The sequence below is a fragment of the Neoarius graeffei genome, chromosome 23 (genome assembly GCF_027579695.1).
Source record: "Neoarius graeffei isolate fNeoGra1 chromosome 23, fNeoGra1.pri, whole genome shotgun sequence".
Taxonomy (NCBI): domain Eukaryota; kingdom Metazoa; phylum Chordata; class Actinopteri; order Siluriformes; family Ariidae; genus Neoarius; species Neoarius graeffei.
In genome coordinates, this window is record NC_083591.1 from 39,837,176 (window position 1) to 39,904,325 (window position 67,150).

Genomic DNA, 67,150 nt, shown 5'->3' on the forward strand with positions numbered 1-67,150 from the left:
AGAGGTTTCCCGCCCAGTTGAGCGGTTTCAAGTGCATTTTGGTGGGTTTTGAACATCTGGCAACACTGCCTACAGTATTCCGGCGACTCCTCCAAAGACAGTCCTCCTGTCAGAACATGTGTTGTGAAACGACATAAGATAAAGGTACGTACAGCTATAGATTCTACATGATAATCATAAATGTAATCATAAAGTCGGCGTGATATCAGTCATGTATTTGCTTGTGAAAGCTTGCGGCTTTCATGTAACTGCCGCCTAGCAACGAGAGGCAAAGGGTAAAGAGGGTAGGCTATCATAGATTCTATTCGGAAGAGATCAACACAATTCTAGACTCCCAGAAGAGGAAGAGCTAGCACTAGAGAGTTCACCAGCGTTTTCATGCGCCATTTCCATTGAGTAGAACCAGAGTAGAACAGCCAGTGAACCGCAGCGTGTTCTTCCGCTGACGTCACAACATGGCCGCGAGCCACGGACCCAGTTTTCTTGCACTGTGCAATTAAAAGTTGGATATTCACGTAACAACAGCTTCTTTTCACGTAATTATAACAGAAATCTAACATGTTTGCCATGTTGTATAGTTTATTTAAGAAATTGCATAGAGTCATGTTCGTGTCATCAGCACTTTAAATCAGGGCTTTGAACCAGAATTTTTTTCCTATTGGTTCGTTCCGAACAGAAACGGAATTTTAACGTTTCTGGTTTTGGGTTCCACCATTAAATAGACGTTCCTGAACCGGTTAGAACAAAAAAAATTTCGTTCCCGGAACGGTTAATTACGTTCCCTGTCAGCTGTTTAACAAATGGCTATAAAATTATGTCTCTGTCTCATCCAGCTTAAGCCAAATGTAGGCTAATTCTATTACAACCTTCATTAAATAAGACAAGAAATAATTCAAAACAATTATTATTTCAAATGTTGGCGATTTGGATTCTCAGTATGTCTTCCCATCTACACAAACAGAAAAAGTGCCAAAAATGAAAGATAATTCGTTTAGTGTGTTACCAAAGGCTAGTCAGGCCCTATGCATTGATAGGCTAACAGAGGTTAACGTCATTTAATGTTCGCGAGCCTCTCATTAACGTGGACAAATGTATTGATATCGTGTTTGAAATTGACGTTTTTGAATAACGATAGACTGCAATATTTACCTCTTATTTAAGATGTGGAGACATGATAGTAGTCCACCCTCCCGCTCTCTCCATTCAGTCAGCGAACGTCACACAGGAAGTGAACCCCAGCGGGTCATAGAAACTTGCGCAGGAGAAGAATGACTTTTTTTATTTGTAGGCTACGGAAACTTTGAGGAACAAAATAAAAACTGGTATTAACTGGTTACCATTATTTTTAATAAGCGTTTCTGTTCCAGAACATAAAAAATAATAAAGTTTCTGGTTTCGTTTCTGTTCCATGTGAAATAGAAAAAGTTCCCGGTTTTCGTTTTCGTTCCTTGAACCGGTTCAAAGCCCTGCATTAAATCAGTCTCATTAATAATACCTTTAATTTTGGTGTTTAATAATAAATTACCAAACAGCTAAATTATGGTATATTCCAAATTATTATGATCACTACTAATGCAGCAATAATGTATTACTTACCGTATTACATAGACACTACAGCTAATAGTATTCATATACTCTTGGGTGAAGGCAATTTGGAGTTCTTTGAGATTGTGTGACTTCAAGGATATATCAGCAAAAACAGACAATCACAGTTTCAGAATAATTGAATTTATTATAACAAAGATACTAAATCAGTAATAGCAGTTGAGTACATTATATACAAGGCATAAACAGTGAGGTGTATATGTGTGTGTGTGCGCGTGTGTGTGTGTCAGGGATTGGAATGTTATCTCAAGTAGTGTTGGGGGAGGGGAGAATCACCTCGTGGTCGAGACAAAGGGATTCCACCTCGTGGTTGCTAACCCACTACTTATTACTAAATCCACTGAAATCTTGATGAGGTCAAAATATGTGTAATAATGAAATTAAAGGTGTTATAAAAGATAGCAGAGAGCATGCAGCAACCTATCTATTAAAACAACTGAGAGAGAGCAATTGCAGAACACAATGATCAACTTGACACACTAAGCCCATGTTTACATTAGACCGTATCAGCGGATCATCAGATTAACGTTTTTAAAACGATTAGTGTGCACACAGCAACACCAATACACGATTTGCGTGCACATAGCAACACCAATACACGGATACGCTCGGCTCCGCAGGCATCCTGCGCTCCAAATCACTCCGCCCTGAACAGCGAGTGCCCTCTGGAGGGTGCGCACTCCGGCCCTGCGCAGCTCACACAGCGCGCGAGTGAAGTGCACGAGCCACGATTCGGGACTGAGCCGCTGTGTGTGTGATCCCAGCGCATATCACTTACTACTTGCAAGTGGAAGGATGGCAAGCCTGAAGACAATCATAACTACACAATGGGCAGTATTTGCATCAGTATTTGCAGTATTTTCATACTTTTATACTCTTTAATGAAAGGTGATACAAGGCGAAAGTCCGCACCGTTTTTCAGCAGTCGCGTCACATGACCAACGCCAGCGAATCAGGAAGGTGGATGTCACAGTGACGTTGTCCAATGAGACGCCAGCTAGAGCTCAGCACAGCGTATCCGCGTATTCTGAATGTTTACACAGCACCGGAGCTGACACGATCTGGATTGAATACGTGGACGCTGGCGGATTCCCGTTTCCCGGCGTTTCCAGGCAGTTTAATGTAAACGGACAGTGCATCCGCGAAGAAAACGAGACAGATACGGTCTAATGTAAACGTAGCCTAAGTGTCTACAGTGTGCACAATTAAACAGTTCCTGAGTTTAAATTCACACTACTTCATAAGGCTAATTCCTAAGACTAGTTTTGCCCAAAATACCAGTCTTACTTCCAGTAATCGATATCTCTATGCAGGATATGCAGAGATGTCCCGAAGAGACTGGAGTTCACAGGAGCTCGTGGGTCACTTCCGTGAAAGCGCAGAGAATTCTTGATCCAAACTTCGTCGTTCGTGAGGAAAAGTCTCTGATCAATAATGTGCACAGCAATTAAGTCAGAAGGAATCCGGTCGCTTCTAACTTTTAATTAACTGCTTGGGCGGCAGTCGTAACGTTACTTATACTAAACAAATAAAACCGGTTGTAACTCAATATGAGTGAGACGGTGCACTTACACTTGTGTTCAAAATAATAGCAGTCCAACACGACTAACCAGATCAATCACTGTTTTTGGTGGAAATTATATTACTGCATGGCAAATAATTTACCAGTAGGTGTAGTAGAGTCATAGAAAACCAACAGACCCAACATTCATGATATGCATGCTCCTGAGTCTGTGTAATCGAATAATTAAGTGAAAGGGACGTGTTCAAAATAATAGCAGTGTGGAGTTTAATTAGTGAGATCATTCATTCTGTGAAAAAACAGGTGTCAATCAGGTGGCTCTAATTTAAGGATGAAGCCAGCACATGTTGTACATGCATTTCTCTCTGAAAACCTGAGAAACATGGGTCATTCCAGACATTGTTCAGAAGAACAGCGTGCTTTGATTAAAACGTTGATTGGAGAGGTAAAACGTATACTGTAAAGAAGTGCAGAAAATGATAGGCTGCTCAGCTAAAATGATCTCCAGTGCTTTAAAATGGACAGCAAAACCAGAGAGACGTGGAAGAAAACAGAAGACTACCATTCGAATGGATCGAAGAATAGCCAGAATGGCAAAGACTCAGCCAATGATCAGCTCCAGGGTGATCAAAGACGGTCTGAAGTTACCTGTGAGTACTGTGACAATTAGAAGATGCCTGTGTGAAGCTAATCTATCAGCAAGAAGCCCCCGCAAAGTTCCACTGTTAAAAAAAAGACGTGCTGAAGAGGATACAATTTGCCAAAGAACACATCGACTGGCCTAAAGAGAAATGGAAAAACATTTTGTGGACTGATGAAAGTAAAATTGTTCTTTTTGGGTCCAAGAGCCGCAGACAGTTTTTCAGACGACCCCCAAACACTGAATTCAAGCCACAGTACACTCTGAAGACAGTGAAGCATGGTGGTGCAAGCATCATGATATCGGAATGTTTCTCTTACTATGGTGTTGGGCCCATTTATCGCATACCAGGGATCATGGATCAGTTTGTGTATATCAAAATACTTGAAGAGGTCATGTTGCCTTATGCTGAAGAGGAAATGCCCTTGAAATGGGTGTTTCAACAAGACAATGACCCCAAACACACCAGTAAGCGAGCAGCATCAGGGTTCAAGACCAACAAAATGAAAGTTATGGAGTGGCCAGCCCAATCCCCGGACCTTAATCCGATAGAAAGCTTGTGGGGTGACATCAAAAATGCTGTTTCTGAGGCAAAATCAAGAAATGCAGAGGAATTGTGGAATGTTGTCAAATCATCCTGGGCTGGAATACCTGTTCACAGGTGCCAGAAGTTCTCAGAAACCGTGGTTATACAACTAAATATTAGTTTAGTGATTCACAGGAATACTAAATCCTTAAGATTTTTTCAGTTTATACAGTAAATATTTGGAGTTTGTAATGAAAAATGCAGACACTGCTATTTTTTTGAACAGCCCAATGTTCATTTTTCTTCATTTTCTGTAAAGTAATTAAAATATTGATACATTTTTCTTCATGTTTTGATGTAGAATATAATGTGCATTCTTCCCAATGCATGGAAATAAAAACTATTATAAGGATTTTGAGCTTTACTCACGTTTTTAAACACACTGCTATTATTTTGAACACAACTGTAAGTAGCATTTTTACCGTGGCCAGTGGTATACGAAAGCGCGCTGAGTCTTCTTTCTTGCCAGGCAGATGTCTTGATTTTTGGATGTTCTGATGAGCGGGTGTCTCTTTGTGTCTGTAGGACGCGCCGGTCCACGATGAGAGAGGAAGAACGGAAGTTGACTGAGTCACTTATGGAGTCAGGGAGGATGTGACGTAGGTGATCCAGCCCAGCCGTGACGTAGGTCATCGTGGAAGTTAGATGATGGGATTTGTAGTTCTAGACGGGACTGTGGCGGTCCCTACATATGTCACACACACTTTGTGAACTCTACAAATTACTGGGGGTTAATTCCATTCTACATCAGCGTTTACCACCTACAGACAGACAGTTTGGTCGAACGGTTTAACAAAACTCTTCAAAACTTGATATGCAAGTTTGGAAACGAAGGCACATGTAATTGGGATAAATTGCTTGAGCCCGTGTTATTCACGGTATAAGAGGTCCCACAAGCTTCCACAGGGTTTTCCCCATTTAAATTATTATATGGGCATAAGCCTCATGGCGGGCGGCACGGTGGTGTAGTGGTTAGCACTGTCGCCTCACAGCAAGAAGGTCCGGGTTCGAGCCCCGTGGCCGGCGAGGGCCTTTCTGTGCGGAGTTTGCATGTTCTCCACGTGGGTTTCCTCTGGGTGCTCTGGTTTCCCCCACAGTCCAAAGGCATGCAGGTTAGGTTAACTGGTGACTCTAAATTGACCGTAGGTGTGAGTGTGAATGGTTGTCTGTGTCTATGTGTCAGCCCTGTGATGACCTGGCGACTTGTCCAGGGTGTACCCCGCCTCTCGCCCGTAGTCAGCTGGGATAGGCTCCAGCTTGCCTGCGACCCTGTAGAAGGATAAAGCAGCTAGAGATAATGAGATGGGAATGAGATGAGAAGCCTCATGGCATCTTGGACGTGCTGTGGGAAAATTGGGATGAGGGACCGTCAAGTAGGAAAAATCAAATTTAATACTTTCTTGATCTGCACACATGGAAATTGCTGGCTTTTTTGGTCAATACCAGAAGTATTCACCATCTGGTACACTGCTGCATCTGCCAGGGACAAGGGTAGACTGCAGGGTATCATTCATTCGGCAGAGAAGGTGATCAGCTGCAGCCTCCCTTCACTTGAGGACCTGTGCACCTCCAGGACACTGAGGTGGGTAGGTAAGATTATGGCTGATCCCTCCCACCCTGGACATAAACTCTTTGAGACACTCCCCTCTGGCAGGAGGCTGCGGTCCATCAAGACCCAAACCTCACACCACAGAAACAGTTTCTTTCCCACCACTGCTGACCTCATAAACATGACTAGTGACCCCCACTTACTCTACCTCCCCCCTCCCTGCCAGTACCATACCTCAGACTCCCCCCCCCCCCTCCAGTTTACCTGATTTGCACATTTGTTTATTTTATCATATTGTTTACCTGATTTGCACAGTTGTTTATTTATTTTATTTTTATCTTGTTTATTTAGTTCGTATTTCTTAATATCTTATAATAGACCGTTTCTGTGTAGCTCCTTTATTAGAATAGACTGTCTTTATTTAGTATTTATTTATTTATTTAACACCTTAACTCCAAGCCTAATTCCTTGTAGTTGCAACAATTACATGGCAATAAAGCTTTTTCTGATTCTGATTTGAACAGTTACACAGTTTTTGTTCTTCAGGCTCTGCGCTTCAGCACGTGCTTGAGAAATTGTTTTTGCTTGTTTTCTCGTGAATGGTAGGACAAAGCTGTATGGCATTACTTGGGTTTGTAGCAGTATTAGTGCTTATGAAATTGGTACCTTTTTTATTGTTATATGTTATGTAATTTTGTTGTTGGATTAAAGAACATGAGAGTGCCACCTTCTGGGATCAGCAGCAAGCTGATTCTGCATGACTAAGTATTCTGATTCTAATTCCATAATTTCATAGTATCACCATTTAAGAGACGAAGAGTGGCCTTGTGCTGTAGTAGAGACTTGAAGAGCTAACTACATGTTGTTCCTCCTCATCTTGTCTGTATTGACTGCTGGCCAGGTTTGGCCTTTGTACAGCACACCACGGAAAACTATTTCTCTGAGCAGTAAGTGAACTGTGTGGTTTTTTTTTTCTTTTTTTAAGCAGGTTAGTTGGTGTTATTCAAAAAGACAACCATGATTATGAAACAGCCCTTAAATCACACATGGAAGCTCTTCCTGGAAATATGGAAAATCCTCACAATATGTAATTTTAAAATTGAGCATTTAGGGCATTTGAATACTGCAGCCTTCAGAAGATCAGTATTGCAAATCCGAATAACGCAAAGCATTATTGGGTTACTGATTAAGCAATGATAAAGTATCTTCTGCTAATTTATCACCAAGTCTTATTTCTACTTCACTTCTTTGGACTCTTCTTTATTAGAGCAGCACAAGGCTTCCCTCCCAATAGACCCTTCCCACTGACCTCACCGGAAACCGGAAGTAAACAAACCCTGTGCCATATTGGAAGACCAACAAACTCGTGATTAGGGGGAAATAACAGCAGCGCGCGGAATTTAAACCCACGAGGCACTTGATTCATCATAAACCTACAATGGTAAACTTTTGTGCTGTGTTAGGGTGTTCCAACAAAGCTGATGGGAAAGGTGAAAAGAAGTCTTTCTACAGAATACCAGCTGTGATTGAGACACAAGCAAACCAAGGAGCTTTCTGCCAGGAGACAGAGAATAAGTGCATTACTGAGTGTCTGTGAGCAAAGGAGAGCCTGAATGTTGCAACCTCCCTACTGGCTGTTTATTGGTTGTTTGTAAAAATGTATCAATAGTTGCCCTTCATCGCGGACTCGAGAGACGAGACCTGATGAGTTAGTTCGTTGGTAGCAGAACAAAATGTCTGGACACAAATCGGGTTTTCAGAAAAGGAAAGAAAATAAACGCAGGGTCGAAAATACAAAAAAGGAGGCAGAAAAAGCAAAACGAGTTAAGGTAGGACAAATGGTTACTTTTCTGAGGCAGCCCGCCGTGGCTGCCTGCAGGCTTATTTATTATAGCCCATTTAGTTAAAATAGTTGATATAAAATGTTTATGGTTATGTGATGGTTGTCCTCAGTGTTCGAACTATGCCTATATTTTCGGGGGGTCCCTTTTTTCCCCTGGGGGGGGTGCTTGCGCTTGTCTCGGAGCGTGGATCTCCAAACACGAGAAGCCTATCTTATGCACATATCACGCGGACTCCACACCTCCACACACGCATCGTGTCTGAAGTCATAACTCATCAGGGGAAATCGTGTCCGCATTGGCATGTTCAAAAAACAACCTCACGTCAACAATGATACCACACGCAAGAACAAAAAAAACAGTCAGGCTACTCAACAACCAACCTGGCAGCAGCAGTCGTCATATCGGTTTATTTTATCTTTGATGTAAACACAACACTTCGGATATGCAAATGCTTCCTGTTACACACGATTGCTATGTCAATAAACATCATTTTGCCAATATTTTAGAGACCCCCCCAACATTTCCCAAATCATGTTTTCAAGGGATCTCATGTCTGTTTCAGGGGATCTCGGATCCCCCGAGTACCCCCGTAGTTCGAACACTGGTTGTCCTGATTTAGACTGGTGTGGTTTTTTTTTTGTTTTTTTTTGGGGGGGGGTGCGCGATGTTGCACCCGGGTCCAGATTAGGGCAGAACCGGCCCTGGCTACATTTCGGGTGTAGTTTGTTTTATGTATGTATGTACTTGCATAGATGTGTACTTGGTCTTCCAATATGGCGACTACCGAAATCTCGCGGCGCGGTGACGTCATGCGGGAACCCTCTATAGCTACTCCACAATAGATAGTTTTCACTGACGTCACGGCATTCCGGGGAACGCCCCCCAGCCGCCATCTTGGAGGGCAAACAAAACGGACCATCGCCACTACCGGCTACGTTATCTCGGACGAATTTATGAAGTTATATCGTCAGTTTTCTAAAATAAAGATCAATGTCGGCAAAATCAAGCAAACAGAAGTATATAGATACATTAGTCGACATCTCACCACAACGGTATGCAGCCAAACTGGCCTTGATTGGGGGAATTGACCCCTACGAAGTGGACAAAGATGCATTTTCAAGTGACTATGCAGGGCTGCCAAAGCCTGAAACTGCCAAAGCCTGCTCCAAAGCCTGAAACTGACTTCATCAAACTTTAAAGGCTGTCTGATATATACAACTTTATATATTCACAGCGCGCCTTTTGGCGGATGCCGCCTGAATCGCGCAGATCCGATTTTTTTTTTTAGGGGGGGCGCTGGAGTGTCTGATTATAATTTCAAAGTAAATTCTGTATTAAAATTACTAAATAAGCAAATCCGTTACAGTCCATGAAACAGGAAGTATAAGGATGAGAAAAAACCAGTTTAAATCGGGAAACTGCGCACATTTGCGCAGTCCTGCACACCGCTCAGGCTGCACAAATGTGCGCAGCTTCCCGATTTAAACTGTTTTTTTCTCATCCTTATACTTCCTGTTTCATGGACTGTAACGGATTTGCTTATTTAGTAATTTTAATACAGAATTTACTTTGAAATTATAATCAGACACTCCAACGCCCCCCCCCCCCCCAAAAAAACCCCCCGGATCTGCGCGATTCAGGCGGCATCCGCCAAAAGGCGCGCTGTTTGCATCCAAAACACAAATCAAATCATACAGAATAGACCTAAAATGTTTTTCAAAAATGACCCTTGCGTGAGTGAAGTGACAAGTGTCAAATAGAAACGTGACAAACGAGCGATATTAAGTGTACATTACAATGTAAATGTACACTCAGCGGTTCCAGTTAGGCATTCTCCAGAGATTGTTTACACGATGTTTTGGTTTCCAAAAACAAACTTAAACACAATTGATTGTTTATTTAAACAACTTACCACTTATAAAATGATCGGAGCAGACTTTGCTGTGTTTGGAAGGCTGATAATCCTTGCGGTTGATTCTCGCAAGCCATAGATTTCTCCTTTGCATGCTGAGTTTCTTTGTTTGCTCCCGTACGAGTGGGAATTCCATAAAAGCTCCGCTTGACTTCATCATCTGACCTATTACGACAGCCGTGAATACAACAAGTGTGCACCATTGCTAGCTTTAAATAGTAGTAATGTAACTATAAATGTAAATAATATATAAATGAATGTAACTCGCGGTACAATGTGTGCTCAGTGACCCGTACGGTAAGCTAGCCCTCCAAGATGGCCGCCACCAGGGAATCCCCGATTCTGTGACGTCATGTGAAAACTATCTATACTAAGCCCTAAAAGTCTGTTCTGCTGTTGCTAGGTGACAGAGGGCATGTTTTTCAAGAGGAGGGAGTGTGGAACTACTCCACCATGCTCCTGAGAGAAGACACTGGTGTGCTCATCCTGGGAGCTCAAGAGACCATCTTTGCCCTGGACCTCACTAACATCACCCACAAGAAGGCTATGGTCAGGAAAATTATTATTATTATTATTATTATTATTATTATTATTATTAAAGCTTTTTCACAATGCTCAGGCAGCATTATTTTCATTTAGAACTGACTGTAGTTTTTAGTTTTTAAATCTCTTGGTAGTTCAGGACCTACATCTCAAAATGTCTTCCAGCTTGTGTCTAAAACCTTCTTTACATTTAACATATGAAAGTCATGAAACAGAATTTTGTTTCTGATACCAAACACGTTACCTTTAAATATTATCAACCTTCAAAACTTTTTTTTCAGTTTAACTGTTAAAAGGTGTTTATTATTTGCCTTAATCTTATGTTATTTTTTACACCGTTTGTTATTTTAATTATTGTATTTTTATTCTAGTTTCACACATTTCTTATATTTTTATTTATTATTAGTGCCCAAGCACCGGAGGTGCAAGGCCCTATTGTTTTCCTAAGGACTTTTTTTTTTCTTCAAGACTTGGCCATTTTTGAGGTGATTCCCATGGGCGAAAACTCATAATATTTGGTACACACATCAGTCCTGGCCACCACTACTTAGGGATAGAGGCTTGGCCCCAGTTGTGTCCGGGGGAGCCCATAGCACCCCCACATGTCATTGAAACTTTTGCTTGGTATGGCATATAGTTTCACCTATCTGTGTCAAATTTGGTAGGTGTGTGAGGTGCCCCAAGACAAACAAAATTGTAATGTACATAGTATTAGCCATACTCAACAGGAAGTAAATTACAACCCCGATTCCAAAAAAGTTGGGACAAAGTGCAAATTGTAAATAAAAATGGAATGCAATAATTTACAAGTCTCAAAAACTGATATTGTATTCACAATAGAACATAGACAACATATCAAATGTCGAAAGTGAGAAATTTTGAAATTTCATGCCAAATATTGACTCATTTAAAATTTCATGACAGCAACACATCTCAAAAAAGTTGGGACAGGGGCAATAAGAGTCTGGAAAAGTTAAAGGTACAAAAAAGGAACAGCTGGAGGACCAAATTGCAACTCATTAGGTCAATTGGCAGTAGGTCATTAACATGACTGGGTATAAAAAGAGCATCTTGGAGTGGCAGCGGCTCTTAGAAGTAAAGATGGGAAGAGGATCACCAATCCCCTAATTCTGCGCCAACAAATAGTGGAGCAATATCAGAAAGGAGTTCGACAGTGTAAAATTGCAAAGAGTTTGAACATATCATCATCTACAGTGCATAATATCATCAAAAGATTCAGAGAATCTAGAAGAATCTCTGTGCGTAAGGGTCAAGGCCGGAAAACCATACTGGGTGCCCGTGATCTTCGGGCCCTTAGACGGCACTGCATCACATACAGGCATGCTTCTGTATTGGAAATCACAAAATGGGCTCAGGAATATTTCCAGGGAACATTATCTGTGAACACAATTCACCGTGCCATCCACCGTTGCCAGCTAAAACTCTATAGTTCAAAGAAGAAGCCGTATCTAAACACGATCCAGAAGCGCAGACGTCTTCTTTGGGTCAAGGCTCATTTAAAATGGACTGTGGCAAAGTGGAAAACTATTCTGTGGTCAGACGAATCAATTTGAAGTTCTTTATGGAAATCAGGGACGCCGTGTCATTTGGACTAAAGAGGAGAAGGACGACCCAAGTTGTTATCAGCGCTCAGTTCAGAAGCCTGCATCTCTGATGGTATGGGGTTGCATTAGTGCGTGTGGCATGGGCAGCTTACACATCTGGAAAGACACCATCAATGCTGAAAGGTATATCCAGGTTCTAGAGCAACATATGCTCCCATCCAGACAACGTCTCTTTCAGGGAAGACCTTGCATTTTCCAACATGACAATGCCAAACCACATACTGCATCAATTACAGCATCATGGCTGCATAGAAGAAGGGTCCGGGTACTGAACTGGCCAGCCTGCAGTCCAGATCTTTCACCCATAGAAAACATTTGGCGCATCATAAAACGGAAGATGCGACAAAAAAGGCCTAAGACAGTTGAGCAACTAGAATTCTACATTAGACAAGAATGGGTTAACATTCCTATCCCTAAACTTGAGCAACTTGTCTCCTCAGTCCCCAGACGTTTACAGACTGTTGTAAAGAGAAAAGGGGATGTCTCACAGTGGTAAACATGGCCTTGTCCCAACTTTTTTGAGATGTGTTGTTGTCATGAAATTTAAAATCACCTAATTTTTCTCTTAAATGATACATTTTCTCAGTTTAAACATTTGATATGTCATCTATGTTCTATTCTAAATAAAATATGGAATTTTGAAACTTCCACATCATTGCATTCCATTTTTACTTACAATTTGTACTTTGTCCCAACTTTTTTGGAATCAGGGTTGTATTTTTGGTTTTGTGCGTTTTGACAGGTGTTACATTTTGATGTTCTCCTTCAAGGCAGTTTGTTGGATTCATGCCAGATTTGGTATACGTGATGTCAAAATGTTGCTGATTTTGAATTGTGAGGGGATTTGTGATATCTTGCAAGATTTTAAAAGGCAAAACAGTAAATTTATATGTTAATCCACACAAACAGGTAATGTGTCATAAATTCACCATGCATTGCCTGATATGGCTCAAACTTCACAGGTTATAGGATATGATGATTCTGATGAATGCCCACATGCCCAAAATGACCCTCTGGTTTAGTGCCACCATTTGGCAACAGAAAGGGTGGCTTTTTCATCAATATCTGCTTTACCACTCCTCAGTGGTTCATCAGATTCATCTAGATTTGGTGTACATTAACTCATGGGTGTCTTGATTTTGTATTGTGAAGGAAGTTTTGATATGTTAGACAGTGTAGTCATAGGGAAAGGATGAATTTGGGCACCTCCAAACAAATGTTTTGGCTCCTTGACTAGTCTGGTGAGTGACAGCATGTGCAACCAATCAAGAGAATGACTTCTAGCGCGAGGTATGTGTAACCAATGAAAATAAATTACTTCTAGTGCAGGGTTGGTCTAGAGGTACCTACGTCATGGCAATTTGTAGACACATCCGGATTATGGGCGGCCATGTTTGGTTTTGGTCAGCAGTGTTGCTAATGCACCGATATTTCACATGCTTAATTTTAAAAAAAAATCACACTCATTTAATTGTGTTGGTGTGTGTTAATTTGGTGTTTCAGTTAGGGATAATGGTTGATGTGCTGTCCCAATATGAAAATAGTGGATGAGGAGTGTAGGGGGTGTAGGGGGCTCTGGATAGAGGTAGTACCTTTGGGCGTCTGGCATGCTGCACTCTACTTAGTTGAGTAGCCAAACCTCACTGGACCTCACCCATCCTCCAATCTCTCATGTGTTGGCTCCAAGTGCTACACCCCGGTAAACCGCTTCAGCAGGCAGACTAAACCACATGAGGGGAGGATGCTGACACTGCATCCTAGGACAGATGAACTCACATGAGGCAAATGACATATGGCACAAGAAGCACATGAGTCAACAGCCAGGGCGGAGGGGCCAACCAATGAGCCCAATGGCCAAGTGTCCAGGGCCAGGGTGACCCACCGAGTATTGGAGGAGTTCAGAAGTGGCTGACAGCCTGGAGAGGGATGGGCTCCGCCAGGCCACCCTGCCCAAGATACGTCAGGATGGTGAAGGCAACCACTACAAATCCAATACTGGCTCAGCCAACACCCAGGCTAAAAAGGGCCATGCCTACCACTGCAAACTAGGGCAGAGGTGACAAGTCCACTTCTGGTGTACAGAGAGACAAACTGTGTGGCAGAGATATTATAGTTATTGGCACCTGAAACATTAGAATACTAAGACCAGATGGGAAACTCGAAGAGTTGGCCTACAAGATGAGCAAATACCACTGGAATCTACTAGGCTTATGCGAGGTAAAGTGGAAGGACATAGGGGAAACCACAACTGATGAAGGCCACAAAATTTAGTATAGCGGAAGGCATGCTAAACACAAAGAAGGTGTAGGGTTTCTAGCCCATAAAGATATTGTAGATACTGTCATGGGATGTCACCCAGTTTCTAGCAGATTAATCACTATCTGCTTAAGGGCAACCATCTTCAACATTACAGTCATACAGGCCTACGCTCCAATGACTGACCACAGTGATGAAGTGGAAGCTTTTTTATATTCAATTACAAGAAGTCATACAAGAAACACACAAGAAGGATGCCCTAGTAGTACAGGGAGGCTGGAATGCAAAGGTGGGAAAAGATGCACACCTAAACTGGCAAGGCACATGTGGCACATCCTGTAATCAAACAACAAATGAAAGAGGGCTATGACTCTTAGAGTTCGCAGCAACCAACAACCTAGTACTTGCAAACACCTTTGGCAAACACAAGACTTCCAGGAGAATGACGTGGCTTAGTGGAAACGGTCAGCATAGAAACCAAATTGACTATAATGGTCGCCAAACGCTTCTGCGCAGGGGTCAACATGGCATGCATACGCAGTTTCCCAGGGGCAGATGTGGGAAGTGATCATAACCTGGTATTGATGACTTTTAGAACACGTTTGAAGAGACAAAGCAAGCCAAAATTCACAAGATTACGGTTTAACCTGGATAAACTCAAAGACCCTACAATTAGGGAAGAGTTTCAGGCAGTGATTGGAGGAAGGTTTGCCCCACTGACGACTCAAGATCAAAACAGCACAGATATTGATATGGTGTTGGATACATTTAGCACAGCAGTAATACAAACTGCCAACAAAATTTTGGGAAAAGAACAATGCCCCAACTGTGGGTGGTAAAAGAGAGCAACTGGACTTGCTTGAAGATTCTTGAAGACATTTCACCTCTCATCCGAAAGGCTTCTTCAGTTCTGTCTGACTAGTAGGGAGTATCAGGTATTTATCCTCTCATGGATGAAAAGCTCATCTAAGGTGTCGCTGAGTCATCCTGTTGGTGTGGGTCACTGGGGGCTGGATGTGAATGGCCTCGAGAGTCGTTAGGGTGATCAGTGGATTGCCTGTTAAGGTGATCAGTGGAATGCTGATTCTCTCTGTCCTCCTGTGAGTCACTGAAAACAGCTGGGTTTTGGTGTGCATTCAGTTGTCTGGGAAGTGTGCCAAGGACTGCATTGTAGTTGGCTGATAAATGATGTCTTAGCCCATGTTTACATTAGACCGTATCAGTGGATCATCAGATTAACGTTTTTAAAACGATTAGTGTGCACACAGCAACACCAATACACGGATACGCTCGGCTCCGCAGGCATCCTGCGCTCCAAATCACTCCGCCCTGAACAGCGAGTGCCCTCTGGAGGGTGCGCACTCCGGCCTTGCGCAGCTCACAGAGCACGCAAGTGAAGTGAACAAGCTGTGATTCGGGACTGAGCCACTGTGTGTGTGATCTCAGCGCATATCACTTATCACTTGCAAGTGGAAGGATGGCAAGCCTAAAGACAATCATAACTACACAATGGGCAGTATTTGCATCAGTATTTGCAGTATTTTCATACTTTTATACTCTTTAATGAAAGGTGATACAAGGCGGAAGTCCGCGCCGTTTTTCAGCAGTCGCGTCACATGACCAACGCCAGCGAATCAGGAAGGTGGATGTCACAGTGACGTTGTCCAATGAGACGCCAGCTAGAGCTCAGCACAGCGTATCCATGTATTCTGAATCTTTACACAGTACCGGAGCTGACACGATCTGGATTGAATACGTGGACGCTGGCGGATTCCCGTTTCCCGGCGTTTCCAGGCGGTTTAATGTAAACGGACAGTGCATCCGCGAAGAAAACGAGACAGATACGGTCTAATGTAAACGTAGCCTTAGACCCCCACCTCTGGTCAGTGATGGCCGTTCCAGGTTGACAAAAATGGCTTCTTTAACTCCTCGCTCATACCAACGATCCTCTCTGGCTAAAATGCGTACGTTGCAATCCTGAAATGAGTGTCCTTTGTTGTTAAGATGAAGGTAGACAGCAGAGTCCTGGCCTGAGGAATTGGCTCTCCTGTGTTGAGCCATACGCCTGTGAAGCTGTTGTTTTCTTTCCCCAATATACGAGTCCGTGCATTCCTCACTGCACTGAATTGCATACACTACATTGTCCTGTTTGTGTCTGGCTATTCTGTCCTTAGGGCAGACCAGTTTCTGCTTCAGGGTGTTACTGGGTCTGAAATGTACCGGAATGTTGTGTTTGTAGAAGATCCTCCTGAGTTTCTCAGATAGACCAGAAATGTAGGGAATGACAATGTTCTTGCGTTTGTTCCTGTTATCCTCCTTGTCCGTTATGTTCCTTTTTCTGCTCTTGAAGAAAGACCAGTTGGGATACCTGCAGTTCTGAAGTGCTTTCTTGATGTGATTCTGCTCCTTCTCTTTTCCCTCTACCATTGTAGGGATGTTATGAGCCCTGTGTTGCTAGGTCCAAATGACCCCCAATTTGTGTTCCAGTGGGTGGTGAGAGTCGAAGAGTAGGTACTGGTCTGTGTGTGTGGGTTTCTGGTAGACCTCGATGCTAAGGCTTCTGTCTTGTCTAATGTGTACATCACAATCCAAGAAGGCTATATTATTCCCACTGATGTCCTCCCGAGTGAAATTGATGTTGATATCCACTGCATTGATGTGCTTAGAGAAGGCTTCCACTTCATGGGTTTTGATTTTAACCCAGGTGTCATCCACATATCTGAACCAGTGGCTGGGAGCAACTCCTGAAAAAGTGGTCAAAGCTTTATGTTCCACTTCCTCCATGTAAAGATTGGCCACAATAGGGGACACCAGTGAGCCCATGGCGCATCCATGCTTCTGTCTGTAGAAACTTTCATTAAACTGGAAATAAGTGGTAGTCAGGCAGAGGTCAAGCAGGGAACCAGTTTAATGAAACTGAAATTACTTCCAGTTTAATGAAAGTTTCTACAGACAGAAGCATGGATGCACCATGGGCTCACTGGTGTCCTCTATTGTGGCCAATCTTTACATGGAGGAAGTGGAACATAAAGCTTTGACCACTTTTTCAGGAGTTGCTCCCAGCCACTGGTTCAGATATGTGGATGACACCTGGGTTAAAGTGATGGACCTGTTGTCTATGTGGAGTGGATGGATACACAAGAGGTGTCTGTCTGCTCCACCATCCATGCTGTGTACACTGGGGATGTAGTGCAGCAAAGAGTGAAAAGCAGACAGGGTGTCTGGTCAACACAGTCTGTTCCATGTCCCAAACCCATAGTAGAGTACAAGTACATGGGTGGTGTGGATTTGTCTGACCACTTGATCCAGTACTTCACAGCACAGCACAAAACTGTGAAGTGGTACAAGAAGCTCTTTCTTCACTTCCTGGACGTTGCTGCAACAAATGCCTTCATCCTCCACAAAGAAAACATGCAGAAGGAAAGAATGAGCCATAAGCAATTCATGGAGGAGCTCACTGCACAGCTGTGTGGTGTACCACTGACTTTTCAGCCCCCAAAGGCTCCTGTGCAGACAGCTGGAGAGACTCTCATGCCAGTTTGTGGGATTGAGCTCAGCGCAGATGGGAAGAGGGCTGCTGATGGTCGCAGAGCCTGTGTGTACTGCAGGCGGCAGGGGAGGAAAACAAAAACTCTGTGGAAGTGTGATACATGTATCGTCTACCTTTGCCTTCAGCAAGACAACAACTGTTTTGTTGCTTGGCATCGAGATGAGAACTGCTAATTTCAGTAGAAAGCTTTGGGGGAAGGGAACTACAATGCCCTGGCAGAGCAATTGACAGGACAATGACAGTCATTGACAAATGGACAGCCACCGACACTTGAACAGCGACAGGGGGGCGGGGGCAGTTACAGGTGTGAAACACTAAGGCCAAGTTTACATTAGACCGTATCTGTCTCGTTTTCTTCGCAGATGCACTGTCCGTTTACATTAAAACGCCGGGAAACGGGAATCCGCCAGGGTCCACGTATTCAATCCAGATCGTGTCTGGTCTGGTGCTGTGTAAACATTGAGAATACGTGGATACGCTGAGCTCTAGCTGGCGTCGTCATTGGACAACGTCACTGTGACATCCACCTTCCTGATTCGCTGGTGTTGGTCATGTGATGCGACTGCTGAAAAACGGCGCAGACTTCCGCCTTGTATCACCTTTCATTAAAGAGTATAAAAGTATGAAAATACTGCAAATACTGATGCAAATACTGCCCATTGTGTAGTTATGATTGTCTTTAGGCTTGCCATCCTTCCACTTGCAAGTGGTAAGTGACGCGCATGCCCGACATGCACTGAGATCACAGACGCAGCAGCTCAGTCCCAAATCACTGCTCGTGCACTCCACTCGCGCGCTCTGTGAGCTGCGCAGGGCCGGAGTGCGCACCCTCCAGAGGGCACTCGCTGTTCAGGGCGGAGTGATTTGGAGCGCAGGATGCCTGCGGAGCCAAGCGTATCCGTGTATTGGCGTTGCTGTGTGCACGCGAATCGTGTATTGGCGTTGCTGTGTGCACACTAATCGTTTTAAAAACGTTAATCTGATGATTCGCTGATACGGTCTAATGTAAACCCCACCTCTTCTAATCCGTATTCATTTGAAAGAGCCACTGGCTTCAGTTAGTCTGACTTTCTTACAATTTGTATTGAACCTTCATGACATTTCTGAATGATCTTCTTACTTTTATGTAGACAACACTTATGTTTACAAGGTTCAAACTTCAAAAGTCTTGGCCAGATATATTTATAGTGTTTTTTTTTTTTTAAACAAGATTTGAAGACCTTTGAAAATAGTTTTTTGTCTGGTTGTGTTTACACTTAATTTTAATAAAAACTAATTTCATTACATTCACTTTACTCTTATATTATCATTGAGGTTTTCTAGAATATCACCATATGTACCACTTTTGCATAGATGTTTTTAGTTAGATGAAAAACTTAATGTCAAGGTGTAGCAGACTGCCTCAAAGTGTCTGAAAGGCCCCGGACCTCTGAGTGTTAAGAAAAGAATACTTAAAGGTCCCATGGCATGAAATTTTCACTTTCTGAGGTTTTTTAACGTTAAAATGAGTTCCTCTGACCTTCTTAAGTCACCCCAGTGGCTAGAAATTTCATAATGTGTAAATCAAACTACGCCCAACATTTGAGAATGGCGCGTCAAAACGGCGCGTTGATAAGCTCTTCCCTTGCCTACGTCAGCAAGGGAGATGATCCCCACGCCCCCCCTCTGGATTCCCACCCACTGTATGGATTGCCCGCCCAGTTGTAGTGAGGAGACCATAGAGGACACAACAACATGGCACCACCTAAGCGAGCGAAACATGGAAATTGCGCTGTACATGGATGTGACAACACAGAAAAGAGTCTGTTTTTACTGCCGACGGGAGAGCCCCTGAAGACGCAGTGGCTTAATTTTATTTACTCCAATAATACGCCGTCGAGTCTACCTAAGACGGTGTATGTTTGTCGGAAGCATTTTCCTGAGGAATGTTTCCACAACTTGGGACAGTACAGGGCAGGTTTTGCACATCAACTGTCACTGAAGCCTGGGTCCGTACTAAGCATCCCTGCCGCATCAGCCACAAACACCGAACAAGTAAGTGTATAACTGTTAAGTCGTTTTGCCGTGTTTTAAAATCGGTGCGTTTGCAATGGCTACATTAGCTGTGCAGCTAACCGCTTCCTGCAGTTAGCCAGGTACTCTGCGCTACCTCTGTTATAATAGCCAATCAAAACAGTTTTTACAAAGACACCCACATTCTTTTTTTTAAGTCACTCGTTCATTTTATTTGTTTGTTTGTTCAGTAAAAACCCAAACATTTGTTGAATTTATTTTATTTCCTCGCGTCGCACCTTAATGATGTCAGCGCGCGGTATTTAAAACTGTATTTTAAAACGGTATTTAAAACTCTTCGCCGGCTTGGGAGGCAGACGGCAGCCCCTCCTGGAAGTGCAGTTTTACCATGGGCCTTAGGCGGAAAAAAATGACAAAGTCCCACTGCTCAGTTTTACCATGGGTCTCAGGCGGGGAAAAAATGACAAAGTCCCAGTTTTACCATGGGCTCGAGTTGTACTATCTTTTTTAGACAGGGCAGACAGACCAGGGCATTCGCCCGCCTGGCCGTGCCCGACGAGGAGCGCTCTTCGCCGGCTTGGGAGGCAGATGGCAGCCCCTCCCCCTCCCCCCATGGCACGCCCCCACCCTCTACCCTTCCCCGCCTCCATGCTTCTCATTAGCAAAATGACGCACTGGGAAAAGGGCTGAAATGAGGCTTTCTTCCAGGAGGCTATATCTACGTTCTGAGGGTTCATTTCGAGAAAGGCTGTGGATATAACATCCGGAAGCCTCCACGATCCCGTTTAAAGCATCAACAAACCACCATGCCATGGCCCCTTTAAATGGTATGGCCATGTCACACGTGTGGCCGGTCTAACGAATACTACACTACAAGGGACAGTGCCTGGGGCCCAAAGGCATGGTAGACAACGAAAGAGATGGGAGCATAACATATGAGAATGGACACATATGAACTTCACAGAAATACTAAGAAGAGCGGAGGACTTGTCCTGGAACAACAACACCGCATCACTGGCCAAAAAAGCCCAACAGCATCTGTACTTCCTCCGCAAACTGAGGAGAGCAAGAGTCCCGGCCCCCATCATGCACACATTCTACAGAGGCACCATCGAGAACATCCTGACCAGCTGCATCACCGTGTGGTACAGCGCCTGCACCGTGTCCTGCTGCAAGACCCTGCAGCTCATCGTGAGAGCAGCTGAGAAGATCACTGGTGTCTCTCTCCCTTCTCTTATGGATATCTATAACTCCCGCCTCACCCGCAAAGCCATCAGGATTGCAGGTGACCCCACCCACCCATCTCACAGCCTCTTCAGCCTGCTGCCGTCGGGGAGGAGACTGCGGAGTCTCCGGGCCAAAACCAGCAGGCTCAAGAACAGTTTCTTTCACCGGGCAGTCAGGAGGCTCAACTCCCTCCCTGTTCTGTCCCTCCTCTGCCCCCTGCCACAGATTCTGCTCGCACACCCTCCTTCAGCATCTGACATGTCATCCTCACAGTCCCCCCCCCAAACACATGCGCGCACACACACACACACACACACACACATATATATATATATATATATATATATATATATATATATATATATATATATCATCGTTCATTAACACACTGAACTCAGGGACCGCACATCTCACTTTACCTCGCTCATTTGCACTATTCCGCACTACCTCACCTTAACAGCTGCTAGTTTGTTTATTCTGCTTATTTCATGTTTACCTGCTATACCTCGTGTCCTTGACTGTTTGGTTATTGTACCAATTTGTGTGTGTGTGTGTGTGTGTGTGTGTGTGTGTGTGTGTGTGTGTGTGTGTGTGTGTGTTTCGTCTAGTTAATATCTAGAGTGTTTATACTGTTTATATTGTCTGTTTGAGTGTTTAGTCTGTCTTGTTCTTATCTAGTGTTTATACTGTTTATTTATACTGTTTATATTGTTTGAGTGTTTAGTCTAGTTCATATCTAGAATGTTTTATATTGTTTTATATCAGGGATGGGCAACGGGTGGCCCGCGGGCCGCATGCGGCTCGCCTCCTTACTCAGTGCGGCCCGTAGATTAATTTATTAATTATCAGGAAAAAAAATTTAACCGCGCCTTTTTTTTTAAAAAACACTGTTGTAATTACACTGTTGACCGATAGAGGGCGCTTCCTTTGCAAACAATATCGGGGCCCTGGGCCTTACCCCCTTCAGCGAGGAAGAGAGACAAGAGAGCCATGGCTACTAGCAGTGCAAAAAAAGAAAACTCGATCAAGAAAACCATACCTTTCAGTCAAGATGGGAAGCAGATTATCTCTTCATAGAATTCAAAGGCAAACCCATGTGTCTGGTTTGCTTAGAAACCATAGCAGTCATGAAAGATTTCAACTTAAGTTGCCACTACAACACCTTGCACAAAGTTAAATATGAGAAGTACACTGGAGCTGCAAGGGCCGCTGTCGTAGCCGACCTCAAATCAAAAGTAAACCAACAACAGCAACTTTTCACCAGAGCCACAACTACACAGGAATCAGCACTCAAAGCCTCTTATGCTGTTTCACTTGAGCTTGCCAAAGCAAAGAAGCCATTGTCATATGGGGAAATTGTCAAGGTGTGCACCGTGGAAATGGCTAAAGCTTTTGGTGACGATAAGATGCTTAAACACTTTGAAACGGTCTCTTTGTCCCAACGCACAGTGACGCGCAGAATTTTTGACATTCACGATCATGTCGAAATTAAGCTGAGAAAAGTCATGCATGACTGCAAGTACTTCTCTTTGGCTTTGGATGAGAGTACAGATGTGATGGATGTTAGCCAGCTACTGATTTTTACAAGAACTATTGATAGTTCATTTGAAGTGCACGAGGAGCTATTACAATTGGTTTCTCTGCATGATACGACTAAGGGCACCGATATATTCAATGCCGTTGACAGTGTTGCAAGTGGATTTGGTGGCTTTGACAAGCTGTCAACTGTTGTTACGGATGGCGCACCCGCGATGCAGGGAAGACACAGAGGTTTCGCAGGGCTCCTCCGACAGAGCGGGGTAAACTGCCCTATACTGCACTGTATCATACATCAGGTGAGTAGCCTCATATTAACTGTGAGATGTAGGCCTGAGTTTGACATGGCAGGACAAAAATATTTTTTTAACATGCAATGCATTTTATCTCTCCAGGAAGTGCTCTGCGCGAAGACCCTGAACTTTAGCCACGTTATGGATTTAGTGACCAAAGTAACAAATCTCATCAGAGGGGGGAACAGGTCCCTTTGTCACAGGAGGTTCATTGCCTTTTTGGATGAAGTGGACGCCGCGTATGGGGATTTACAAATGCACACTGAGATCAGATGGATGAGTCGAGGGAAGTGTCTGGAGTGTTTTTTTTGCGCCGCACTCTGAACTACCAGTGTTCTTGGAGAACAGTATTAGTGGTGATACAAGCGCCTACTGCAGAAAACTCAAAGACACACAGTTTATTTGCAACATGGCCTTTCTGACAGACATCACCTCGCATCTCAACCACCTTAACACACACTTGCAGGGGAGAGACCACACTGTTTGCGATCTGTATGCGCACATAACCGCATTCCAGCGTAAACTTGACCTGTTCATAGAAGGATTTTCTTCCCATCGTCCAAATTTGGCACACTTTCCCGCTTGTGAGGAGATGTGAAAAGATAACCCCAGGTGCGAGAAACTACTTCAGAAGTATCGGGCCGACATCGAAAAATTGCAGGAGCAGTTTAACGATCGTTTCCAAGATTTTCATGTGATGAAACCACGAATTGCGCTATTCACGGACCCCGTCTCTGCTGCTGTCAGCGAGCAACCATCAGAACTGCAGCTCGAACTCTGCAAGTTGCAGTCAGATCCATATTTTCAAGCAAAGCGCAATGAAAGGGGAATTTCATTTTGGAGACTGCTACCAGAGGCACGTTTTCCACTCCTCAGAGATTTTGCTCCGTCAATGGCCAGCATGTTTGGGAGCACTTACATTTGTGAGAGCAGCTTTTCAACAATGAAGCACATTAAGTCAAAAGAGAGGAACAGACTCACGGATGATACTCTTTTTCATTTGATGCGGATTGGATGCACAAAGATTGATATTGACATCCAGTCTATTGTGTGCCAGCAGGCAAAACCACAAGTATCCCATTAAGTTGCACTTAATGTTGGGCCACTGGTTTTTTTTTTTTTAGTTTTGTGCCTCATTGAATGTGAGCCCTTTGCACTTTGTTTCTTTTAAAACAAACTTGTGTTTGTCGTTTAACAAGACGAGCATTATGTTAAAAATGCATTTCAGTGTGGAAAATATTAAATAAATGTATGTTGGTTCAATAAACATACAGACATAAGAATATACAAATATTTTGTTCTTATTTAAAATTCTTTTATAACTTCTCTCATATCTGATGTTGTATTGTTTATTTTTGAATAGGGACAGATACAAAGACATAGATATCTGGAACAGTTATCTGATGTATGCATCACAGTATTTGTAGCCAAAGCTAATTCACAACACTTGTCCCTAGTTGGGCTTTTAATTAAACAAAACAAAAAAAGAGAAAATGAATATTTAAAATCTATGAGAAAAAATATATATACATAAAAATAAAATAAAATAAAAAATAATGATCATAATAATAACAAAATTAAAAATAACAATAGCAATAGTAAAATAAAAAGACAAATAAGCTAAATATCTAAACTAGTGATTCAAACTAAATATGATAGCAGGATTGCTGTTGAACTAGCCATTGTTTTGTCTGTTTTTTGAAAGAGAGAAGTGTAGCTATGGATTTTAAACTGTCTGGTAGAGAATTCCATAATTGTGTTCCTTTTATTGAAAAAGAGGTTTGTGCAAATGAAGTTCTACGGAATGGAACAGTGCAATTGCCTTTTAACATTGCTCGGGTGGTGGATCTAGTACCACTTTGAAGTCTTGTTATTGACTCACAGAGCAGTTGAGGAGCAGTATTATTGAGGCATTTAAAAACCAATTTAACTGTGTATAATGAAATAAAATTAGTAAAACTGAGAATCTTATATTTGTTTAAAATTTGGCAATGATGATGCCTTATTCTTTTCTTGTCTAAAACTTTGAGGGTTTGGTTATAGAGGCATTCTATGCATTTTATTGTTGTCTGGTGAGCCTGAGACCATGTGGTCAAACCGTAAGATATATGTGAGAAAATCATAGAATTCATAAAAGCAAAGGCACAATTTAGAGTTAAGCAATTTCTTATCATCTTAAAACATCCTAGATTTGCCTTAATAGTCTTACACATTTTCTTTACATGACTTTTAAAGTTCAACTGATAATCCATGATTATACCCAGATATTTCACTTCGGGGACTTGCTCAATGGGCTCACCGTTAATTCTTATATCCAGGGTGTTTATTGGTTGTTTCTTTATAGAGAAACACACAGAATTTGTCTTTTTAATGTTTAGGGTTAAACAGGATGAAGCCAGCCAAAATGCTATTTTATGCAAGGTAGTATTTAGTTTCTCAGCCACAAGAGTACAGGTCTTACCAGATGCATATACCACTGTGTCATCTGCATACATCTGTAGACCTATATCTGGGCACACATCTGGTAAGTCATTGATATAAAGACTGAACAGTATAGGCCCTAAGACAGTACCTTGAGGGATCCCCGTTTCAATTTTAAGAAAATTAGAACTCACATCATTAATAGTAACACATTGCTCCCGGCCCTTTAAGTATGACTCAAACCAAGACAATGACTTTTTAGAGAAATTGAACTTAATTAGTTTTGAAATTAAAATATTGTGATTGACTGTATCAAACGCTTTTTTTAAATCTAGGAATACTGCACCGACCACATGCCCTTTGTCAAGTGATTGTTTTATTTTTTCAGTTAAATAACAAGTAGCGGATTCTGTAGAGTAGTTACATCTGAATCCGAATTGCAAAGGATGCAAATAGTGATTTGACTCAAGGTAGCACATTAGTTGTTCTAAAACAATCTTCTCCAGGACTTTAGAAAAAACTGGAAGAAGGCTAATGGGTCTATAATTAGATATAATTCCAGCATCTCCAGATTTAAAGAGTGGTATTACTTGAGCAGTTTTCCACCCATCTGGAAATTGTCCAGTTTTAATAGAAATATTAATAAGATGAGTGAGGGGTTGGACTAGGATGCTGCTGTATTTCTTGAGAAAAGCTGTGTCTAAATTATAGATGTCTTTTGAGTATGTGGTGTTTAGGTCATTTATAGCTTTTAAAACAGCAGTATGACTGACCTCTTTAAGGTGAAATGAATTCTCTTGGTCATCGATTAATGCTGTTTGGACAGCATTATTCTTACAGGGGAAACCTGAGGCAAGGTTCTTGACAGATTCTATAAAGAAATTATTAAATTCGTTTGAGACTTGTGTACTATCAGAGATGACATTTTCTCCAAGTTTGAGTTTAAATTGATTTTGGGTGTTTTTACCCTCTGGATTTAATAGACTATTTAGTTGCTTCCAGATAAGCTTGCCATTCCCTTTGGCCTCTGATAAAACATGGATGTAGTAATTTGATGTAGTAATCTGATTAGTTGAAGTGCGCGGTCATGTGGCCCTCTGATGGTGATGATGAAAAATTGTGGCCCTCTTTATCATGCAAGTTGCCCATCCCTGGTTTATATTGTCTGAGTGTTTAGTCTGTCTTGTTCTTATCTAGTGTTTATACTGTTTATTTATTCTGTTTATATTGTTTGAGTGTTTAGTCTGTCTAGCTCCTATCTAGAGTGTTTATACTGTTTATATTGTTTGTTTTTTTCAATTATTCTATTTTTATTCATTACATTGCCAGTTTGCACCGTGGGTCAGAGAGGACTGATATTTCATCTGTGCTGTATGTCGAGCATGTATAGCATATTTGACAATAAAGTTGACTTGACTTGACAAAGAGGGTTGGAGGAGGGTTGTAGCCCAAGCATCCATGATGCCCCAACAACACCTATCAAAGGATAGGTGAGGATGAGGAGTAACGTTAATAAAACTCAGCTTTGAGTTGCATTATTGTTGAGAGATGGGCTAATTCACATGTCTAACAAACAAGCTCCTTTTAAGAGATGTAGACATCAGATTTGCGTTATCTTGGTTAATTGTGGTGTTTGTCCTGGAATAAACATGGCAATGGATAGGAGGAAAATTCCCTTGCTGGTGACCATAATTGAGTCTCATTCGCTTTCAAAGGCTAAACTAACCTCAGTTCTACACCTAGGATGAAGACCATGGGATCAAAATAAACTAGACGACATAATGCATCCATTGGTATCACTTGACATGCTCGCAAGAGGGGAAGAGGGCTGCAGTGCTGTGAAAAAGTATTTGTCCCCTGCTGATTTCTTCCATTTTTGCTTATTTGTCACATTTAAATGTTTTAGGTCATCCAACAAAGTCTAATATAAGATAAAGACGATGCAAGTAAACACAATGCAGCTTATAAATGATCATTTATTAACATTAAAGAGTTAATCAAAACCTGTATCACCCATGTGAAAAGTAATTGCCCCCTTAAACCTAATAACTGGTTGGACCACAACTGCAATTTAATACTTGCAATAACTTGCAATGAATCTTTTACATCGCTGTGCAGGAATTTTTGCCCACTCTTCTTTGCAGAAATGTTTCAATTCAGCAATATTGGAGGGTTTTTGAGCATGAACTGCCCGTTTAAGGTCTTGCCACAGCATCTCAATTGGATTCAAGTCAGGACTTTGACGAGGCCACTCCAAAACCTTAATTTTATTTCTTTTGAGCCATTCAGAGGTGGACTTGCTTGTGTGCTTCAGATCATTGTCCTGCTGCATAATCCAGCTGTGCTTGAGCTTTAAGTCATGAACTGATGGGCGGACATTCTGCTTTAGGATTTTCTGGTAGAGAGCAGAATTCATGGTTCCATCAATTATGGCATGTCATCCAGGTCCTGAAGCAGAAAAGCAGCCCCAGACCATCACACAACCATGTTTGACTGTTGGTATGATGTTCTTATTTTGGAATGCTGTGTTAGCCTTACACCAGATGTACTGGGACCCATGTCTTCCAAAAAGTTCTATTTTTGACTGATCAGTCCACAGAATATTATCCCCAAAGTCTTGGGGGTCATCAAGATGCTTTTTGGCAAATGTGAGATGAGTCTTTCTGTTCTTTTTGGTCAGCAGTGGTTTGCGCCGTGCAACTCTCCCTTGGATGCCATTTTTGCCCAGTGCCTTCCTTATTGTAGAATTATGAACACTGATGTTAACTGAGCCAAGTGAGGCTTGCAGTTCCTTAGATTTTTGTCAGGGTTATTTTGTGAACTCCTGGATTAAAGTGCTCTTGGTTGAATTTTGGAAGGCTGGCCACTCCTGGGAAGGTTTGCCACTGTTCCAAGTTTTTTTCCATTTGTAGATAATGGCTCTCACTGTGGTTCACTGGAGTCCCAGAGCCTTGGCAATAGCTTTGTAACCCTTTACAGACTGATAGATTTCAATTATTTTGTTGCACATCTGTTCTTGTAACTCTTTACTTTGCGGCATCTTTATAAGATCTATTAGCCCCCCTCACCCAGGTGACCCAGCCAGGGTTTATCAGGTCCCAGCTTGCATCCCAGCAGCAACAAGCCATGGGTCTCCCCTCTTCATTCAGAGCCACCTTGTGGCTCTTTTTGTGGCTTCAGTGATAGAGCGTAGGGGAGTCATATGCTCCCCTAAGGTGTCACTATGGTAATATGTCTGTGTCTAATTCCTGTGTTTCATCCATGATATACCAAAGTGCTCCTTTTGATGTAGTTTACTGATAGAATCATGAACCTCATGAACTTTGAACTGCATTTACAACTTGAGTATAACTTTCAAACAAAAACACTGCCTTGTTAAATTAATTTTATACCCAAAAAACAGTACATCCAATATTTGAAACCATAGCTTTTAGCACACACGTAAAGTAAATGCCTAAAGCCTCATCACTGGTGGTGCACACATCACATACCCAGGCTTTTGTCACACATCTCAGATGCATGTGCACTGTATGATGACCACGTGTGATGGGTCACAGAATCGGCCTTCATCGCCGCTTGTGGCGACATTAATTAAAATATTTTTCTCTTTTTGTCAATTTTATTTTTTATGATATATTTGTTTCACTATTATATTTGGCTACATTTTGTTTCATTATGTCTGTATGCATTTTAAATGACTGAAAGGTGCTACATTATTATTATTATTATTATTATTATTATTATTATTATCTCATCTCATTATCTGTAGCCGCTTTATCCTGTCCTACAGGGTCGCAGGCAAGCTGGAGCCTATCCCAGCTGACTACGGGCGAAAGGCGGGGTACACCCTGGACAAGTCGCCAGGTCATCACAGGGCTGACACATAGACACAGACAACCATTCACACTCACATTCACACCTACGGTCAATTTAGAGTCACCAGTTAACCTAACCTGCATGTCTTTGGACTGTGGGGGAAACTGGAGCACCCGGAGGAAACCCACGGGGAGAACATGCAAACTCCGCACAGGAAGGCCCTCGCCGGCCACGGGGCTCGCACCCGGACCTTCTTGCTGTGAGGCGACAGCGCTAACCACTACACCACCGTGCCGCCCTATTATTATTATTATTATTATTATTATTATTAAAATTGTTGGGTGTAGTAATACATTTTAAACTGTACTGTATTTAAGACTATATCAGTGGACAATTATACTGATTATCTCTCTTGTAGGTAAAGTGGGAGGTGACTCCAGACATGCAGAAGACATGTTCATACAAAGGGAAAAGTTTGGAGGTGAGATCTTTTTTTGCTGTAACAATTATAGTTAAATTATCCAGATCAAACCTGTGGGAGTTCCATCAGGGGCTTTTGTTAGATTGGATGTTGACATGATGTATATCCTCTCACACACATTTGCATTCAGAAGTTACACTCATTATAGACATGAATGTCATGGCAATATTGGGCTTTTAATGATTTCTTTGATCTGTTCTTTTTCTGAGGAAGAATGATTGTACAACATATATTTTTTTATTAAAAATACAAATTTAGTGTACAATTTTTTAATTTATTTTGGGTTTTCTGAAATCAACACGGTCAAAGTTATACATACATTGTCAAAAATATACATACAGTACAGCACACCTAATAATTGGTCAATAGAACAGTTGTTGTTGAATGAATCAGTGATTACTTCTGGAGCAGTGTTAGCAGAGCTCAGGGGAGTGATGAGACAAGGATGAGAACTTTTTTCCCCAAACATAAGTAACTTTTCCTTCAGGATGGTGACACAGAGACCGATATGAATGATGTTGATAATCAGTGATAACTCATTTCCTATTGTAAACTTACTTTAAAATTTCGATTTTGACAGTTATGTTTTTACATAAGTAAATTAGGTTATAAATCTAGATGAAGGCAGGAATTTGCATGGAATTAAAATAAAATACTTAAATGTGATTTTCATTCTTTCCTTTTTCACTTACTCACAGCAACCAGGCTTTTAAAATGCTGATAAGTGGAAGACTTTACTAATGCTTTATATATATGCAAATAAGACACCAATTTCAATACAGGAAAAATATCAAACTTTTACTGTATGAAGAGTTTTCCAAGGCCACCACAGATATATTACATTAATGGCATTCAGCAGATGCTCTTATCCAGAGCGACATACAACATACCCAGAGCAGCCTGAGGAGCAGTTGGGGGTTTGGTGCCTTGCTCAAGGGCACTTCAGCCATTTCTGCTGGTCCAGGGAATTGAACCTGCAAACTTTTGGTCTAAAAGCTGCTTCTCTAACCATTAGGCCATGGCTTCCCCATAAATATATATAAAGACTCAAATGTGTGTAACAAATCATACATTTCCTAATACAGTAAAGAACCCAAGGCCATGTTTCTTTCAAATCCTGGTTAGCCTCAACACTTTTGTGCAGTAAATATAAAACGTCCTCTGGAAAGAGGATACCAGTGAGGACTGTGTGTAAAACAAATTTCATTACTGACAGATCTTCTGCATTAGGAACAGGTATGCTATCATACAAAGCCCTCATCTGCAGCTCATCTTCAGTGAGTCCTTAAACTAGCCCATGAAATTATTCCACGTTATTCTTCTGTCTTGTGTTGTTCTGTGACCTGGTCTGGAATGAACTGAATCTCTGTTTTATGACTGTCCAGACTCTGATAATTCACTGGACCCTGTTATTTCCGTTCCAGAACGAATGTCGTAATTACATCCGGATCCTTCATAAAATGCCAGATGGCAGGATGTATGTGTGTGGTACCAATGCTTTCGATCCAATCTGTGATTTAATGGTGAGTAATATCTCACATTATTTCACTGCAAAATTTCATTATCATGTTATTGTAGACATTAGCAAAGTTTCAGTCTTTGTGAATATTTTGCTGCATTGTGACATACCATGTAGATGTTTCATGTAGCCTGTGCTGTGTTCTGTCTTCCAGTCTTATACAGACGGCAACCTGACCCTGGAAAATAGACAACATAATGGGAGGGGAAAGTGTCCATTTGATCCTTTCCAGAGATACGCCTCTGAACTTGTTGGTAGGTGCGTCATCCCTCTTAATGCGTAACTGCTCCATGACATAACAAATTAAAGAACACAATGTTCAGTTAGGGAGTTATTTAAAGTTTAACTTCACTCCAGCTCTGAGCCTAACCCAGTGCGTAATTTTGAAAAATGGCTTGTCAAAAAGTGTGTGTGGGGGTGGGGTTGTAGGAGAAGAGGGAGATGGGGAGGGGGGCTGAGAAGTAAGGAGGGGAAGATCTGAAAGGAGGGAAGTGGGGAGCATCTGAAGAGGGGAGTGTAAACTCCTGTGAATGAAGAGCAAATATTTGAAAATTAGGGCAGTTTCACAGACTCCCACTCAAGGGCAGGGACTAGGGGAGGTGGGCTGCCCACTTCTGATTAGAAGCTGTTAACAGTCTTTTTTTTTTATTATTTTAAAAAAAAATGACGTAGAGAAGTACCAAAAGGTTGACTCTACATCAGCATCGGCCTTGCAAGGTTAAGGATTATTTTCACCAATAGAATGGCATTTTGAGCCATTTTCAACCCATAAAATACCAATGATAAAAATGGTAATTTTGTCAGTATTAACAACAGCATTGATGTGCTTCATCACAGTACCATCACCTCATTTAGTTTACAGCTCAAAAAAACGCATATGTTTAGTACCTCTTTTATGTGTATAGTTCTTTACTTTTTTTTAATTTAATTTCCTTTTCCAGTTTAGTAAATGCATTATATTCATTATGAATGCCCAGCCACTTTAATACAGATGCTGATCATCGTAGCTAAAATTATATTTTTGATGGTTTTATAAGAACATAGCTGAATGGTGTCATGCTAATGTTATAACAATATTACAATTCTGCTTGGCATTTAGATGGAGAGCTGTACTCTGCTACATCTGTGAATTTCCTGGGCTCAGACATGGCTGTGATGCGAAGCTTAAAGTACACTCTACGATCTGATTACTCGTCTTCTTGTCTCAATGGTAAGAGTGTGGATATGCGCGTGTTCGCGCGTGCACACACAAACACACACACACACACACACAAAGTCAAGTTGGTCAATGTAAAGATCAAACATGACACCAACAGGGGTGCCACTAGAAATCTTGGGCCCTATGAAAGATTACAATTTAGGGCCACCCCGGTAAAATTTTCAAGTGCAAGCAACTGAATTTGAAGTCTGTTTTTGGCTGGCACTTCTACTTTACTATGCATGTGATCAGCTACCTAGTAAGTTTAGGTGATACAATTATTTGGTATATGAACATTTTAAATGCAGAACTGTCAGAATTAGACTGAATAGACTGTTGCCTTAAAATGAAAATTCCATGATGTATATGGAAGATACTGTATATATTTTCTTTTATGAGCAACTATTATTAGGCCAGTCAGTAGTAGCCTATGGAGTTCATTCAATCCAAATGTTTGTGTTGAGAGAAATTGCATGTATCACTGTATCAGTATGGATTTATAACATTCTGTATGCACATTATGTATACTCCAGAGCCCTCCAGTAAACATCATCAATAATCAGGATTACAAAATGTATTCCTTTGTTTCCTCCATTTATTGACTTATTGTATGTGATCAAATGTATGCCTTGATGAATAACTACACTAGTTTTTTACAGTGCATTTGCACTCTCACTGTAAATCAGCCAATCCCTTTTCATTTTTTCTCTGCCATTTGCTGCTTTGGTGTACTTCAGGTAATCTGGAAATGGCTTTCCCTCTGAATCTTTGGACATTTGTTTTTCATCAGTAAAAGCTAATTTTCTGACAATAGTTGCCCTGTCACTATCACTTAAATTAGCTGGCCACAACCCTGGATCAGCAGACAGCAGATCCTCTGATTCTGCATGCTGCTCAGTCTCTGCAGTGTCCCTTAACTCAGCCTGTTCCTTACTCTTCACTGCTGCTGCTTCTTCCTCATCATCACCTGAGCTGCTGTTACTCGCCCTCTCCTCTTCCTGCATTTGAACACCTCTGGCCTCCTCTCTGACTGCTGCATCATGGCCTGAGGAGGGCCCTGGCTCTGAAGTATCCATAATGTGCATAATACAGAATCTGTTATAAATCCACTGAGATACTACTGAGACAGTAATGCATGCAAGTTCTCTCAACACATGAACATTTTGATTGAATGAACTATATACTAAATTACCTAAGAATAGTTGCTCATAAAAGAAAAGAAATGTCTTTTCATTTTAATGTAAGTCTAATGTAAGTCTAATGCTGCCTACTGTAGCCTAGCAATTAAAATAGTTTTTAACCCTAAATCCTTTATTCATGGATTGTATTGCTCACCTCCTTCTCCTTCAACTGGGAATTGGGTTGAGGGCTGGGGTCCTATTCCTGAGGCTGAATCTGTGTATGTTGAGGGCACCTCATTAGTTTTGAAACCAGTTATTATCACCAGTATCATGTAGGCTAGCCTAATATTTTATCTCACGTATTAGCCCAGTAGGCTAGTTTATTGCACAAGTTTAGCTAGTTCTGTGCAGACCTTCTACATTACATTCATCTGATCTTCCATGGCAATAAACGTGAAGTATGTAAATAAAATGACACTGCACTGCTTATTGAAAAGTGTTGTCTTGATATTCCAACTAGGTTAAAATGAAATGTGCTAGTCTATCATTAGCTAGTATGTTGTAATGGCATTGAGTGTCAGTGAATAATAGGCTACCTTTCTTTGGGAAAAACTGAGTCACCAATTGTCGACCCTTTTTCTCCCTTTCAGGCAGAGCATTTTTTTAACATAGTCTCCCAGTGGCCAGATTTGGTCTCCTAGTCAATGCCAAACCAGCTTCACTGGGAGACCAAATTTTAAACCAAGTTATGTCTTATCATTTGGTTCAATCAGTTGCAATTAATTAACCAAGTACCATGTAAGTATACATTTAACAAGGAAAACGAAGATCTATGTTATAAGATATACACACAAGATCATGTTGGTTAAGAAAAACAAAACTAAAATTTGGTTACTGAGATGGCTGATGTCAGAATCCGATGTCATTACTGTGTAACTTTGAGTGTCTTTGACATAACATTTGTGCTTGGTAATTGCTCTTGATAGCTGTGTAGTCACTGTAGTGTGTTTGTCTGTATGGTGATTGAACCATTTTGCATCACAGAATATGCCGCAGCAGTGCAGCCACATGGACTCTGGGGCCTGTGATTGTATTGCCCAGACCAGTTGGTCTCCTAGTGGAAAATCCTTAAAAAATGCTCTGCTTTCAGCTTTCTGCTGCTTCTCCTTCCGTTTTTGATATCCGGACTTCATAATTTATCTCACCACCATCACACCTGCTCCTGCTTAGCAACTTCTAGAATGTACACCTCTGTTGCGCACGTAGAAAAACCGACAGCTGATCTGAGCTGCGCAAATAGTGCTGTGCATACACGGAGCTACACATTTCACACGTCCCGCTCCCAGAATCAGACTGTACCATTAGTAAAAAGGGTGGAGGGGTGAAATGACAATATCATAAATAATTCAAGGAAAATGTTATAGCAAATCATAACCATGTATAATTTGCATATTTTAACTGATGAAATGAAATATTTTATTTCAAAAACTTGCACAAGGCAATACTATTAAAATAATATTAATATCCCTCACAGGCCCCCCTGTCAGTGCCAGGCCCTTAGAATCGTCCTAACTTTCCCCCCCTAGCGGCACCCCTGGACACCAACATCAATTTTTATGTAAATCTTATTGCATTTGGAAATGGATAAAGATTTTAGAACAAGAAGATTTTGCTCCTGAAATTGAAACATTTCTGGAATTGTATAAAATTGAAACTTCTATTTTACATCTAGTTTAGTTGTGATATTTTTTAATTCTTTGAACTTGAGATTCTTCTACTCAACTGAAGATTATCACTGACTAGTACTGTGATTTCAGAGCCCATTTTCATTGACATGAAGCATGTCGCTGAGGGAAAGGAAAACCCAGAGGGGGATGATGACAAGATTTACATCTTCTTTAGTGAAATAGCTGTTGAGTATGACTCCTACAGTAAGATGCAAGTGTCAAGGGTGGCCCGCATCTGTAAGGTATTCTTTCCTGCAACAGAATGTTGCTTGGCTAACATTACAGTGCTTTTCCTAAATTCAGTCATCCATCCATCCATCTTTCCATCCATCCATTATCTGTAGCCACTTATCCTGTGTAGGGTCGCAGGCAAGCTGGAGCCTATCCCAGCTGACTATGGGCGAGAGGCGGGGTACACCCTGGACAAGTCGCCAGGTCATCGCAGGGCCCAAATTCAGTCACTTTCAGGCAGATTTCCCCAACACACACAACTGCTCGTTCAACATCTTAGGACAGCTAAACATGATTGGAGGAGATCACTAACTGCCCTATTTCATGCATAGTTTTCTTCAAATCTATATGTTTTTATTCATCAGGGCTTAAGTAACAACTGTGTGGTCCTTACCAACTTCTAGAAACAAACAAATAACCTCAGGTGATGACAAAAATAAACTAAAAAAAAAACCACAATAAAAAAACAAAACAAAACCAGATTTCAATATGTAGTCATTTTTCCCAAAAAGCCAACATTCATAAATCAGGTGAGAAAATTCCTTCCTACTTCCACAATTACTCAGAGACTAAGTAGCAGCCAGGTCTTACTATAGAAATGCACAAGGTTTGTTAATCATCAAGAAGTGTAACTACCTCTATAAATGCAGAAATTTTGGCAGTTTGGTGTTCTGGAGCACTCAGATGTGTGTCTACAACATTCAAAGAAGAAAGGACATCAGCCATGACCTCAGAGAAACAATTGTTTCTGTTATCAATCTGGGAAGTGTTATAAGGCCATCTCCAAACAATTTGATATTCACCATTCCAAAGTAAGTGTCAGAACACAGGCACTTATGGATGTAGATGCGGCGCCAACTGCAGTTGTAGCCAAATCATGAGGCAGAGATCGTCGTCAGGAAATAGGCTGCTGCTACTGACAGTAAAAAGGATTGTTTACATAATGAGAGCCTTCAGTCTTTTGAGGAGTGGACATCCCATCAATTTCAGACTGATTAATGCTCAGAGACATAAAAAAAAATCCAAGAGCGACATCATATGACTTATAGACCTCTGTAAGCACATTAAATGTTCATGTTCATGACTGCACAATCAGAAAAACTGAACAAGTACAGTATGGCTTTCATAGAAGGGTGACTCAGAAAAGTCACTTCTCTCCAAAAAGAATGTGGTAGCATGACTCAGTTTTGCAGAACTGCATTTAAAAAAAAGTTCTAGAACAATATACTTTGGACTGATGAGCCCAAGGTGGAGCTCTTTGGTCATCATGCATAGCACCATGTTCGGTGAAAACCAAGCACAGCATATCGCCACAAAAACCTACCTACTGTCAAGCATGGTAGTAGAGGCTGCATGTTCTACCAGAATATTCTTGAGACAAATGTGAAGCCATCTGTCCAGCAGGTAAAGCTGGGCCAAAAATTTACTAAAAATCCTAAGCACACCAGCAAATTGACATCTGAATGGCTAAAGAAGAAAACATCAAGGTTTTGGGATGGCAAAGTCAAAGTCCAGACCTCAATCCCATTGAGATGCTGTGGTGGGATCTTAAGCTAGCCATGCATAAATGAATGCCCTCAAACATCAATGAACTGAAGCAATGTTGTCTACAATAGTGGGGCAAAACAATTCTCCAAAACAATGTGAGAGACTGATAAATTCCTGCAGAAAACATGTACTTTATATTATTATTGCTAAAGGGAATAATACATGTTACAAAATGTTGTACAGGAACAGTTGTACATGTTACTGAATGATAGGGTGTACTTTTATTTTTCTGACCTGGTTTCTGAATATTGGTTTACATTTTGGGAAAAAATGACAACATATTGAAATTGGTGAGGATCTCACAATTGTTATTTCGGCCCTGATCAATAAAAACATAGACTTGAAGGATTTGAAGGAGGGTGTACTTGCTTTTACCCATAACGGTACATGAGCTAACAGACACCAACAATTTGCTTTTGGATAGCCATACATGTCACAAATTGAGTCATTTATGTTTGGATCTCATAATCTCCTGATGATTGAACATTTTACACTTCACTCTACATAAGAGCACCATGTATGTTCATTTCAACCCACCAGACTACTTCCAACTTGTCTTCAATGAAAAAAAGAAGATATCTTAGCAAGTGAAAATATCTTGAATATGTGAAAATTTATCTAATATTTCGATTTTGAAATCATTATAAATCAAATATTATAAGATTCAGCCTGCTTTTGATACTTTCATGCATCAATGGAATATATTTTTCTTATTCTATTGGCAGATACTTTTGATTCTTTTGAGAAATAAATGCTTAAAATTCAAAATATTATCTGTCCATAGAAGAATACTTTTCCAATAAATACAATGGTTACATTTATAATATGTAATACATTTTATAATGTGCATAATACATTTTATAGTGTATAATTTATAATGTTTAGTATTTACTAAATAAATATGACTATAGTCACTTGCTAAGATGTCTTCTTTTTTTGCAGCATTGCAGCAATTATTCTCATTCCCTCTGATCTCTCCTTTCTAGGGGGATAGAGGAGGACAGTGGATATTGCAGAAGAAGTGGACTTCATTTCTAAAGGCTCATCTGGACTGTCCTGTCCCTCAAAGCAAACTGCCTTTAATTATACAGGATGTGTTCCTCTTCTGTCCAGGCAATTGGACAACCTGTGTGTTCTATGGAGTCTTCACTCCTCAGACGTGAGTATAGTTCAGTTCAAACATGCCAAAAGAGTAGGTTTGAATAACTGTAATGAAGACCCTGCAAAAAATCACCATTATAAGACAATTATTGATATTATATGTAATCACGATTGTGGTTTTATACCAGTCCAACAATGCACATAGCAATCAAACCCTAAAATGGAGGACTTAAACATTACCACTTGTATTAGATCAGCCTAAGGTCGAGGGATGCCCAAGGTGATTAGGACACATGGATAAGCTAATAAGCTTTTAAAATTTGCTAGTATTTCTAGTGATTTATGGTTTGCTATTAACTTCAGAATTGTACATTTTATTCCTAATTTTTCAATGTGTTGCAGTAGCCCTTTATTTCTGATTCATAAACTGCATTTAATTTGTTAAATATAATAGTAGATATGTAATAACCTATAATATATATATATATATATATATATATATATATATATATATATATATATATATATATATATATATATATACTACATACCCATTATGTTCCCATACAACAAAGGGCACCATACACATTCACACACTCATTCACATCTATGGGCAATTTAGTGCAGTAACGCCATGTACTGGCATGTATTTGGGAGCTGGGAGGAAACTGGAGGAAACAGAAAAGGAAAGCAAATCTCCACACAAACTATAACCCGAGCACAATGAGACATTATGCCGCCCCACCTTACTGTCTTTAGTATATACTGGTGTATGCAATATAAATACTGATCCTCATAATATGCAGTATGTGAGACTTATTATTTGGTTTACAACACAGTCAAATGAAATTCTGTCAGTCAAATTCAATCATGGATACAATTGCCTTAGATACTGCTTTATTTTTGTGTAAAGTATTTTCCCTACAGATTTGTACTATAATCTGAAATGCATTCACTTTTGGAGGTTACATGATGGAATGAGGTAAAGACCAAATTATTTAGGGTATTCGAAACCTGCCTTAATTTCAAATTAGACTGCGATGTAAATCTAGAAATTGCTTAAATATTTTTTATTTACTCAGATGTCACAACGAGTTAAAACCTAAAGAACTTGTGTAGAAAATAATCATAACTCTAGCAGAAACCCAACACTTAATTAGAAGTAGTTTTATTAAGCTCCATCCTAACACAGTCATTTCATTGCTATGATTTGATCAACAGGAGCACATCGCAGTACTCTGCAGTGTGTGCCTATGGGATAAAACACATCAGGGAAGTGTTCTCTGAAGGCAAATTCAAAATGCTGTACAATAACTATCCTGTTACAAAATGGGTGACGTACAACGGAGAAGTGCCTGACCCCCGTCCTGGAGCTGTAAGTTCAACACTTATCAACTAATTCTACAACAGTCATTTTAACATGTTAGCTGTGATGAAGGAAAAAGGATTTTAAAGGGGCTGGTCCCCTTTCCCAGAATCTTGTTTGTTGTTTTTGTTTTGAATGCACGTGACCCATTTAAATAACCATATGAAAATGGAATGGATCGCCAAAAGAATAAAAAATATAGATATTTTGATAAAATATCTTCAATTTCATGTTCAAAGATGTTGCCGAATTGTTGCAGATTGTTACAGATTGTTTTAGGAAAATCATTAACATGGAAAATGGCTACTTGCTACTCAGCACAGAGGATTCTGGGAAGAGTGAGCCAGCCTCTTTTATTAGGTCAGAATATAATAAAGAGAATTATACCACAGCTGGACGCTTGCTTTTGATTCATCAGAAAGTGTTGATTAATTTTCTATAACAGTGTTGCTCGGACAGTAGTTCCAGTTGCAAGGGTTACATTAATGCTCATGTTAAAGGGCCCATGGCATGGTGGTTTGTTGATGCTTTAAACGGGCTCGTGGAGGCTTCCGGATGTTATATCCGCAGCCTTTCTCGAAATGAACCCTTGGTACGTAGATATAGCCTCCTGGGAGAAAGCCCTATTTCAGCGCTTTTCCCAGTGCGTCGTTTTGCTAATGAGAAGCAGGAGGCGGGGAAGGGTAGAGGGTGGGGGCATGCCATGGGGGGAGGGGCTGCCGTTTGCCTCCCAAGCCGGCCGAGAGCGCTCCTCGTCAGGCACGGCCAGGTGGGCGAATGCCCTGGTCCGTCCACCCTGTCTAAAAAAATGGTACAACTCGAGCCCATGGTAAAACTGGGACTTTGTCGTTTTTTCCTGCCTGAGGCCCATGGTAAAACTGAGCAGTGGGACTTTGTCATTTTTTTCCGCATGAGGCCCATGGTAAAACTGCACTTCCAGGAGGGGCTGCCGTCTGCCTCCCAAGCTGGCCGAGAGCGCTCCTCGTCGGGCACGGCCAGGCGGGCGAATGCCCTGGTCCGTCCGCCCTGTCTAAAAAAATGGTACAACTCGAGCCCATGGTAAAACTGAGACTTTGTTGTTGTTTTTTTCAGCCTGAGGCCCATGGTAAAACTGATCAGTTTTACCATGGAGGAGTGGGGACTTTGCCGTTTCCTCCCCCCAACTCGCCCCTGGGAGAACCGCTGCCTCCACGGGTGGCCGGTGCCGCTGGAGGGCCGCCCGCGCGACCTCGCCAGACCAACCGAAGATCCGCGGCGCTGCGGTATCGTCACGTCTAGGCGGGATTCTGACTTAGAGGCGTTCAGTCATAATCCCACAGATGGTAGCTTGAACACGCACTCCATAACCAAAGAGGATAGAAGCAGCAACTACAGCAACATATCGCTTATCCAACAGAAGACATGCATTGCGGAGCAATAGTCAAACATAAGCTCATAAGTTACAGTCAATTTCCAGACTAAACTCAGTTTAACAGAGCATGCTGCATGCTATTTAGTTTTGTAGCGCAGATTACCTGGCTAACTGCAGGAAGCGGTTAGCTGCACAGCTAATGTAGCCATTGCTAGGCTAACGCACTGATTTTAAAACATGGCAAAACGACCAGTTATACACTTACTTGTTCGGTGTTTGTTGCTGATGCGGCAGAGATGCTTGGCACAGACCCAGGCTTCAGTGACAGTTGATGTGCAAAACCTGCCCTGTACTGTCCCAAGTTGTGGAAACATTCCTCAGGAAAATGCTTCTGACAAACATACACCGTCTTAGGTAGACTCGACGGCGTATTATTGAAGTAAATAAAATTAAGCCACTGCGTCTTCAGGGGCTCTCCCATCGGCAGTAAAAACAGACTCCTTTCTGTGTTGTCACATCCACGTACAGCGCAATTTCCATGTTGTGTCTTCTATGGGCTCCTCACTACAAAATGTAGTCATGTGTTCTGCGCATGCGCAGTAGACTTCGCGCATGCGCAGTAGGCTTGGTAGGACAAACAGCAACTTTTGAGTTGGGCGGGCAATCCATACAGTGGGTGGGAATCCAGGGGGGGGCGTGGGGATCATCTCCCTTGCTGACGTAGGCAAGGGAAGAGCTTATCAACGCGCCATTTTGACGCGCCATTCTCAAATGTTGGGCATAGTTTGGTTTACACATTATGAAATTTCTAGCCACTGGGGTGACTTAAGAAGGTCAGAGGAACTCATTTTAACATTAAAAAACCTCAGAAAGTGAAAATTTCATGCCATGGGACCTTTAACATTTCCTTAGAAATAACTTATACATGGGATTGCATGGACTATGTCATTGGAATTGGAATATTTTATGTCCAAAAGTAACCTAATACAACTTGCATTTGTACTGCCTTTCTTCACACAGAAAGTGTGACATTTCATCTCATCTAATTATCTCTAGCTGCTTTATCCTGTTCTACAGGGTCGCAGGCAAGCTGGAGCCTATCCCAGCTGACTACGGGCGAAAGGCGGGGTACACCCTGGACAAGTCGCCAGGTCATCACAGGGCTGACACATAGACACAGACAACCATTCACACTCACATTCACACCTACGGTCAATTTAGAGTCTTTGGACTGTGGGGGGAAACCGGAGCAGCCGGAGGAAACCCACGCGGACACGGGGAGAACATGCAAACTCCGCACAGGAAGGCCCTCGCCGGCCACGGGGCTCGAACCCGGACCTTCTTGCTGTGAGGTGACAGCACTAACCACTACACCATCGTGCCATAAAGTAACACAGTGGCCTAGTGGTAGCGTGTCCGCCTCGAGATCGGGAGTTCTATTCACGGTTGGGTCATACCAAAGACCATCATAAAAATAGTACCTACTACCATCTAACAAGGCACGCTGCAATACAGATGTGAGTGGGGAGTTAAACTCTTGTGGTTACCAGAGGACTAGCCCCCCACTGTAACCCTAGCTATGTGAGAGGCTGAGGGCTACAGAGATCGGCGCTGCCTGATGCGCCACACGGTGTGGGAAGAACTTTAACTTTATGCTAAAGTAACAAGCTGGACAATGTTAGCTATTGCTCTTTCTCTTTTTCTCTCTGTGTAGTGTATTAACAATGACGCAAGGCAGGAAGGGTTTTCCCAGTCTTTGGATTTGCCGTATAAAACCCTTCAGTTTGTCAGAGACAAGCCTCTGATGGATCAGGCAGTGACTCCGTCCTCTCAACGGCCCCTACTGGTGAAGGAAGGAGCTGCATTTACAAGTATAGTGTCGGCCAGCACTACTGCCCTGGATGGGAGCAGCCATCAGGTCATGTTTATTGGCACAGGTAATCATTTAGTGTAGGGTTTACATCACTTATAAAAAAAAATTGATCTATTTTATGGGTTAAAATAGTCTAAGCAAAACATATTTAAATACATCCAGGACAGCGAATTGTAGTGCTTGCTCACATAAGCATTCACAAATCAAACGTGTGTTTGTAACAGCAAGTGGTTCAGTGCTGAAAGCAGTCGACTATAATGGAGAGATGGTGATCATAGAGGAGATGCAGCTCTTTAATCATTCTGAGCCAGTGAAGATACTGCGCCTCTCCACCACCACGGTAAGCCTCAGAATATTTACATTTGATTTTCTCCTCCCTGAAGCTACACCAAAAGTTTATAGGTGGTATAAGCTGGTTTTGAAACTGGGTGCAGTTCCAGGAAGTGATCCCTGGTCAACCTGAAAATGGTGGCTGAGATTTGTTTCAGGACTAGATGTTGGTTAAAGTGGTTTAGTTGTCATGCTACGTCCTGTTTTAATGTTCATTCTGGCAGGGATGGGGATATTGTGCGATATATTGCCCAAGTGCCTTCTGGTTGTATTGAATAAAGAAAGAGACTAATCCTTTAATTTTATTTATTTTTTTGCATATAAGTGAGCAACTTTAACTTGCCTTGCCTCAATTCTGTAAAATATATCATTAACTAGCTACATTTATTGTGAATTTTCTCTGTGACCTTTTGTCAAATATTTTACACCTATTGCCATTGTGGAATATTTTATGATCCTTATGAATTATGTTTCAAAATAAATCTGAACTTTTGTTTGCCCAGTGTGATAGCCACACTGTAAATAAAAAGGGTTTAGACATGTCTTATTTAAATACCCCTAAATGTAACACTTAGAAGACATGTCTTGGGTATTTAAAAATACCTGGAAGACATGTCTAGGGTATTTAGCAGTGCGTGGAAGATGTCTTGTGTCTACTCATAGACGCCGGTCTCTTTATAATAGACACACATGTTTTCTTGCATCCTCATATACACCCATGTCTTCCTAGAAGACACTGAAGTGTTATTTAAATACCCTGGTGTTTCATGTAAATACCCTAGACATCTCTTAATTTTTCTTTTTTACAGTACACCAGCTTTTCACATCATTCTTTCACTCAGACTTCACTTTTTGCACTAACCTTTTCTGCTAGCACGTGTGTGTGTGTGTGTGTGTGTGTGTGTGTGTGTGTGTAAACAAACGGACAGCCATTTAAGGCTCATAGAAACTTACCTAATTTGGAATTGATTTCACTTCGGTTCACAAATGCTTATCTTAGCTGAGGTCTAAGCTAAAGTGAACAATGTTATTAGCAAGTTTTTAGCCAGACTGTTGTTAACTCTCTGCTGAGGGACGTATGGTGAATTCTTTATTTATTTATTTATTTATTTATTTTTTTACAGACACATCCACATTGATAATTCTCAATAAATTCTATCTCCTCTGTATTATAGCAGAGCCCCACAGGCATAGATTGTGGATACATAAAGAGTCGAGTAGAGTCTTTTGGCTGTGTAGGAATTGTAGCCATGTTCAGCCGCCCCTATTTTCAGTTGACTGTCATTTCAGGTCTCTGTAGGTTGTCTAGTGCCCTCTGGTTGTATACCATGGAATGGTCCTCCATATGTTTGTCCAACCATGCTTTGAATATATTAACATTTGGCACTGTAACAGCTGTCTCAGGCAGGTTGTTCCACCAACAGACCACTCAGTTGCTGAAGAAATAAAGTCTTTTCTTTCTCTTGATAGTGTTCTTTTTCAGTTGTAGACTATGCCCTTTTGTCTTGGTGTTTGTCTTCATTCCTGTTATGCATGCCCTTGTATCGTATTTTTCATGTACATATTTGTAGGTGTTTATCATATTGCCTCGTAGTCTGCGGTACACTAATGTAGGTAGCTTAAGAGTTTTCAGTCTGTCCTCATATGGAAGATCCCTCAGTCCAGGTACTCATTTTGTGGCACGTCTCTGAACACTCTCAATCTGTTCCGCCAATTTCCACATGTAGGGTGACCATATTGGGGCACCATACTCAAGATGTGGGCGTATCAGTGACTTGTTCAGGAGAGAGAAGACATCTTTATCCATGTATTTAAGTGATCGTCACATGAGTCCTGCAATCTGGTTGGCTTTTGAGACTATAGCTGCTATATGGTTCTCAAAACTGAGCTCATTGTCCACCAGAATCCCCAGATATTTTTCCTGTTGTGTGAAGGCTAATGGCATCATTCTTGTTTTTTCAGTCATGGTATACGTGTAGTTGGGATACCCTGAACCAATTCGTATCACTGTACGTTTGTCAGGGTGGAAGCACAACTGCCACTTTCCTGCCCATCCTTGTAGACTAGAAAGGTAGCAGTTCACATTCCCACTCATGACTGACTGGGTGGAACATCTTTGTGTCATCCACAAATAATTTTAGGTGGTTTGATACTACCTCTGGCATGTCATTAACAAAGATAGTGAATAGTACTGGTCCCAACACACTGCCTTGTGGCACTCCACTGCTTACCTCAGCCCATCCTGATTTGGTCCCATTGACACAGACTCTTTGCTTACGCTCAGTAAGAAAAGAATTGATCCAATGTAGCAAATTGCCCTTGATGCCGTAGCTTTCGATCTTTGCTCGGAGATGTTGTATTGGTACCGAGTCAAAGGCTTTGCGAAAGTCCAAATTTACAGCCCCGATTCGAAAAAAGTTGGGACAAAGTACAAATTGTAAATAAAAACGGAATACAATGATGTGGAAGTTTCAAAATTCCATATTTTATTCAGAATAGAACATAGATGACATATCAAATGTTTAAACTGAGAAAATGTATCATTTAAAGAGAAAAATTAGGTGATTTTAAATTTCATGACAACACATCTCAAAAAAGTTGGGACAAGGCCATGTTTACCACTGTGAGACATCCCCTTTTCTCTTTACAACAGTCTGTAAACGTCTGGGGACTGAGGAGACAAGTTGCTCAAGTTTAGGGATAGGAATGTTAACCCATTCTTGTCTAATGTAGGATTCTAGTTGCTCAACTGTCTTAGGTCTTTTTTGTCGTATCTTCTGTTTTATGATGCGCCAAATGTTTTCTATGGGTGAAAGATCAGGACTGCAGGCTGGCCAGTTCAGTACCTGGACCCTTCTTCTACGCAGCCATGATGCTGTAATTGATGCAGTATGTGATTTGGCATTGTCATGTTGGAAAATGCAAGGTCTTCCCTGAGATGTCGTCTGGATGGGAGCATATGTTGCTCTAGAACCTGGATATACCTTTCAGCATTGATGGTGTCTTTCCAGATGTGTAAGCTGCCCATGCCACATGCACTAATGCAACCCCATACCATCAGAGATGCAGGCTTCTGAACTGAGCGCTGATAACAACTTGGGTCGTCCTTCTCCTCTTTAGTCCGAATGACACGGCGTCCCTGATTTCCATAAAGAACTTCAAATTTTGATTCGTCTGACCACAGAACAGTTTTCCACTTTGCCACAGTCCATTTTAAATGAGCCTTGGCCCAGAGAAGACGTCTGCGCTTCTGGATCATGTTTAGATACGGCTTCTTCTTTGAACTATAGAGTTTTAGCTGGCAACGGCGGATGGCATGGTGAATTGTGTTCACAGATAATGTTCTCTGGAAATATTCCTGAGCCCATTTTGTGATTTCCAATACAGAAGCATGCCTGTATGTGATGCAGTGCCGTCTAAGGGCCTGAAGATCACGGGCACCCAGTATGGTTTTCTGGCCTTGACCCTTACGCACAGAGATTCTTCCAGATTCTCTGAATCTTTTGATGATATTATGCACTGTAGATGATGATGATATGTTCAAACTTTTTGCAATTTTACACTGTCGAACTCCTTTCTGATATTGCTCCACTATTTGTCGGTGCAGAATTAGGGGGATTGGTGATCCTCTTCCCATCTGAGAGCTGCTGCCACTCCAAGATGCTCTTTTTTATACCCAGTCATGTTAATGACCTATTGCCAATTGATCTAATGAGTTGCAATTTGGTCCTCCAGCTGTTCCTTTTTTGTACCTTTAACTTTTCCAGCCTCTTATTGCCCCTGTCCCAACTTTTTTGAGATGTGTTGCTGTCATGAAATTTCAAATGAGCCAATATTTGGCATGAAATTTCAAAATTTCTCACTTTCGACATTTGATATGTTGTCTATGTTCTATTGTGAATACAATATCAGTTATTGAGATTTGTAAATTATTGCATTCCGTTTTTATTTACAATTTGTACTTTGTCCCAACTTTTTTTGGAATCGGGGTTGTATAACATTGACTGGCAAACCCTGGTCTAACCACTCTGTCCAGTCCTCCAAACATTCAAGCATTTGTGTCACTGTAGACCTCCCTGGAAGAAACCCATGCTGATGCCATGTCAATAGACCATTCATTTTCATGTGGGATACCAGTGCATCCCTAATGGTTCCTTCTAAAACTTTTCCAGTGACAGATGTTAGGCTGACTGGGCAATAGCTGCTAGGAGCTTTCTTGCATCCTTTTTTGAAGATTGGTGTTATACGCCCAGTTTTCCATTCACTGGGGAGCTTGCCTTCTTCAAGTGACTTGGTGAATATTATTTGCAAGGGGACTGACAATGTCTCTGCTAGCTCTTTTAAAGGAACAGTCCACCGTACTTCCATAATGAAATATGCTCTTATCTGAATTGAGACGAGCTGCTCCGTACCTCTCCGAGCTTTGCGCGACCTCCCAGTCAGTCAGACGCAGTCAGACGCGCTGTCACTCCTGTTAGCAATGTAGCTAGGCTCAGTATGGCCAATGGTATTTTTTGGGGCTGTAGTTAGATGCGACCAAACTCTTCCACATTTTTCCTGTTTACATAGGTTTATATGACCAGTGACATGAAACAAAGTTCAGTTACACAAATTGAAACGTAGCGATTTTCTATGCTATGGAAAGTCCGCACTATAATGACAGGCGTACTAACACCTTCTGCGCGCTTCGGCAGCGCATTGATACGGAGCTCAGATATCAATTGCCTGCTGGCGGTGGTTGAGGGCTGACAACTGCAATGCCGAGGGACTCATCGACCAGGTGGTACTGGAACAGTTCATCGCACGTTTGCCAGCAGGAACCGCAGAGTGGGTCCAGTGCCACTGCCCAGCGTCGCTGGATCAGGCAATCGAGCTGGCGGAGGACCATTTGGCGGCTGTCCCGACGGCAGGACAGCAGACAACCTCTTCTCTCCTCTCTCTCTCTCTCTCTCCCCTCCTCCTGTGTCTCCTCCTCACCCCATTCCCCCACCGGGAAACGGGGGCCGGCACCACCCCAGCTGGCCCGCTGCACCCGCGGTGCCCTTCCGTTTCTCCCTTCTGTGTCTGTCTCTCCCCCCCCCTCAGGTGAGTGAGCCCCAGAGCACTAGTGCAGAGAGGAAGCCCGGGCCGGTTTGCTGGCGCTGTGGGGAGCCGGGCCACCTCCAACAGCAGTGCTTGGTAATGGAGGTGGGTGCGGTGGTTTGGATCCCCAACGCGCCAGGAGCCACCCCCAATTGGGCCGGAGCGTATCGCATGCCGGTGAGTATCCAAGGGGATACATATCAGGTGTTGGTGGATTCTGGCTGTAATCAGACCTCAATCCACCAAAGCCTGGTGCAAGACGAGGCATTGGGAGGAGCACAATTGGTGAAGGTGTTGTGTGTGCACGGGGATGTTCACAACTACCCTTTAGTGTCGGTCCACATTCTTTTTCAAGGGGAAAAATTTGTAGTGAAGGCGGCGGTTAATCCTCGCCTTACCCACTCTATCATTTTGGGGACTGATTGGCCGGGATTTCGGGATTTAATGACACACTTAGTGAAGAGTGGGTCCTGCCATTTAACAGGGGGAGGTCCCGGTGTTGCTTTGGTGGGAGCAGCTGTCACAGAGCTGTTTATGTCATCTCCACGTCAGAGTGAGGAGCCGCCGGCCCCTCCTCTCTCTGTTGGGGAATCCCTCGCGGATTTCCCATTAGAGCAGTTGCGAGACGAGACTCTGCGGCATGCGTTTGACCAAGTGAGAGTAATCGATGGTCAAATGCTCCAGCCGAACGCCACCCTGTCCTTCCCCTACTTCGCGATTATGAAGCATAGATTATATCAAGTGACGCAGGACACTCAAACTAAAGAGCGAGTCACGCAGCTTTTAATTCCGAAGAGCCGCTGGGAATTGGTATTCCAGGTGGCTCACTTTAATCCCATGGCTGGACACTTGGGGCAGGATAAGACACTAGCCCAAATAATGGCCCGATTCTATTGGCCGGGGATTCATGGCGATGTCCGTAGGTGGTGTACGGCGTGCCGCGAATGCCAGTTAGTAAATCCAGCGGCCATTCCAAAAGCGCCTTTGCGCCCTCTACCGTTAATCGAGACCCCGTTCGAAAGAATTGGGATGGATCTCGTCAGGCCATTAGATCGGTCAACACGAGGGTACCGCTTTATATTAGTTCTGGTGGACTATGCAACGCGATACCCGGAAGCCGTGCCTCTTCGCAATATCTCAGCACGCAGTATTGCGGAGGCACTCTTCTGCGTCATCTCCCGAGTTGGAATCCCGAAAGAGATTCTGACTGACCAAGGCACCTCGTTTATATTACGAATACTGAACGAACTGTATGGGTTATTAGGTATTAAGCCAATCCGCACCAGCGTGTATCACCCACAAACGGACGGTTTAGTTGAACGGTTTAATCGCACCCTCAAGAACATAATTAAAAAATTCATAAGTGAGGACGCACGTAACTGGGATAAATGGCTCGAACCCTTGTTATTTGCAGTGCGAGAGGTCCCCCAAGCCTCCACGGGGTTCTCCCCGTTTGAATTATTATATGGGCATAAGCCACGCGGCATTTTAGATGTGCTGCGAGAAAATTGGGAGGAGGGACCTTCACCAAGTAAAAACAAAATTCAATACGTTATTGACCTGTGCGCAAAACTCCACACACTCACATACCTAACCCAGGAGAATTTGCGGCAGGCCCAAGAACGGCAAACCCGCCTGTACGACAAGGGTACGCACCTTAGAGAGTTCGCACCGGGAGATAAAGTACTCGTACTGTTGCCCACATCGAGCTCTAAATTAGTCGCCAAGTGGCAAGGACCCTTTGAGGTCACATGGGGAATTGGGGACGTCGACTATGAGGTGAGGCGAACGGACAGGGGTGGGGCATTACAGATTTACCACCTCAATCTGTTAAAACTTTGGAATGAGGAGGTCCCTATGGCATTGGTGTTGGTGATTCCGGAGAAGGCGGAGCTGGGGCCGGAGGTTCAAAAAGGAACAGTAGCATCACGTACCTCTCCGGTCCCCTGTGGAGACCACCTCTCCCCGATCCAACTCGCGGAGGTTGCCCAGTTGCAGACCGAGTTTTCGGACGTGTTCTCGCCCCTGCCCGGCCGCACCAACCTCATAGAGCACCACATTGAGATGCCCCTGGGGGTGGTAGTGCGTAGCCGCCCTTACAGGTTACCCGAGCAACAAGAAAAAAGTGGTTTGGGAAGAACTCAAGGCCATGCTCGAAATGGGCATCATCGAGGAGTCCCACAGTGACTGGAGCAGCCCGGTGGTCTTGGTACCCAAGGCCGACGGGTCGGTCCGGTTCTGTGTAGACTATAGAAAAGTCAACGCGGTGTCTAAATTCAACGCGTACCCAATGCCTCATATTGATGAGTTGCTCGATCGGCTAGGCACGGCTCGTTTTTACTCGACACTGGATTTAACAAAGGGTTACTGGCAGATCCCCTTGACTCCGTTATCCCAAGAAAAAATGGCCTTTTCCACACCGTTCGGCTTACACCAATTTGTCACACTTCCTTTTGGGCTGTTTGGGGCGCCCGCTACGTTTCAGTGGCTGATGGATAGGGTCCTCCGCCCCCACACTACCTATGCGGCCGCCTACCTCGACGACATTATAATCTATAGTAATAACTGGCTGAGGCACCTCGAACATCTGAGGGCCGTCCTTAAGTCGCTGAGGCGAGCGGGTCTCACAGCCAACCCGAAGAAGTGTGCGATTGGGCGGGTGGAAGTATGGTATCTGGGCTTCCACTTGGGCAACGGGCAGGTGCGTCCCCAAATCAACAAGACAGCAGCAATTGCGGCCTGCCCGAGGCCCAAGACCAAAAAGGGGGTGAGACAGTTCCTGGGGCTGGCTGGCTATTATCGTAGGTTTATACCTAATTATTCAGACGTCACCAGCCCGCTGACTGATCTGACTAAAAAGGGGGCACCAGATCCGGTCCAGTGGACGAAGCAATGCCAGCAGGCTTTTTCTAAGGTAAAGGCTGCACTGTGTGGGGGGCCACTTTTACACTTCCCTGACTTTTCTCTCCCCTTTATGTTACAGATGGATGCATCGGACAGAGGGCTGGGGGTCGTTTTGTCCCAGGAGGGGGAGGATTGCCCAGTACTGTATATCAGTCATAAGCTGTCGGTGCGTGAGGGGCGCTACAGCACGATTGAGAAGGAGTGCCTGGCGATCAAGTGGGCAGTCCTCGCCCTCCGTTATTACCTGCTGGGATGCCCTTTCACCCTCTGTTCAGACCACGCGCCCCTCCAGTGGCTCCACCGCATGAAGGATGCCAACGCGCGGATCACCCGTTGGTATCTGGCACTCCAACCCTTTAACTTCAAGGTGATCCACAGGCCGGGGGCGCAGATGGTCGTGGTGGACTTCCTCTCCCGTCAAGGGGGGGGGGAGTCGGCTGCAGGCCGGACGGCCACCCGGCCTGAGTCGGGCGGTGGGGGTATATGGCAGCGGGGGCGTGATCAAACATCGGTCTGTGACCGGAGGGCGGAGTCAGGGAAGGTAAGTGGCAGAATCACTACACCTGTCATTAATTAATGTGTTTGTGTGTCTTCCCAGTGACCGTGCCCTATTTAAGGAGAGAGAGTGAGAGCAGAGGGAGCTCTCTCCCCAACCAGATGACTTGTGTGTGTATGCGTGTGGCTGGGAGAGTGTGCTTTTGCTACTGAAAAGTGCAAATAAAAAGAGTTTTGTGAACTCAGTTCTGGCCTGCCGTCCTTCTGTGCTCCACCCACCTATACGAACTGTTACAAGGTCATATCCTGGGATACTTAGGTCTGATCCGGTCATTTTAAATCTTGAGTTTTAGGGGTTGGTTTCTGTGGTTACAATGATGTCTGGTTGGATTTCATCAATGACGGCAAGGTACTCAGGCTTCTTATTGGTAATACAGTCAATATTGGTGTAGACAATTCTCAGGTGTTCTTTTTTGTCCTCTGTTCTTTGCTTTCTTATGCTTTTGCTACTCTTTTTGCTTCCATTCAAGTTTAAGGGATTGAGGGGTTCACCCTTATTCTCTTTATTTGTAGAGTCCAGGGAGGGCCCCTTACACGGTATTTCCAAAGACCCTCCTTTCCTTGTTTTTTTTCCCTTGTTCTTTGGCTTCTTGCACCTTTTTTCTTACAAATTCTCATTCATCTTTGCTCAGGTCGTCACATACACTTATGTCTTTGAAGGGGTTGTCTACATTCTTGAGCCTGGTAAGCCTAGTCATTATTTTCCTCTTATCATCTTTATTTTGTAGGACAACTTTGAGTGGTTTTGGGCTGTGATCTTCTCGTTTCTTGCCTAATCTAGTGGTGAACTTGATTTCAATTTTGACGAGTGCCAACGGTTCAGCAAACAAGCGTTCTACATATGTTTTGTCGTGTGTTGCCCTTTGCCTTGGCTCATCACAGACTCAGGGAGGTGGTGTATTATCAGGTTCTGCTCTCATGTTTCACGTTCTTGTTCTTACAGTTTTTGTTCCACCATTACTTTTTTCACAATGGTTGCTACTTGACCTGAACTGGTGTTCCCATTCTCATTAATTTTCTTGTCAAACAGACTACTCCATTGGCATGTTGTGGTTTCAGGTACATCTCTCACTATTTTATTTGTTTGCTCCTGCGCTACATCCAGTTTTGTTGACAGCAAATTGTTGACATCTTCATTAGTTTTAATTTTATTCTCAATTTTATCAAGTCTTCTCAAGATAGTCTCTAACATGGAATATTCACATTCTTTCAAGCCTTCTTTTGGTGATTGTTTCCTTCCTTTTTTGATAAATTGCTGGATTTCATCTTTACACCCACTGCAGAACCAACAGACATCATCTCGTTGAAGTTTTTGTAATACTTTGAATTCTTGTTGAGCAAAGGATGTGCAAGTTAGACAGAAGTGTTTCTCACAACCATCGCATGTAAGAGCCTGGCATCCTTCATCATCAAGGACTTTGGTACATATATTACAGACCCACTTCTCCCATTTATCAATTTCATGGGGTTCCTCTAATGTTTCATTTGTACTTTCTACTACTCCTTTTTCTTGGACTTTCCCTTTTCCATCCTATATTTTGTATGTCTGTGTCACTTATTAGTTAAGTCAATATACCCTCACAGAGTTTGCAATTATTTAGTGTCACCTTTTGTAGCCTTTCTCCCTGCCTCTCCCTCCTCTGTTTTTACTCAGGAAGTGAAGTAATAAAAATTAGTCTTTTCATGAATTACATTACAGTGTTTCTCCTCAGATATGTAGCAGGCAGGCAGGAGGCATTCAGATCTAACTTAGCAAACCCGAGAAAAAGTCGGTGCTGACAAGCTAACTAGGAGTCAACCAGCCTGCTAATTCCATATCGCGGCTTGAGCTGTCGATTTGTTTTGCAGACTGAACTCACTAAAAACACGAGTGCACCTGGTTGTCGAGCTGACTCTGGGTCTGGCCTTGTGTTTGGGTCTGGCTTGGCAGGGTGAAGTTGGTGAACTTGAATTCCGAGCCCTGCGTGTCGGCCCCAGCAGCTCTGCTTCCTCCCTGTCCACTCCGTGTCTCCCTTTAATCAATGAATGGAAGCAAAGAAACACATGGAGTTGCTTTCTGATGGTTTCAGTCCTGTGCGTACCTCCCACCATACCAGTGTTACACTCCACCTAGTGGCCAGTGTTAGTAATTGCCAGTCATACACACTGCCTAGTGGCCAGTGTTAGTAATTGCCAGTCATACACACCGCTGAGTGGCCAGTGTTAGCCGGTAAAGAAATAAAACGAGGCTGGCTATGATATAAGAAAATTGTATAACCCAGAAACAGATAGGAGCTCTGCTTTTAGGCAGTGCCTAAATAATAATAATAATAATACATTTTATTTATATTGCCCTTTACATCCAAAGATCTCAAAGGGCTACAGGTTAAAAAGAGAAATTAGAGTCTAAAAAGAGAAACTACTAAAAGAGAAACTACTAAAAAGAAAAACTACTAAAAAGTGGGACTAAAAGTTTTATTAAAAAGAAATGTCTTTAAATGTCTTTTAAAACAGTCAGTGGACTGTGGTGCCCTCAGGGTGTCAGGGAGGGCATTCCACAGCCTAGGTACAACAGTGCAGAAGGCCCTGTCTCCCATTGTCCTCAGCCTGGTTCTAGGGATCTGGAGAGAGTTTGAGTGAGTGGAGCAGAGGGAGCGTGGTGTGCTATGTGGGAGAAGAAGTTCTTTGAGGTGGGGGGGGCATGTCCATGGATACATTGGTGTGTGAGGAGGGAAACTTTGTATTGCATGCGGGCAGAGACAGGAAGCCAATGGAGTGAATGGAGGATAGGGGTGATGTGCTCGTATTTGCGCACTCTCATCAGGATCCTAGCTGCAGAGTTTTGGATGTATTGCAGCCTCTTGCTAGAGATCCCAATAAGAAGTGCATTGCAGTAGTCCAGTCTGGAAGAGATAAAGGCATGGACTAGCTTTTCGGCATCTGAGAAGGAGAGAATGGGGCGGAGTTTGGAGATATTTCTGAGGTGGTAGAAGGAGGTCTTACAGAGGTGGTTTATGTGGGATTCAAAGGTAAGTTGGGGGTCCATTTTCACACCAAGATTGGTGACTACAGATGAGAGGGGAATGTTGGAGCCAGAGAAGTCAATGCTGAGTATAGGTGATAGTATATAAATCTATATATTAGTATGTAGTATATCATGTCGACAGGGTACGGTGTACCTTCATGCTCAGCTCTGAATCTGTCTCCACTCACTGAGAATTTTGACAAATGCTAAAAAGTGGGCAAGGAGCTGAGAGGGGGTTGGGGAGTGGTTGAGGAGGGATGTGGGGTGGGGAAACAGCATCAACTCTTGTGAATGAATCTTGATCAGCATATCATTTGAAAATGAGTGCAATTTCTTCCATTCAAGGACGGGATCTGAGGGAGATGGGCTGCCCACCTCTGATTACAGTGCATTAATATTCTTTTTTTTATATACATTTCATGATGTAGATAAGTCCAAAATGGGTGACTCTACGTCAGTATCGACCGTACAAGGTTCATGATGATTTAAACCAGCTGATCATGTTTTGAACTATTTTCAGCCCACAAAATGTCAATTACAGCTCAAAAAACACATTTAAAGTTTGCAGTAACTCTTATGGACTTGTGCTGCTTTTGAGTTGAATATAAAACTAAAGCCAATTAGAGACTGCCATGCCCTGTGAATCTATCAGTGTAAGAATCTGATAGGCAAGGCTTTTTTTTCTCTCACTTTCAAAAAAAATATATACTTTTACACTGACGAAGTGATTTAGTAATAGGAATAAATATTCATAGAAACTTTAGTTCAGGAGAATATTTTATAAAATGCATTTCTTGAATGGATTTCTCTTATCCTTTTATTAGTTTTCCAAAGCAATATAGAAATACAATTTTCCTCCCATTTTAACAATTTTGTACTGGACTTTAGGAAAAATCTCATCTCATTATCTCTAGCCGCTTTATCCTGTTCTACAGGGTCGCAGGCAAGCTGGAGCCTATCCCAGCTGACTACGGGCGAAAGGCGGGGTACACCCTGGACAAGTCGCCAGGTCATCACAGGGCTGACACATAGACACAGACAACCATTCACACTCACATTCACACCTACGGTCAATTTAGAGTCACCAGTTATCCTAACCTGCATGCCTTTGGACTGTGGGGGAAACCGGAGCACCCGGAGGAAACCCACGCGGACACGGGGAGAACATGCAAACTCCACACAGAAAGGCCCTCGCCGGCCACAGGGCTCGAACCCGGACCTTCTTGCTGTGAGGCGACAGTGCTAACCACTACACCACCGTGCCGCCCCATTAGGAAAAATGCACACCTTAAATTTTAATTTTGTGCCATCATCAATCACACTAAAATAGCATAACATTATTATATCGTTACTTAATCATGATTAAGTAATTATATGATTATCCCAATACTCATCCAATTCATTTTATGATTAATTTAATTGTATCTACTTGAACTTGAGATTCAGTTTCAGTTTGACCCACATTTCAATAACCGGTGCACATATTTTGTCAGGGTCAGCTGTATGCAGGCTCCGAGGCGGCAGTGGTGCAGATGCTGCTGAGTGCATGTGGCCATTACATCTCCTGTATGGACTGTGTGCTGGCCAGAGACCCGTACTGTGGCTGGGACTTCTCCTCCGACAGCTGCATTGCTATAAACAACACTCACCAAGAGACACACAGGCAATGAACATGCACCACTCATATTTGTAAATGTCGTGTTGGAAGGAATAAAACATGATATAAAGTGCTGTTATAGGAAAACAGGAATAGGAACAAAGGGGTGGTGTGATGTGACCTGAAGTTAATCCTACAAAAGGATGTCCCTAATAGTCTTATTAGTAGTGTGCTTGCAAAAGCACACTATTGTTCTTCTTAAGTTTTATTTTTATTATTAGTGTGCTTGCAAAAGCACACTATTGTGCTTATTTTTATTATTATTTGTTTTCACCCGTTTTTTGGATCCACTACTCCTCCTAGGGCTTTCGAGACAGAGACACCGTTCCAACGCTGAAACGTAGGGCCCGATCTAGAATGGCGTGCTTGTTAAAATGGTTGCGCTACCCCTTGTCGTTCGTTCGGTATTCCTGTTTCTCGGCAAAATTCCATGCCATTGAAATGAATGGGAGTGATGACATCATAAGGAGCTCCCCCACTCTAGACGTTAGAGCGCGTGCAGCAGAAAAAACAAAATTAAAACTGCGATTTTACAGCCAAAATCCATGTTTTCAACCCTGTAAAACCTCTGAATTAAATTGAAAAACATATAAAAGGGTGGAGAGGAGATTTCACTGTGCGAAGCGCAGTGAAATCTCCCTTCAAAATGCTGTGAAAGAGTGTGATGGGCTGACAGAGCGCGCAGGCAGCCATTTGCCGGCATTTTTAAATCACTGCTGTTCTGTCGCTACATTCTTCATCTGTATAATCTTTGTCTAGTCTCAAAAAGTAAAATAATCCACACTGGCTGTTAACTTCATTTATTGGTTAAAACTTTTATTACAACTCCGGTAGCAATTCACTCACCAGGCATTCAAAACGTTCTTCCGTGTCTCGTTTGGGGAAACAGATGGACTGTTCCACTGGGGGCGGCGGAATAGAGGGGTTTCCCGGGTTCTTTGTGAGGCAGCCCATTGTGATGGGGTGTTTTAGGGGTAATGACTTAAAAGCCATTTGGAAGGTTCAATAAGGTATTTTTGTACATGTCAGTTATTATATGTACTTTATAGAATGTGAGAGAATGTGGCTTCATTTGAGCAAGCATACTCCAGCAGTTTCTGCAGAGGAAATGCAATCTAGTTAGTGTGCTTGGGAAAGCACACTATTGTTCTTCTTAAGTTTTATTTTTATTATTAGTTTTCTGGATCCACTACTCCTCCTAGGGCTTTTGAGATAGAGACACCGTTCCAACGGTGAAACGTAGGGCCCGGTCTGGAATGGCGTGCTTGTTCAAATGGTTGTGCTACCCCTTGTCGTTCGTCCGGTATTGCCGTTTTTCGGTAAAATTCCGTGCCATTGAAATGAATGGGAGTGATGACGTCATAAGGAGCTCCCCCACTCTAGACGTTAGAGCACGTGCAGTAGCAAAAAAACGAATGAAAACTGCGATTTTACAGCCAAAACCCATGTTTTAAACCCTGTAAAACCTCTGAATTAAATTGAAAAGCATATAAAAGGGTGGATGCTGTGAAAGAGTGTGATGGGCTGAGCCGCGACGCTAACAGAGCGCGCAGGCAGCCATTTTTAAATCACTGCTGTCCTGTCGCTACATTCTTCATCTGTATAATCTTTGTCTAGTCTCAAAAAGTAAAATAATCCACACTGGCTGTTAAAAACTTCATTTATTGGTTAAAACTTTTGTTATTACAACTCCGGTAGCAATTCACTCACCACTGCGGCGCAAAATAGAGGGGTGTCCCGGGTTCTTTGTGGAGCAGTCCATTCTGATGGGGGTGTTTCAGGGGTAATGACTTAAAAGCCATTCGGAGGGTTCAATAAGGTATTTTTGTGCGTGTCAGTTATTGTATGTATTTTATAGAATGTGGCTTCATTTGAGCAACCACACTCCAGCAGTTTCTGCAGAGGAAATGCCATCTAGTTATTATTATTATTCCGTTTCACCCGTTTTTTGGATCCACTACTCCTCCTAGGGCTTTCGAGATAGAGACACCGTTCCAACGCTGAAACGTAGGGCCCAATGTGGAATGGCGTGCTTGTTAAAATGGTTGCACTACCCCTTGTCATTCGTTCAGTATTCCCGTTTTTCGGCAAAATTCCGTGCCATTGAAATGAATGGATAGAACTTTGGAGTGATGATGTCATAAGGAGCTCCTCCACTCTAGACGTTAGAGTGGGAGCAGCAGAAACTAGGGCTTTCGAGATAGAGACACCGTTCCAACACTGAAACATAGGGCCCAATCTGGAATGGCGTGCTTGTTAAAATGGTTGCACTACCCCTTGTCGTTTGTTCGGTATTCCTGTTTTTCGGCAAAATTCCATGCCATTGAAATGAATGGGTAGAACTTTGGAGTGATGATGTCATAAGGAGCTTTTCCACTCTAGTATGCTAGCTGTTAGCATGCTAGCTGTTAGCATGTTGTCATGCTAGCTTTTAGTATGTTGGCATGCTAGCTTTTAGCATGCTGGCATGATAGCTGTTCTGCTACAGCTCAGCAAGCACACTTTGCATTTTCTCTGCGGAAGTGCAGTCTAGTTCCTCCTAGACTACAACAATTTGCAAATGATTGCAATTTTTTTATTAGAGAATGACATCATAGTTTTATCCAGTTATACAGCAATTACATTTAATTTTGTGTAATGTCCACTAAACAAGCTAGCTCTTATGTTACAGAAGCTATAGACTGCTGTTCCCTGTTTAAAAAAAAACCCAAAACTGTTAGAGTGCACTGGCACTGGGGACACCTTCCATTAACATTAAATAATCAAATAAATAATCACCTTAAGAAAAGCATCACCACATCAATTATTAGGTTTTTTAAATTACATTTCTTTATTCTTTTATGAAACAGATTATGTGGCGCGCCCACCATACAAGTCCCTGCGAATGAACCGTTACTATAGAAACAGTAGCAGATTAGAATGTAGATATTAATATAAACCGGTGATGTGTCTTGCAGCTAGCACTACTCTCAGTTGCTCTTATTGAAAATCAGTCAATTAATCACCTTCTGGATCAAGAATCAATCAGAATCAAGAATTGAACAGCAATGTGGTCTAAAAGATTATACTGACTTTACTAGGGCATATATCTGAAATGTGAATGTTAGATATACTGGATTTTCTCTCATATCTCTGTATTTTTTCTGTATTTCTCCCAAAGTGAGGTGATTCAGAGCCTGAGAGATGGAAATGCTACACGTTGTCCTCCAGTCGGTATGTTAACAGATGTATTTTTTTTTTATCTCCAGGATTACAGCTCGGACAGTATTTACACTAAAAAGTTTTAATGAGCTTCTTCCCTGACTGTAAGGGCGAATATACATGCAGCAGAAGTGGTTTAAGTCCATTGTGACTGACTTTTAATGACACTCATTAAAAGTCAATCTTAATCTCAAGGAGAAAACAAAAAATATAAATGGAGAAAAATTAAGATGAGTGAATTACAATGTCATTTTTGTGTTACAGAGAGCACAAAGACCATTATAAACTTCTACCCAGGTAGTATGGTAAGGCTGCAGTGCCAACCTGGATCAAACTGGGCTCAAGTGAAGTGGCTTGTCAACAATCATCCAGTTAAAAACTCCAACATGCACCACATTCAACACAACAGCCTGTTGATCTTCAATGCCACAAGCAGCGACACGGGCCATTACACCTGCACCTCTGAAGAGACCTCCAATGGCAAAACGTATGCCACCCAAATTACTATGTATGAGCTGAGGCTGGAGGATGTCACGGGGCATCTCGTGGCTCTCAAAGTTCTAGTCATCATCTCAGCATTGATGTTATTTGGGGTTGTGTCATGGAACTTCTACAAAGGGTATTTTCCCATCCTGAGATGCTTCAATAAAGCTGAGGAAAGACCACAGAGCACATCTGGATGTCAGGGGCCACTGCAAATAGTAAACAGCAATAAGGTAGCATCAACAGGGTACAGCAGCAACAGTAATAATAATCATAAAAGAATTGCTGAATTCCATGATACTGTAAACCTGTAAGCCTGGCTGACGCGACTTCAAAGCTCTACGAGCATTTGGTCTGGCAAAGACCAATAGCCCAACTGTTTCCCAGAGCCCGTGGTTGAACCGCCTCCCTGAAATGCCTCAGTTTGCTACTGGTCGAAGCCAGAAAAGGCTGTGACGAAGCTTAAACCAATCACATCACTCTTTCCTCTGACGTATGTGACGCGACGATAGGATTCTCGCTGAGCCCCATTGATTTGGCTACCAGCGGGGCTAACTGGTAGATTAAACTCTTACCGAAGCCGGTCGGGAGCAAGGCGAAAACGTCCTTCCTTTCAATAAATACCTCCAGGGCTGCTCTTTGCTCCGTTTTCAATGAGAACTTCCCGTTGAATGCTTTCAATACAGCATGATTCTGTAAACAATCTATGGCTTCCGGTCGCAGTTCTACTACGTCACTGCCTTGAACACTCCTCTACCCAGGGCCATTGGAGATGCTCAAAGTTGATTGGTTCCCAATTTTTTGGGAGCTTGGAAATGCTGTAGATAGCTTGCCTGGCCAGACTAAGCTCGGAACAGGCCCTCGTGTTGCGTCACGCTTAGGATGGGCGGGCCCAGGCTAGCAAACCAGCATAATGGAGACACAGTGTTGTGAAGTTTGTTACTGGATTTATATTTCTTATTCTGCAGATCTTCATAGACAAACCCAGTAGAGTACAGTTCCTTAGTTCAAACCACACACTGGATTGTTTGGGGTTTTTAAATAGACTGTGCACTTTTTGCAAGAGTGTCTCATCTCATTATCTCTAGCCACTTTATCCTGTTCTACAGGGTTGCAGGCAAGCTGGAGCCTATCCCAGCTGACTATGGGTGAAAGGCGGGGTACACCCTGAACAAGTCGCCAGGTCATCACAGGGCTGACACATAGACACAGACAACCATTCATACTCACGTTCACACCTACGGTCAATTTAGAGTCACCAGTTAACCTAACCTGCATGTCTTTGGACTGTGGGGGAAACCAGAGCACCCGGAGGAAACCCACGCGGACACGGGGAGAATATGCAAACTCCACACAGAAAGGCCCTCGCCGGCCACGGGGCTTGAACCCGGACCTTCTTGCTGTGAGGCGACAGCGCTAACCACTACACCACCGTGCCGCCCACTTGCAAGAGTGTATTTCAGAAATATTTTTATCACGTTCTATTACTTAGTGTTACGGTGTGCCTTCAGTACTACTTAAAATTCCCTAATGCACTGTAATGGTTTTAAGCACAGCATGTTTTATTGCCAATTAAAAAGATGCCAAGCTGCCAAATGCATTTGAATATGTACTGAGGATTGCATAATCCTCTCCATTTTTATATATAATCAAACATAATATCGGGGCGGCACAGTGGTGTAATGTTTAGCGCTGTCACCTCACAGCAAGAAGGTCCGGGTTCGAGCCCCGTGGCCGACGAGGGCCTTTCTGTGCAGAGTTTGCATGTTCTACCCATGTCCGCGTGGGTTTCCTCCGGGTGCTCCAGTTTCCCCCACAGTCCAAAGACATGCAGGTTAGGTTAACTGGTGACTCTAAATTGACCGTAGGTGTGAATGTAAATGGTTGTCTGTGTCTATGTGTCAGCCCTGTGATGACCTGGCAACTTGTCCAGGGTGTACCCCGCCTTTCACCCGTAGTCAGCTGGGATAGGCTCCAGCTTGCCTGTGACCCTGTAACAAAAGCGGCTAGAGATAATGAGATGAGATGAGAAACATAATATCCATAAGAACAACCAAGAGCCATAAGATCTGACCATAATCCATATTCCATTTTAAAAAAACTATTAAAATATTATGAGGGAACCGAGTGATAGTGACAGACATGCAACAGCAGAGGTAAGGTGCAAAGCTGGTGGTATTTTTATTTGTATCTGTGGCTGGAGCGGTGGTGCAGTAGGGAGAACTTGCAGTGGATTTGGCAGTTTGAAGCAGGGGGTGTCCAAAGGTGAAGGGCTGGAGCCTAACATGGCTGGCTGGTGGCTTTTCCTCCATCCCAGCATGAGCGTGAGCCATCTGAGCTTGAATCTGTTGAGGGGAAACACACAGAGCATTAGATGAGCATGGTGAAGCCATGCTCACTCTCTGCAGCATGCGCAGCCCTTACATACCCTACTGTGAACTCTGGGAGGGTGAATACCTATGCTGTCATTAGTGCCTGCCAGCCGTGTTGTGTTAAACTGCTCCTCCTCTCATGTGTGTGTGGCACTGTCTTCAGCCGGTGGTGCTGAACCACTGTTGTCTGCTTTTGGTGCACTGACTGGGGGCGCTGTCTTCTTCAACACAATGATGGAGCGAGGAGAGCTTGCAGAGGAGGAGACAGCTCTTAACCCACCATCGTTATAATATATTCAGGTCTAGACAGTGCATGAGAATAATACCACCACTAAATGATGTTTTGTGAAGATCTCAGTACACATCTGGAGCCCATGCACATCTTTTCAGATAGGATACAACAATATTTCTCTCAAAATCCATGCCAAAAAACATATTTGGCACATCCAGACCTCTATGTTGTGCTTTTAAAATGTGTCCTGTTCAAACTTGCAGCTGCTGGAGCGTCGAGGTTTGACACTCTGCTGCTAATACAGTAACTCACTGAAGCTTGCAGAATTTTACACCTCTCTTATTGCTCATTGTGCATAACTGTTTTTTTTATTCTAACATTCTGTGCAGAATTGTTTTCACGTTAAAATAAACTGTGAATGTGCAATTCTGTTATATCTTCTGTATACAGAACCATGATTCTCAGTGTATCTGATGTGACCTGGAAGAAAATTCAGAGTGCAAAGCTTTATATTCTGATGTTTCATTAAAAGGATACTGCTTTTCCTTATGTCATTAACTGATCATTGGATATGGAATATGATGTCAATTGTAAATGCAAGATGTAGTATCTCATCTCATCTCATTATCTCTAGCCGCTTTATCCTGTTCTACAGGGTTGCAGGCAAGCTGGAGCCTATCCCAGCTGACTACGGGCGAAAGACGGGGTACACCCTGGACAAGTCGCCAGGTCATCACAGGGCTGACACATAGACATAGACAACCATTCACACTCACATTCACACCTACGGTCAATTTAGAGTCACCAGTTAACCTAACCTGCATGTCTTTGGACTGTGGGGGAAACCGGAGCACCCGGAGGAAACCCACGCAGACACAGGGAGAACATGCAAACTCCACACAGAAAGGCCCTCGCTGGCCACGGGGCTCGAGCCCGGACCTTCTTGCTGTGAGGCGACAGCGCTAACCACTACACCACCGTGCCGCCCCAAGATGTAGTATAATCAATAAATTATAAAAGGAAAAGCGACATCTTTTTAACCAAACCTCTTCAATTATAATCTGTCTTACAGAGGCAGCAAGAACAATTTAAGAATTTAACAATTTCCTTTATTGCTAAATTATAAAAAGAAACACTGGAATATGATAATTTGAGAATAGTTCAACCAGTTATAACTAAAATACCAAAAAACACAGAATTTGCTTTCCCATCACTTCCAGTACAAGGTCCATTATTCTCATTCGTTTGCCCATTCCTTTCAAAATACTTTTGTTCTCATGAGGCTTGGTGTAAAGTTGATGATTACATGGCTACAAACACCATGGTTTTGCATCCATGGCTCAAGACACAAGAAGACTTAAGAATCCACATAGCAATTTATACTTAAATACAACATTTGTCATCTAACTGTTAATCTTCAAACTTGAGCCTCAAAAGAAAAAGCATGGAATTAGAAGGGGTGTCCAAACTTTTGCTTGATACTGTTAGTAACGGATAAGATACAGCAAGCTGGTCATTACTGCAAAATAAACTCTGGCAAAGTGATGCAGGACCACAACACAAATGTGAAAGGTCTTGAAACACCCTGAAGGGGTTTATATTATTACACAAAATATTGATGTAATAATTTTATTGTTTCTGCTAATGACGTGGTCCATAGCAACAGTCTGTTATACAGAAATTACAGACTGTAGAATGGACTATTAGGCAATCAGAATTGAGTATTCAAATGAGCCGATACATTTTAATGATATTGACTAAATGCACTGAAACACATTTCCTAAATGTTGGAGACGTCATGCAAGAAAAGGGCAGTAAATGTCTCAGGACATACTTTTTATTGTGTATTAATTTTCTAATTAAATATAAAAAGCTGAGCAAAAAGATCCAGGGAAGTCTTCTGCCTTTGGAGATGATTCTTCAAGGAGGACAATGAGGATTGACCACAGGGACATCCATCTGAGCCAAGAATCAGTGTTTCTCCAGACTAATGGTGCTTCCTGGTAGACAGGTGGAATATGCAGAGAGATAATGTTGTCTCATGGTGGATTTCTGATTAACAGAGAAGCACGAGCTGCAGTTGTACAGTAAAAAAAAATGTTCTGATGTTCTTTTCATTTAACTGCCATGAATGTTACAGAATTCTTGCATGTTCTAAAGACAGCCGTTAAATTTTCTAATTTCATTTGATGCACTAGCAGCTGCAGCAGGTAAGATAATTTCCTGTTAGGTTACAGAATAATAGCAATGAAGAAGTGTAAGTTACTGCTAAGAACAGTGTGTACGGTGTTTCTGTAGTGAGGGGTTTTGTGTTGGTGATACTAGACTGGTCGTCATTACTGGTTTGTGTAATGAATGTACAAACAATAGCACCATGCACGCAGTTTGTGCACATCACTATTATTTTTTTCTCAAATGTATTGGAATTAAAAACAGACAATTTTTCAATTCAGTTAATTCACGCTAACACTTTCCTCCTCCATTCTAAAGATATTAGTTCATCAAAGAACTAGAAGGGCACTCGGTAGAGTGCAGACCTCTACCAAGCCACATATTATAATATCCAGATGTTTACTATGTTTGTATACATGTATGGATTTGCATCAAAATCTAATTAAGTGTTCCTTGGCCCACCTTTCGTCAACATTTCATCAAAATCTGTTCACTACTTTTAACTAACTAAAACAGAGGCCAAAGCATAACCTCCAACAATTTTGGTGGAGGTAATACATGTAAAAATTATTCCTTTTAACTGATTGCCATGATGGAATTAAGACAATGACATTTTTAACTTTTTTTTTTTACATTTTTATTTGGCTTACATTTTTTGTGTATTTGGTATTAAAAGTAATGTTATAGAATGTTCATGAAACAAGTTACTTCCTGGTAACAATGGTCTAATGGTTAGAGAAGCAGCTTTGGGACAAAAAAGGTCACTGGTTTGATTCCCTGGACCAGCAGGAATGGCTGAAGTGCCTTGAGCAAGGTACTGAACCTCCAACAGCAGCCCAGGCTGCTCTGGATATGTTGTGTGTTGCTCTGGACAAGAGCATCTGCTAAATGCCTGTAATATATCGCTTACATTAGATACAATAAACAGTAATTCCCTCACTGCTCCCTCTCTTTAAAGATGGTGTTATGGAGGTTAAACTCCTCTGTCCTGAACACTTTCCTGTGGCTATCTAAAGAAATTATTTTGCCTCTGACTGTTACAAAGTGCTGATAATGAAGACTCCTTCCAAAATTCAAAATATGTGTCCCGAGAGAAAATTTCACCATATCAATTACATGTTTTTTAATTGTTTGTGTGGAGCACCTGCCTGTTGTGTTTACATTTTCACGGAGAACTGCCTGAAGCAGAACATCACGGATGCCGCGATACAGCTGGAGGGGTTAATGCTACCTGGAGCTGACAGAGTAGCTTCGTTAGCTGGTAAGCTAAGGGGAGACAGCCTGGCTGTGTATTCCAACAGATCATGGTGCTAGGATGCCATGGTGGTTTCCACTCACTGTTCACCACATGTAGACCTAATGATTGTAAAATGCTGACCCTTCTACGTGCTGAGGGAGCTGACAGCAGTCTTCATAATGGCCGTCTATGTACCACTCAGCGCTGATGTGAAGGAAGCTATGACAGAGCTCTACAACAACATCAGTGAGCAGCAGAGGGAGCATCCAGATGCCTTCTTCATACTGTAACAGCTAGAGATTTCAACCAGGCAAGTCTCACATCCGTTCTGCCTAAATTCTATCAACATGTGAATATAGCAACCAGGGGGAACAACACACTAGACCTGGTGCACACAAACATCAAAGCAGTTCCCTCCCCCATATTGGCAGCTCCGACCACCTGGCTATTATGCTTACACAAGCATACAGACCCAGGGTGAAACAGGACAGGCCAATGATCAGAGAAGTCAGAATGTGGCCATAAGAAGCCACGGCAGCCCTGCAGGATTGTTTTGAAATTACACAGTGGGACATTTTCAGAGAGTCAGCAGCATATGACAGCGTTACTGACCTACAGGAATATACAGAATCTGTCATTAGTTACATTGACAAGTGCGTTGATGATGTGACTGTGGTCAAAACCATTAAGTGGTGTGCCAGTCAGAAAATGTGGCTAACTAGGGAAGTCTCTTCACTCCTGAAAACCAGAAATGCTGCATTTAAATGTGGGTACAACATAGCATACAAAGCAGCAAGGAGAAATCTGTCCCGGGGGATGAGGGAAGTGAAGAGGCTGTATGCACAAAGACGAAGCAGCCACTACACAGACAATAGAGATTCACGTCGCTTGTGACAGAGATTTTACACCATCACTGACAACAAGTCTCCCCTCCACTGGATATGCCAAAATGACCTCTCTCTGCCAGATGAACTAAATGACTTTTATGCATGTTTTGAGGCTAAAAATAACATTCAGAAATAGACACTCCTGCCATCATCCAGCAACCAGGTACTCCAGCTGACTACAGCTGGTGTGAAAAGGACTTTGCCAGCGTTAACCCATGCAAAGCTGCAGGGCCAGACAACATCCTTGGGCGTGTTTTAAAGGACTGTGCAGAGCAACTGAAAGATGTTTTTGCAGACATTTTTAACATCTCCCTCAGCCAAGCAGTAGTGCCCAACTGCCTCAGAAGTGCCACCATCGTTCCTGTCCCAAAGAAGGCAAACCCAGCCTGTCTGAATGACTTCCACCCTGTGGCTTTCACACCCATATTAATGAACTACTTTGAGTGGCTGGTCATTCAGCACATCACAAAGTGTCTCCATGCAAAGCTTGACCCATTACAGTTCATGTACAGAAACAACTAGTCCACAGAGGATGCAATCTCTACCACACTCCACCTCACACTGTCACATCTAGAGCAGA

The 67,150-nt window shown here is 42.5% G+C and overlaps 1 protein-coding gene across 1 annotated transcript; it reads left to right on the forward strand.

Annotated features, from left to right (window-relative positions):
- The first annotated feature begins 21,999 nt into the window (after positions 1-21,999).
- On the forward strand, positions 22,000-60,428 carry LOC132871295 (semaphorin-4E-like). Its single transcript, XM_060905411.1, has 13 exons — positions 22,000-22,707; positions 29,357-29,419; positions 30,844-30,942; positions 31,093-31,192; positions 32,038-32,148; positions 35,075-35,226; positions 37,750-37,922; positions 39,086-39,239; positions 42,296-42,518; positions 42,679-42,794; positions 55,823-55,992; positions 59,147-59,199; positions 59,452-60,428. The coding sequence occupies exons 1-13, from the start codon at positions 22,000-22,002 to the stop codon at positions 59,982-59,984; spliced, it is 2,655 nt and encodes an 884-aa protein (XP_060761394.1). The 3' UTR covers positions 59,985-60,428.
- The last annotated feature ends 6,722 nt before the right edge of the window (positions 60,429-67,150 follow it).

Coding starts and splice junctions, on each gene's coding strand:
- LOC132871295 (XM_060905411.1), top strand. CDS start 22,000: ATGAAAGATTTCAACTTAAGTTGCCACTACAACACCTTGCACAAAGTT. Junction 31,193..32,037: donor ATACGCCTCTGAACTTGTTG/GTAGGTGCGTCA, acceptor CTTGGCATTTAG/ATGGAGAGCTGTACTCTGCT. Junction 37,923..39,085: donor GGAGTCTTCACTCCTCAGAC/GTGAGTATAGTT, acceptor TTTGATCAACAG/GAGCACATCGCAGTACTCTG.